Here is a 72,089-nt window from a genome sequence, read left to right as displayed (position 1 = left end):
GAATGGACGGTTGGATAAGGGGGAGAATAGAACTTCTATGCAGTAGAGAAAGCATAAAAAGCTTGCAAAAAAAAAAAAAAAATGCAGTAGCTGCATGGATTTTAACAAAAGGCAATTTAAAAAAAAAAAAAAAAAAGGCTAAAAAAAAAGAGAAAAAAGATAAACTCCGTATAATATTAAACATTTTTCAAACACTTTTTAATTACGAAACAATAAAGGGATCTGAACAATGAATTGCCTTTCTAGGGAAAATTTACATAGATCCCTTTTTTGTCCAATTTTAAAAAAGGCTACAAAATTATTGTATTTTACAAAGTAGTCCCTTTTTGCTTTATTTTTAGAGAAAATTGCATAAGTATCCATTATACTTTGTGAAATAGTTTTCGTTATTAAATGTATGTTCGTTTTTTTACCTTTTATAGCACAATTTTTAAAAAATATGACTTTATCCTTTTTCGGAAGTTGAACAACCGAATTTGAGGGTTTTTCGGATGTTCAACATCCAAAAATAGGCCGAAAGTTTAATGTTCACGTTCCCAATTTTGGGTGCTGAACATCCGAATTGAAAGGTTATGTCGATACATTGTATTCCTTGTGAAAATGATTTCGGATGTTGGATGTCTGAAAATATCACATTTTTTGATTTCAACATTCGAAAATATGATATTTTCAGATGTTCAACATCCAAAAAACCCTTCAATTCGGATGTTCAATATCAGAAAATAGGAATGTGAACGTTAAAATTTTGGCCTATTTTTGGATGTTGAACATCCGAAAAGCCCTCTAATTCGGTTATTCAACATCCGAAAAAGGGTAAAATCGTCTTTTTTAAATAAGTACATTATAAAAGGAAAAAAACGGGCATATATGTAATAATAAAAATTATTTGGTATATCCGTAATAACGTAAAGTATAACGGATATGTATGTAATTTTCCCCTTATTTTTTTGTTTTGGATCAAAAGGCCCATAGTTGGTGTCCATTTAGGATGAGCTCATAGGCAGCAAAAAAATTATATACATAACCAAATTCGACCTTTTCAAAGTTGTTTTTTTTTGGGTAATTTGGTGGAAAAAACATACCCTTTACCTTTTTTTTCAAATGATTTAAAAATTAATTTTTTAAATATGTTAATGGGGTGGCATCAATAGAAATAAAAACCACAATGTGTGGACTAGAGTATAGGGGATGCTACCACCACAACCCCAACCCTTTTCCCAAAAAAAACCACCAATAGCTCGCCTCTTGAATTTCTGACTAGTTAAATTCAAAAGAGAGAAAGAGTATTGTTGAGAGAGAGAGAGAGAATAAGTTGTTTGGAGGGAGGGGATATGACACCCCCTCTCCCCTCAAGACAAAATGCTCTATGGGACAAAACTTTAGGTGTTGCAGTGGGCTCAACCCCCTGAATAGTCGAACTCACATGGCATATTTTTTTCAAAAAATAGTGCAGTTCTAAATTCTAGTTTGATCTCGGTTTTGTGTATCATTTTCTGCCTCGGTGATCTCATCTTAGTTGGGCGTTGTTGTCGTCATCATCATCATGGTATTTTCTCAGTTACAGTTGGCATTGTTGTTGACAACCCAAAAAATATGATGCAAGAATGGATTAGTTTGTAAAATATTTCAGACATTTTTTAATAACCAAAACAATATAGGTACATAAATTTCCCTTTTAATGGATCATCTCAACCCCTAAAGAGTCGAACTAACTTGATAAATATCCTAAAATTATTTTATTTTTACAAACTAGTCCATTTTTGCATGATATATATATATATATATATATATATATATATTTGTTATCGACAACAATGCTCAACTAAGATGAGCTCATGAAGGGCAAAAATTTATATTCAAACCTAGATAAAACTAGAATTTAGAGCCTACAATATTTTTGAAAATTTTTTACCAAGTCAGTTTGACTCTTTAGGGTTGAGATGATCCATGAAAAGGGAAATTTATAACCGTATCATAACCAGTTGGAGATAAAATACTTCAAGCCCTATTCGTTTGGGTGTATTAAAGGTCATATATAATAAGAATTTGTAGTCATCTTTAGCTATTAAATGAGCTTTAAATCTCGGTGTATTAAGAATTATTTACAATAAGAATTTGTAGTCATCTTTAGCTATTAAACGACAAATCATATGGCTTCAAATCTAATGGGAGGTGACTGTGACCTTTTGGGTCCAACGTTTGGACCCAACGGATCGGGTCCTAATCCAAATCTTGAAACCGGATATATTCGGGTTTGGGTCTGGGTCCAGTCGGACCCAACCCATTGCCATGCCTAGCCGACTCCAAACCATCAAATATCCTGCGAGATGCCTACAACCACACCAAGTACTGTGACTTTTGTGTGGATGCGAATGGTTCAGATCCAAATAGCATGACTGCCGATTTTATTGGAGTCGTCAGCATAGCCCTAAAGTTAGAGTTTGACAACACAACATGCACAAGTAACAAGAAGCACAAAGTAATTATGTACAGCAGCTGTAGCGCAAGTCGTGGGACAATTCCACACTTCACATGTACCCGGACGGTTGTAACGATGGCTACCCGAAGCAATCGAGGATCTACAAGCCACCATGGATGACTACAAAAGCGTGGTTTATTACATGGGATTGGATACAATAAGACCATTTACCTTTCATACAAGGTGGTCGCAATTATTTACAATCATCCGATGTGAAATTTGATAGCTTGGATGTGTCACAGTTCAAAAAAATTTCTTTTGAAATTTGAGCTTAGTCAATAGAATAATTGCATCCACCCAATTTCAAATCCAATGGTCAAGATTAATGTGACCACCTAGTGCTAAAGATAAATGACCTTGTTCTATACTTTCCCTTATTACATTGGCCAAAGTTCGGATACCCCATGGACTGTGAGGTCGACATTACGTCTACGCTTATCTACCTTGCTCCCCTTTCAAATATGAACCTGTACCTAAGCAGGCTTTTCCGCGTTGTCCTGTCCCTCCTCCAACTCCTTGCCTGATTTTTGTCTTCCTTTCCTTTTTTGTGTTGCGTTACTTTATGTGTTACTAGGTAAGAACATGGGCCTTTCACCATTGCTATAATAACCAATCTTGGTTTAGAGAAATTATCAAATACTCATAGGAGATGAACAAATTAACATATTACCTATATCTTCAAATTTAATTTTAAAAGTTCAATTAAAAAAAGCATATCCTTATTTGGGCCTAGATATGTGAGATGTTGTATAGTTCATCTCTTATGTGTATTTTGATAAATTTCGCTTTTAACTTTGTTCTTTATTAAATACGGTATTATCGAAGACACCTTCTACAATTTGGCTTGTTTGGAGGACCAAGTTTTGTTGACAACATTGTTTCTCATTTATTAATAACACAACTAAAACATTTGTACAAAAATATATCTTTTATACATGAAAGTCACAATCATTCTTGTCCCTTAAATTTCAAGATGAGTGGTTGTAAGAGTGTTATTGAATAGATACAAAGTTCAAAAAAAATATTTTTGGACTTCGTGACTCACCCCAAGTCATCTATTATGACATCTAATGTGTAGGAATGATTTGGACTTTCATGTACAAAAGAAAAATGGTCTCTTTGTGAGGCAACAGAAACCAGGGGTCAGTGCATTTCATGGGATATTCCTTTAGCATACAACCGACTGAATAATGTATTGTTAGTACAATGGTGCCAACTCATGCAGTTGTTGGATAAAGTGTATTTATCTCAAAATGCCGGTGATGAGTTGATTTGGGAGATTGAGAGTGATGGTGTTTTCTCTATAAAGTCTTACTACAATCTTTTTTTTCATGACCGATGGAGATGGTCATACATGCACATCGCCGAAATATGGAAATGGTCGATTCCACACAAAGTTCAAATTTTTATTTGGCTGCCAGCTCAGGATAAAATTCCGACCATTGAAAATTTGATCAAAAGGAGGAAAATTCTCCCTAATGTATGTTTGTTATGCAAGAAGGATGGGCAGACTGGGGCACATCTCTCAATTCATTGCTATTTTACCTCAAGAATTTGGTACTGGCTTTTTTATAAGGTTGGGATACAAATGGTTCTTCCATAGTTGGTTGGGGGGATTGTCGACAATGACAGTGATTTCTGCCCAAGACGGGATGTGTAGTATGGAAGATTGTAGTAGGTGTGATTCTCTGGGAGAATTGGAAAGAAAGAAATAAAAGAACTTTTGAAGGGATTGCTTGTCCTTTTGATAAGCTAATCCATATCATAAAATGTTCCATATGATCGTGGTTGTCAATAAATAAAGAGGGTTGGGGTATTTCCAAAGTGGATGTGACGGACAATCTGCGAAATTTGTTCTATCTTGGTTCTAATTGCTCTAGACCGATACGTATATGGGTGGCACCGTGTTCAGGAAACCTAAAGCTTAACTTTGATGGTAGCTCCTTTGGAAACCCAGGATTAGCTGGGATTGGAGTCGTAATGCGAGATTAGTCTAGTAATGTTCTTTTCTCCTATGCTGGTCCGCTAGGTCCTGCTAGCGCAAATTTTGCAAAACTAAGTGTGTTGCTTTGTGGTCTGAAGGTATTCTTAAGGAAGAATTGGAGGTGTAACTGTACGATTGAAGGTGTTTCCTTCAATATTATTAAATGGTGTAAAAAATAACTGAAAATCACTTGAGAGCTCCGGTCTTTGTGGTTGCAGGTGATGGACTTGGTAGATGGTGCCTCAGTTTCAATTTCCTTTTCTCATATTTATAGGGAAGCCAATAGTGTTGCTAACATTATAGCTAAATGAGGTTCCTCTATCCCCTCTCTTTTTATCTCTGATGATGTAATTTCATTTTTGTAGTTATCAATAAAAGTAGTAATCTTGGTCAAACAAAGATTGGTCCAATCACAATGTCATGTTTCTACACTATTTTATTTTAAATTTTTTTATATAAACTATTTTGACACCAAATTTTGTACATTCAATCCTCTATTAAACACGCACTAGCGAAAAATATATATATAAAAAAATATTTTCAAGAAAATAAAATGACCAAAATACCCCTAAAAGTTTCAAGGGGTATTTTGGTCATTAGATTTTATCAAGAAAAATATTTTAAATATTTTTTATAGGGGCATCCTAATGAGAAGATGGCACATACCAAATTTTATATCCATACAATTTGTATAAGAAAAAACAAAAAAAAAAAAAATACTTTGAGATGTTGGATCTAAGATCAAACGGTGAGTGGCTCTCTCGATCAAAATTGAACGGCTGGATGGTAGGGGAAGAATAGATCTTCTATGCTGTAAGGGGAAGTATAACAACCTTTCCCGTAGCATAAAACTTTTATACTTCCGCCTATCCAACTGTCTATCCTAAATGGATGGCTTAGATGGCCCTAATTACAATCTCATGCAATATATTATTTTTTCTAATTTTTCTATATAAAACATTAGAATACCAAAATTTGAGTGTTCAATCCTCTCTTGAACTCGCCCCTATAAAAAAAATATAAAAACAATATTTTCAATGAAATAAAATAATAAAAATGACGATGAAAGTTTCAAAGGTATTTTGATCATTTTATTTTATCAAAAATATTTTTTAAACATTTTATTTAGGTGCCCCCTATTGAAAAAAAATTAAAAATAAAATACTTGAAAGGATAAATGACTAATGGCTCTGGACGGTATATATCTTTTATGGTGTAAGGGAAGGATAGAAACCTTTCCCTTCCCTCAATTGGTAAAGTGCTTGTGCACCCTTTACGATCAAATGTACTTTGCCTGAGCAAAGTTATAATCGCAATGGTGAAAGACCTGCACCTTTATTTAGCAGCAAATATAGAAGAAAAAAAAAACAAAGAAAAAAAAAAAGCAGACAAAAGGAGGATGAAATAAATCAGGCGAGGGGTTGAAAAAGGACCAACCCAACGTCCAAGAGCTTGCTGATGTAGTGATTCATATTTGAAAGGGCAGTAAGCTGCTGATGCATCTCCCTCATCCTATTCTCGCACGTCTTTGGGATCATCACACTTCGACCCATACTATCAGTTGCAGTTGCATAGTCCTTACTTTCAAGCTCCTCGACCGCTCTGTTCAACTGAACGTTACTGAGGCTCAAGAATTGAACAAGATCAGGATCGCCGGTGGCATTGCGCCACAACTCCTGTACATAATGACTTGTGACTTGTGCTAGTCGTGTTGTCCACCGCAAGCTTTATGGCTATGGTGACAATCCCAACCAGGTCTGCACTGTGGCTTTTGGGGTCCGAGCCTATCGTGTCGACGCAGAAGTTGTAGTACTTGGTGTGGTTGCATACATCCTTGAGTATCTTCGATGGCTCTGAGGCTGCCTTGTTAGAGAAGGGGTCCCTGGCGATTCTAGGGTCTAATATAGAGAGGAAGAGGAGGGAGAGAGCCATGGCTAGGGTTGAAGACATAGTTCAGAGAGACGTTTCATTTAAGCCTTAGATCTTCTTTTCCTTTCTTCCTTCTCTCATATTTATAAAAGAAAGATCATAAGAGAAAATGGATTTCTCATCTTTACAGGGAAGCATACCTTTTGCACAAAGATAATCTCCGACCGTTCAAACTCTACAATGTACGACGGAGATGAGCTATTTGCTGCTATATATGTACATGAGCAATATACTATATGATCTTTGTTGTATACATTGATTTTGTTTCCCTCTTTAGTGAATATTTTATGAAATGAATATTCTTATTTGGGAAAGATCTATTACTTGGGCGTGCTACTTAACCACCATGCATGCACATATTTTCAGAAAAATTTGGAATTGATTGCTTCCAAAATATTATGATTCTGTTCATTAAACATAATGCCCCTAAACCACAGCCGGGTCAGAGGCCCAGGACCGACTATGAGCCCTACGCATGGCCTATAATTTTTGGCCTGGGGAATCAAAATTTAGGAAAGCTTCCCCGTTAGCCAAATTTATCAAAAGAGGAACATGCAAGGCAAAGTGACACAAAAGTAATAAAAACTTTCCTAAATAATATTAAGAAATGAGAACCATAAGGAGGATTTATGAAACAAGGGTGGTGTAGTACACGGGTTGCTGGAAAATAGCTCTCTAAACCATGTCTTCCACACTAGCCATGGCTTTGTCCCTCCTCTTCCTCTCTGTATTAGACCCTATAATGGCCCGCGACCCCTTCTCCAAAGAGGCCAACTCTACGGGTGGTAATAGACCCGACCCAGGACCTGGTGGGTATGCCCGACACGGGTCCGGGTATGGGTCCAACATTTGGACCCGCGGGTCGGGTTTAGATCCGGGTCTGGTTGGACCCGACCTTATCATAACATGATGGAGATAAAATATTTCAAGCCCTATTCGTTTGGGTGTATTAAGGATCATAGATATAAAAATTTATAGTCATCTTTATCTATTAAACGGCAAATCAGATGGCTTCAAATCTAAGTGTATTAAGGATCATATAAAATGAGAATTCGTAGTCATCTTTAGTTATTAAACGACAAATCATATGGCTTCAAATCTAATAGGAGGTGACTGTGACCTTATAGGTCCAACTTTTGGACCCGACGGGTCAGGTCGGAGTCCAAATCTTGAAACCGAATATATTCGGGTTTGGGTCTGGATCCAGCCGAACCCAACCCATTGCCATGCCTAGCCGACTCCAAACCATCAAATATCCTGCGAGATGCCTACAACCACACCAAGTACTGTGACTTTTGCGTGGATGCGATTGGTTTAGATCCAAATAGCAGGACTGCCGATCTCGTTGGAGTCTCCAGCATAGCCCTAAAGTTAGAGTTTGACAACATAACCAGCACAAGTAATTATGTACAGCAGCTGTGGCGCAAGTCGTGGAACAATTCCACGCTTCACATGTACCTGGACGGTTGTAACGATGGCTACCCGAAAGCAATCGAGGATCTGCAAGCCACCATGGATGAATTTCAGACTAAGGACTACAAAAGCACAGTTTATTACATGGGATTGTATACAATGAGACTATTTATCTTTCCTACAAGGTGGTTACAATTATTTACATCCATCCGATGTAAAATTTGATAGCTTGGATGTGTCACAGTTCAAAAAAATTTCTTTTGAAGTTTGAGTTTAGTCGATGGAATAATTGCAGCCACCGACCACCTTGTACCAAAGATTAATGATCTCGTTCTATACTTTCCTTTATTACATTAGCCAAAGTTCGGATACCCCCATGGATTGTGAGGTCGACATTAGGTCTACGCTTATATACCTTGCTCCCCTTTCAAATATGAACCTGTACCTAAGCAAGCTCTTCCTTGTTGTCCTGTCCCTCCGCCAACTCCTTGCCTGATTTTTGTCTTCCTTTCCTTTTCTGTGTTGCGTTACTTTGTGTGCTACTAGGTAAGAACATGGGCCTTTCACCATTGCAATAATAACCAATCTTGGTTTAGAGAAATTATCAAATACTCGAACAAATTAAACATTTTACCTGTATCTTCAAATTTAATTTAAAAAATTCCATTAAAAAGAGCATATCCTTATTTGGGCTTAGATATGTGAGATATTGTGTAGTTCATCTCTTATGTGTATTTTGATAAATTTCGCTTTAACTTTGTTCTTTATTACATACGGTATTATCAAAGACACCTTCTACAATTTGGCTTGTTTGGATGGACCAAGTTTGGTTGACAACATTGTTTCTCACTTATCGATAACACAACTAAAACATCTGTACAAAAATATGTCTTTTGTACATAGAGGTCGCAATTATTCTTGTCCCTTAAATTTAAAGATGAGTGGTTATAAGAATGTCATTGAATAGATACAAAGTTCAAAAAAAACATTTTCAGATTTCGTGACTCACCCCAAGTCATATAATATGACATCTAACGTGTGGGAATGATTGGGACTTTCATATACAAAAAATAAATGGTCTCTTTGTACAAAATCCCTATTAATAAGTCTCTTCAATGTTGTTCTTCAGTCTTCAAAATAGGCACTAAAGATAGAGATTCTTGCCCACAAATATGAGTGTATAGTAGTAGTGAAAAGCACATCTTAGTTAGAAGAGTAGATCAAAATAGGCCCTAAAGATAGAGATTCTTGCCCACAAATATGAGTGTATAGTAGTAGTGAAAAGCACATCTTAGTGATCTGTTCTCCCACACTTGTGAAAGCGGCATGTCTAACCAGGCAAACTATTCATAGGAATACGGGAGCAAAAACTAATTTGCCCTCTTCCTACTGGAAAAAAAAAAAAGAAAATTGGATTTTTTATGAGAGATTAAAACTTGAATTCGTGATAGTTAAGCTTCCACCTAAAATAAAATAGAGTTGGAAGCAAAAACTAATTTGCCCTCTTCCTACTGGAAAAAAAAAAAAAAATTGGATTTTTTATGAGAGATTAAAACTTGAAATCGTGGAAGTTAAGTTTCCACCTAAAATGAAATAGAGTTGGATTGGGGCACTATTGATTAGTATGTTTGCAAGTTTATTGTCCTAAAAAACAGATCGGCACGCCAAATTGGCCATCTGCTAGACCAATCTAGATTGCCGATCCATGCCAATTTGGACCGATTCTCTAAGGTGGGACCAAGGAATTGGTCTCATGAAAATTAAAATAATTAATTTAAATTTACAAAAAATATAAAAAGTGAGAAAATAATAGAAGATTTGGCTCTTTATTCTCAAGGACGCATGCAACTGCACCAACTACTACGACTCTTGCATGGACACGATAGGTTCGGACGCATGGTCAACCTGGTTGGAGTCGAGTAGCCCTAAAGTTTGTGGTTGACAACATATAAGCACAATTAATTATGTGCAGCTCTGGCAACTCCTGGAACCAGAGCAAACTTCACATGTTCATCGACGGTTGTAACGACAGACTACTTGCTGTTGATGATTAGCAGGCCACCTATGATGAATTTCATGTTTATAAGAATTATGAAAGGGGGATCGAGCGTATGCATGATTGTTTGATACTCTCCATGGAATGCGAGGATGAGAATTGGTCTAAGCATGTGTTCCTTACTCCCCTTTCAGACATGAACCTGTACTTCAACAAGCTCTTGAACATTGGATTCGTCTCCTTCCACTCCTCGCCTGAATTATATCTTCCTTGTTTTTGGTATGTCTCTGATGCCCTCCTTTGATTCTATGTTCAAAATTGAGGAAACTCCTCGCAAGGCTTGTTGGAAAATTCGCCATCAGACCTCGTTCTTTGTTGTTCAAAATGAATGCTTTCGTTTTTGTAATTTTCTAATCATTCTATACTTTCATAGGCAGTATTAATTAAATTCCTTTTTTCTCATTCTATCTTAGAGTATCTATTTGGAAACAAATCCGAATTAGCTTGCTCATGGCTTTGATCTAGTATTTCAGATTTTTGGATGGTTTATACCTTGTCAAATGGAAGTGTTGTCAAATAGAAGTGAAGCCGGAGGCAATTTGTATATCTCTTGAGGCTTTGGTGTCTCTGTTTTTTAATGTCAAAATCCCAAAATAAAAGGTAAGAAAACTTCGATTCGAGTTTGATCCATTTATATTTTTTTTGTCGTCTGCCTAGAAATATAAACCACAATCTCAATTTTAGAATAAATAGAAAATCATTCGTGAGGAGGGATTTCATCTCTATTATGGAAGAGATATATAATCGCTGATCAATGTAAGAATCGGGGCTTGGCCTTGAGTAGTTAATTGTTGACATCGACAACGCTATATCTCAAGTTCAATTCCCACACTTTAAAAGGATAACAACTTCAATAACATGACAGCATTTGAAAATCAAAACACTACACAAATTATACACTGCATTTTTAAATTTTAACATCCCAATGTTAACTTATGGAGACGTAGGAGAGTGGGTTAGCACTCTCGTACCTTGTTACCACGTTGTCGTTTCCAATCCTGCTGACACCACCTACTGACACCTTCAAAAAAAGCTAATTCCTTAATCCATATGAAAAAACAGGTAGGGGCTTGTCTTCCCTACTAAATTACCCAAAAAAAAAAACTTATGGAGATGTAAACATATAAGGTTTTTCCTTGATGCCAAATAACTCATCTACTAAAGTTGAATTTTTCTTAATCGGGGCGGTAATGGGCCGGCCTTTCTAGCATGACCGATAAAATGCAGATTTTTAAACTTATGGTTGGCAAATTCCCAACTACATCACTTCAGCTTCAGACGTCATGACTTGGGCAGCAAATAAGCCAGTCGCTCGAGTCCAGCCAAATTTTTTCTTTTCTTTTTTACCACCCAGGCTCAGCCCCAACTTGAAATTTTTTTAGGCCTTGAGCCTGGCACATTCTGAGGGCCTTAAATTTTGGCTTGAAACGAGGTGATAGGATCTAAGCTGGATCCCAACCTAGGTTTGGTTTAAGGTCAAGTGGACCCAGACCCAGCCAGTCAGGTCCATTTTTAGATCCAACCTGGTGGGTTTGACCTGGTGGGTTTGACCAGCTGGGTCTATGGTCCGACCTGACCCGTCCCATTTCCCACCCCTATCCATAATGTTGGTGAGGAGAAAGCATTCATGTGAGAGATCATAACACATTTTAGAATCCATGGCAAAACCATTAAAGGAAAGAGATATCCATGCCAAATTTATGGAAAGTAGAGCATGCATGGAGGAAAGGTGGCACATGAGCAGTATTTTCTTTTTCTTTTTTTCTTTTTTTCCCTTTTTTTTTTCTTTTCTTTTTTTTTTCCAAGTGTTACCTTTCCTAACTAAGATTCAGAAGAGAACCACGACCAGGATTTATAAAGAAATGATGGTGCAGTACATGAATTTACATACATTGCATAACTTCCCTTAAGCACAGGGATTTAACAAGAAGAAACGGATAAGCAAAAACTCTCACTGAACCATGTCTTTCACCCTAGCCATGGCTCTCTCCCTCCTCTTCCTCTCTACATTAGACCCTACAATGGCCACGGACCCCTTTTCTAGTGAGAACTACACAGGGGCAGTTGAGTTTATGGGGCGTGTAGATCTCCATGAGTTGCGAGGAAGAGAATAGGTCTATGCATATATTCCTTACTCTTTCAGACATGAACCTGTACCTCGACAAGCTCTTGAATATTGGGTTGGCCCTCCTTCAACTCCTCATGTAATCCATCGTTTTCTTTCCTTTATTTCATTTTTTTGTTGAAAGAACACCCTTGCAGTAATAAAATACTTGCCCTAGCATTGTTTAGGTTCAATATCTCTTCTGTTTCATACAAGAAGCTCTTGAATGCTGGATGGACCAGGTTTTGAGATCTGCACTGTTTGTTCACTTTTTCCTTTTTTTTGGGATTATACAACATGCAGCCAAAATACCCGGTAAGAAAAAAAGATAATAAGAACCATTTTTTTTAGTTGTAATTAACTCCAATGTTGGTTCAGCCCTTCAAATATGCCTAAGAAATTGTACTCAAATATGACATAGAAATTGCAACTCACAAATGTCAGAGAGTATAATAGGATTGATAAGCACAAAACTACAAACAAATTAGCTTTAAGTTCAAACATGTTTCTTTCAGACCTGTGAAAAACTAGTAGAATCATATGAGGGCCAAAGAATTCGAAGGTTTACGATGGCCAACTTTTAACCACATAAACTTAAGTAAAGAATTCGAAGAATCACTGAGACAGTGAAACTCTGCTAAGTCTCAATGAAAGGCTTCTACACATAAAATTCAAGAAAAGGATGCCGAGTTCTGGAATTCAAGAAAAGGATGCTAAGTTCTGGAATTTGTTAAGTACTAATATAAGTTAAATTGCCTGGGCCAAAAACGGTAACTATTGGTGACTACCTGATCAATTCAGCTAGGGGCCTAAATGGATCATGCAATTTGGATTCCAACAAATTTGCCAAGAAAGGCACGGAAAATATGAAAAAAACCCAAAAGTTAGCAAATGGAAACATTATTTGGATTTCAGCAAATTAAGCATCTTTGATTTTAAAAATATAAAGCAGATTATAACATTTCAAAAAAATATAAAGCAGATATATATAGGGAACAAAAGCATCACATAACAAACCAAAGTAGATATGGCATCAGAAGTTTAAAGCATGAAATCACATGTAGAATGCACTAAGTGGCTCATGAAGAGTTGCTAAGCATGAGCGTGTAAGAGAATTTCACATGTGAAATCAATGTTGATCTTATCATGGGTACAGACACCATTAAGAGAGAAAATGGGTACAAGATCCATTAAGAGAGAAAAAAAAAAACACGATTAACAACTTCAGAAGAGAGAAACATGTGCAGCTGCCAGAACACTGCAACATTACAATCCCAAAACTTCACATCATTAGCAATGTGAAGGCCAAAGTAGTAAGTAATGAGGCAGAAAACAATGGCCAAAATTTATAGTTAAAACAAATTATTCATGAGAAGGATCTCAAATAGCCCATTGACTAAAATAATTAGCCTTATCTCATGTTTCTGAGTAATTTGACCAGAAAATATTTTATCCCATAGCATCATGACACGCACCTCAAAGATAACCCGGAAATGCTTTTTGTTTATGCTATCTTTCAATCTGCAAGCACATGGAATACATGTTCAGTGGGGAGTCTCAAATGAATGTTGCAAATACAAATACAGCAAGTACATAATAAAAATCTATTGATGGATCATCTAAAGAGGATTTGACCAATAAATACACAAAGAAACAAAGAGACAGAAAATATCTTCGAATAAACAATTGGGTAGATACAATCTATGAAACTTCTAAATTATACAAGAGTGAGAGGGTTATTAGGTAAACCAACGGGCCATTGAAATAGAAAAACTAGAGAATGTAATAGGCCCAGAGTTGCATCAAAGGTTTTTATATTTGACCCACACAGAAGCAAGTGTCAAATATTGTTTACAGTAGTTCCCAATCAAGAAGTGGATACATAGAAATGAAATGAGTAACATGTAAATACTTAGAAATTCCTGCATCATTTCAGCAAATCTGCAACTTTCAGCTCGATTGAGAAGAAAGTTAACGGGAAGCTAAAATTATTAGACCAGAAAACTAACCAGAACATTGAATTCACCAGAAAATAGATATTAAAATGAGATATATTAAAAATAAAAAATAAAAATAAATAAAAAACCGTAAAGAATCAAAGACCAGACCGGAGTTCGAGAAATCCTTCACGAATAAGTATCACTTTGGTGCAAAAATCTCATCCCAAAACAATACAAAATTTCTTTCTCAAAAATTGCAACAAATAATCCTATAAAAACCACCACGCTTGATAGGGACACCAACTTCCATGAAAATGACACTATTTGAAAAGCCAATGCATAATAAAAAATTTAAACTACTACGTTTTCAATTTTTAACTACAATTTCTCATTTATAATTGCTGGAGGTGTGAATACAAATTAGCGACCAAAAATAAAAATGTAGATCTCTAGACTTATAGATTGGTAGAGATCAGATTTAGACTAAATGATTAGCAGTTGACATTAACAATGCTACCTCTCATGTTCAATTCTTTCCACCGAACAATCCGAAGAAAAAATGAAAAATAATTCAATTCCTTCCACTGAACAATCCAAAGAAAAAATGAAAAATAAACAGAAGATATATAGGTTGGCATCTTCTCCAATGAGTCACGAGAGTTAAAGGAAGTAGCTTAAGATGCTGCAGCTTTGCTCCAACCTGGCCCAAATCGTTTTTATTAGGTAGAGACTAAAGAAATAGGGGTCTTCCAAAAAAGCGTACGGTTATGATAAGAGAAATGATTTGCTCGCACTGTATACCAATAAACATTAGGTTTGGCCTATAGGATTTGAATTAGCACCTATGCTCCTTGTGTGATTTGAGAACAGATCTAAGGGTCGATAATCCTATCAATATATAGAATTTATTTTTATAATTAATATTATCTAAATGCATTTTATACTAATATATACCGGTCGGTTTAAAGGTCAATTGGACCGACCCCGCCTGTTAGGTCCAATTTTAAATCAAGACTTGAACCCACTCGGGTTGACTCGATAGGGTCGACCGGTTAAGTCCACGGTCCCACGCGACCCGACCCGACCCGACCCATTTTCCTCCCCTACCCATAACGTAGGTTTTAAAATCTCTTTTTCGGAAAGCATTCATGTCAGAGATATCCATGCCAAATTTTAGAATCTCAATTTTATGAAAGCGAGGCATATCCATCATTAAAGAAAGAGAGATATCCATGCAAATTTTATAACAAGTAGGGCATGCATGGAGGAAAGGTGGCGTATAAACGGTACACCTTTCCTAAATAAGATTTAGGAAACTGCTTGAGAGAACCATAACCAGGATTTATAAAACTAGGATGATCAGTACACGGATTTACATACATTGCATTGCATAACTTTCTTGAAGGGAGCAGAACAAGAAACAGAGAAGAAAAAAGCTCTCTCTGAACCATGTCTTTCACCATAGCCATGGCTCTCTCCCTCCTCTTCCTCTCTTTATTAGACCCTACAATCGCTAGGGACCCCTTCTCTAGTAAGGCAGCCTCAGAGCCATCGAAGATGCTCAAGGATGCATGCAACCACACCGAGTATTACGACTTCTGTGTGAACACGATAAGCTTGGACCCAAGCAGCCGCACGGCCGATCTGGTTGGACTCGTTGGCATAGCTGTAAAATTTTCTGTTGACAATACAACAAGCACAAGTAATTATGTACAGAAGTTGTGGCGTGAGTCCTGGAACCAGACAAACCTTCACATGGTCCTCGACAGTTGTAATGACGACTACATTTCAGCACTTGGGGATTTGCAAAACACAGCAGATGAATTTTATGTTCATAAGGACTACACAGGGGCGGTTGAGATTATGGGCAAATGCATGCTTATGCCAATGAGCTGTGAGGATGCCAACAGGTCTCTGCATATGTCCCTTAGTCACCTTTCAGACATAAATATGTACCTCGACAAGCTCTTGCACGTTGGGTTAGCCCTACTTCAACTCCTCACCTGATCCATCATTTTCTTTCCTTTCCTTCGTGTGCTGTTGAGTAAATCACCATTGCAGCAATAAAATATTCTCCCTAGCATTGCTTAGGTTCATTATTTTTTCTGTTTTGCACAGCAAGCTTTTGAATGCTGGATGGACCAAGTTTTGAGATCAGGACTGATCTTTTTTTTTTGTTTTTCTGGCAACGTGCAGTCCAAACATGCCTTAGAAATTGCACTCAAATGAGATAGAGATTGCAACTCACAAATCTGAAAGAGTATAATAGGATTATGATAAGCACATTCAAACTACGCAAACAAATTAGCTATAACTTCAAATATGTTTCTCTGAGACATGATAGAAACTAGTCACATGAAGCCATACATGCTTAATTTCCGGCCAAAACGTTGCCCTTCTTAGTTGAAAAGAGACAAAAAGGAAATGTGAATTAAGCATGTATGGCTCCGTGTGACTAGTTTTCCTGGTTAATTGAAAAGCAAAAATGATAAGGAAATGTGAATGTTACAGACTTCACCCACATTTGGTGAACTTCTGCCCAAGAATCCGAAGATTTATGATATTAACTTTTTAAAGAAAGAACTGGAAGAATCACTGAGACAGTGAAACTCTGCCAAGTCACAGTCGTAAGGCTTCTAGACATAAAATTCAAGAAAAGGGTTCCATGTTCTAGAATTTGTAAGGACTAACTCGAGTTTATTGGCCTGGAACAAAAACAGTCTCAAGTTCAAAAGTTATACCCTCACCAGGCAATTAGTGGTAGACTTCATCAGTTCAGTTAGGGGCCTAAATGGATGATGCAATTTGGATTTCAGAAAATTTGCCAAGGAAGGCAACGGAAAATATGAATAAAGCCCAGAAGTTAGGAAACAGCAATAGAATTTGGATTTCAGCAAATTAAGCATCTTTGATATTAAAAATATAAACAGATTATAACATTTCAAAAAAATATAAAGCAGATAAATATAGGAAACAAAAGCAGTACATAACAAACCAAAGTAGATTTGGCATCAGAAGTTTAAAGCGTGAAATCGGATGTAGACTGCACTAAGTGACTAATTATAATTGCTAGTGGAACAAGCGTGAGCTTATAAGAGAATTTCTTATTCCATAACAATGTTAATCGTATCATGGACACATGCTTCATTAAGAAAAAAAAACCATGATTAAAATAGAGAAACATGTACAGGTGCCAGAACACTGCAACTTTACAATCCCCAAAACTTCACATCATTCATTCAGCAATGTGAACGGAAAAGTAATAAGTAATGAGGGAGAAAACAATAGCCTAATTAAAACAAATTATTCTTGAGAAGGATCTCACATAGCCATTGACTAAAAGAATTAGCCCTCTCTCATTTTCGAGTAATATAACAGGAAAACATTATATTCCATGGCATCATGACACGCACCCCAAAGAGAACCCAGAAATGCCCTTTGTTAATTCTGTCATTCAAACTGCAAGCATATGGAATACATCTTCAGTGGAGTGCCTCAAATTAATCTGGCAAATACAAATACAATGGGTACAAAATAAAAAATCTGTTAATGGATCATCTACGAGGAGTTGACTAATAAATAAATAAGAGACAAATATATTCAAATAAAGAATTAGAGAGATACAATCTATGAATCTTCTAAAATCTAAATTACTACCTATGTGAGAGGACAACTAGATAAACATACAGGCCTGAAAATCACAACATTGAAATAGAAAAACTAGACAATGTAAAACCGCATGAGTTGCATCCTAGGATTTTATATTTGACCCACACGGAAGGAAGGGCAAAGGCTCATTCCAGCAGTATTATTTACAGTAATTCCTAATCAACACGTGGATACGTGGAAATGAAATGAGTAACATGTATATACTAAAAAATTCCTGCATCATTTTGGCAAGCAACTTTCAGCACGAATTAGAAGAAAGGCAATGGGAACCCAAAATTATTAGACCGATAGACTCACCAGAATAATGAATTCACTGGAAAATAGATATTAAAAGGAGATATACTAAAAAAAAGGAAACCATAAGAATCAGAGACCAGACAGGAGTTTGATTTAGCAAACCATCGCAAGAAGTCTAGAGAAAGAGGTTCAAAAGGAAAGGGCAAAGATAGGTCAAATCCAAGAAAACAATGAAAGGGAAGAAAGATGAGGATTTAGATAGAGAAGATGTAGTTAGAGTGAGAGGAAAAATAAAAAATACCAGAGAATACAATAGGAAAATCTAAAAGAGAAGAGATCCTGGAGAGAGGGAAAACAGAGTAGCAATGGCAGTGAGAATTTCTACATTAGAGATAGCAGCTTTACACCGAATTTGAAACCATGAGAAGATAGAGAAATTGGTGATTCAAATGGGGTTGGAGAGATAGAAACTCTGCACCAAATGCTCTTTGTAGAATAGCAATGGAGAGAAAAATCGTTAAAAGAGATTGAGAGACAGAACTTTTGGCAGGGAGAGATGAATTTGCAAAATAACTAGACACTAAAACACTAACCCACCAGTTTGGGGTAATATCCGAAGTTTATATGATTCGATTTGGAACTATCAAACAGACAAACACCACTTTGAACAATAATTTTTTTTGGGTAAATTGACTTTGAATCATATTGCATTAAGCAAATTCAAGAATTTATAATCATGTAATATTCTGAAATATAAAGTTATTACAGGCTCATCAAACATACCCGCAATGATCCATGTCGATCCGTTAATGTAGTCCTTTTCCCTGAACTTTTTGGCTTCAGCCTCGGTCAGCTTGTGAGACCACGGAACTCTTCCTGTGGTGTTGGCGCCAGGTCCCCAACAGACATATTCTGCATAGTATACGGTGCTAATACCACCAAAAATTGTATGAGGTCTTAGTAATATTTGAGATGTATTTGAAAAAGCAAAAGGCAATTAGCACAAAACGTCAAAACCAATTTAAAAAGAAACCATGAAGATTCCTACAATTTCAAATCACAGCCACTGAAGAAAATGAAGGTACAACACGCACCCTATCACTGGATTTTAGTATATTTTAATTTCTTTATTGTTAATGATTGTAAGAGTAATGTTAGAAAGCAACCCCACAAAGTGCCATTGTCATTAAATTATGGAAGCAAATCAGTGTGAACTCTTAGTCTCATTCTGAGACATGGAAAAACTTGGGCATAGATGACCATAAGTGATTTTCCAAATAAACTTTTACAGTTAAAATTACCCCCTCACAAGAGATACCAGAGATGCATACAACATTCATAACAGTTGATAGATTCATAATGAAAGATTGGGGCATATATGGTACTTGGATACACATGATATAATGACTTGCGGTAGAAGTTTGTCTAGTTCTTTGTTTCTCTTAATTCTTGCAATTGCCTCTTAAGCAGATCTCTTTTTTTGTTTCAAAGATAACATGGATATTAAAGGTAGGACATTTTTTTTAAAACTTCATACTAACCCCTCGCAAGAGATACTCAATTTTCATACTAGACAAAAGATTCAGAGTAAAACATTGGGGTATAAATAGTACTATTTATCCAGTTTAGCTAGAAAAGAGTGCCAATAAGGATATATAATTCTAAGTTATTGCGACCTATACATGTCCATTCATGTAATTGTCTGTGTGTGTGTGTGTGTGTGCGTGTGTGTGTGTGTGTGTGTGAGAGAGAGAGAGAGAGAGAGAGAGAGAGAGAGTTACCTGCTTTTGTCCTTCTCTGACCAAAAACCATCCCAACCCTGAGGGATGACCAGTTGGTCCATTCGGGTATTAGAAAAAATGACTGTTGAAAATGCACCCCATGGTCGTCCTAAATACACCGCCCCCTGTCCAGTGATTTGACCTCCTACAAATGAGAATCCAGTTTCATTGGATTTGCTCTCTCTCTTTTGAGCTGTGATCCATGATCTACTAGTGCCAATAAAACTCAATCGACAATCCTGAGCTCAAAATTAAACAAATTAGATAAAGAATCAGTGATCTACTTATGCGACGACAATGACTACCAAAGCCTACTTCAACAGTCTATCTCTACCAATCAATCACTTGCATAGAGAGAGAGAGAGAGAGATTTCACCTCATAGAGGGATCGACCATTGCCACAAATGAAGTCAATGGCACCTTCAATGAAGCACTTATAGAAATAGTGGAGGCCCCTCTCATCATACAAAGTATCCTAGTATCCAAGAAATCTACAATGATAAAAAGCTGCTCTATCACCTGATACTCGTAAGGCCACCGCTTGACCATCCTCTGCCCCATTCTTAGGAATTGGTTCTGAGTTCTGGAAGAAATGAAATAAATCACTATACAATATTACTGCATAACATAATTTAGCGCCATAAATGTAGAATATCATAATAGCGGTATCATAGCTTGTTCATTATATAACAGACCATTGCATTTTAATTAGAGCAAGAAATGATGTTCCACATATTCCCTTGTAGATGACGATTGTGATCCTTTGGTGAAGAGCTCCCAAGTAAACGTATTTGGGTGTAATTAAGTTTTTGGGTCTTCCATTGGAATATCATAGCTCCAAATAGAAAATAAGAATGTAAAATACTAGTCCACAGATTGCTGCCCCGGAAATAGTAGGCAAGAAACTAATCCAAGTCTGAATAACTGCTGTAAATAAAAGTCCTAGACCTTATTTACGCTTAAAAACTAACCTGAGCATGAATGACTACTGCAGATTAAAACAATGGCACACGATCGATGCCATGGATCCCTTTAAAACAAGCACATAATGCAGCCCTCTAGGGGTCATATTGGTGTTCTTGCATCTAGACATTGACCTTACACACTTTCTTAAAAACTCTTTTGCAAGAAATATTCGATTTCTAAATATTTTTGTAAATCTCACGAACCATTCTTCTCAATTAAGAAACAAATTAACAAATATAATAATCACAGTATGAGAAAAAACACCAACGTCCAACAAAAAATGAGAGATCAGCAACTAAATTCAAAAAGGAATGATATCAAAGCAAATGAAACCAGAGATAATCTGGAAATTTTGAAATCAAGCAAATATAACGGGAAGACCAGTGGAAACATGAGCACGAAGTTCAATATGAAAACTCACAACAATTTGAGAATTCCATGATAATGACCAAAAGAAATTCAAATCTATTGCTAATACGAATAGGAAGATAGCTGATCCAAGAAAAACACCAACAGGAAGAGTAAGGCCCCATTTGGACATCTAAGCAATTCCTTGAAAAAGGAGCCCATTTATATATATATATATATATATATATATATATATATATATATATATATATATATATATATATATATATATAATTTAAAGGCTCACAGTCATTCTGGAGGTGTTTCTTGGACATTTGGGGTCACAAAAGTCTGTCACTCACGAATTTAGGAGCAGACCAAGTAGGGTCATTTCTTAATCCTACACAAAGGCCACCGTTACCAAAAAATGGTGATCTTAGGAAATTACAGATGTATTATTAAAATCAAAAGTGCAGGCAAACTATATGGTAGAATTTAAAGAGAAATCAAATTAATTGGTGAGACCTACTTAAGGGAAAATCAACAAGTAAAACCAAAGCAATGGGTGAACCAACCAATAAAATCTAAGAACATGATTAATCGACTATAAAAACCGAAGAAAGTACCAAGAAATGATGCTCAGCATATTCCCTTGTAGATGAGGATTGTGATCCTTTGGTGAAGAGCTCCCAAGTAAACGTATTTGGGTATAATTAAGTTTTTGGGTCTTCCATTGGGATATCATAGCTTCAAATAGAAAATAAGAATGTAAAATACTAGTCCACAGATTGCTGCCCCGGAAATAGTAGGCAAGAAACTGATCCAAGTCTGCATAACTACTGTAAATAAAAAGTCCTAGACCTTATTTACGCTTAAAAACTAACCTGCGCATGAATGACTATTGCAGATTAAAACAATGGCACACGATCAATGCCATGGATCACTTTAAAACAAGCACATAATGCAGCCCTCTAGGGTTCATATTGGTGTTCTTGCATCTAGACATTGACCTTGCACACTTTCGTAAAAACTCTTTTACAAGAAATATTCGATTTCTAAATATTTTTTGTAAATCTCACGAACCATTCTTCTCAATTAAGAAACAAATTAACAAATATAATAATCACAGTATGAGAAAAAAAACCAACATGCAACAAAAAATGAGAGATCAGCAACTAAATTCAAAAAGGAATGATATCAAAGCAAATGAAACAAAGGTAATATGGAAATTTTGAAATCAATCAAATATAAGGGGAAGACCAGTGGAAACATGAGCAAGAAAATCAATGTGAAAACCCACAAGAATTTGAGAATTCCATGATAATGGCCACAAGAAATTCAGATCGATTGCTAATACGAATAGGAAGATAGCTGATACAAGAAAAATACCAACAAGAAGAGTAAGGCCCCATTTGGGCATCTACGCAATTCCTTGAAAAAGGAGCCCATTTATGTATATATAAAAAAAAATTTATTTAAAGGCTCACAGTCATTCTGGAGGTGTTTCTCGGACATTTGGGATCAGAAAAGTCTGTCACTCACGAATTTAGGAGTAGACCAAGTAGGGCCATTTCTTAATCCTACACAAAGGCCACCGTTACCAAAAAATGGTGATCTTAGGAAATTACAAATCTATTATTAAAATCAAAAGTACAGGCAAACTATATGGTAGAATTTAGAGAAAAATCAAATTAATTGGCAAAACTTACTTAATAAAAAATCAACAAGTAAAACCAAAGCAATGGGTGAACCAACCAATAAAATCTAAGAAAATGATTAATCGACTATAAAAACCGAAAAAAGTACCAAATCAACAAGTAAAAACAGTGTTTTAAAAGTCGCCGTCTCGACACGGAATCGGCCAATTCGAACTGAGAATCATTCGTCTATTTTTCTGTAAAACCGGGAATTGCCCTGTTCTAGAGAAGAACCGACGATTCTATATAGTAAATCGTTGGGTGACGTCATGAATCTCTCGGTTCTTCACTTCATGACGTCACGACCCGCCGACTCGGCCTATTCAAACCGAGAATCGGTCGTCCCGTGTCGATTCTTTTGTAAAACCGGGAATCGACATGTTCTAGAGAAGAACCGACGATTCTGTACAGTAAATCGCCGGGTGACGTCATGAATCTCCCGATTCTTCGCTTTATTACGTCATGACCCGCCCGATTCTTCTACAGCATGCATGACCCACCCGATTCTTCTACAGTGTGTATTGTCATGGGCATTTTTGTAAATTTCAAGGTAAAATAGGTTCAGAACTAGGAACCTATGGTCCGCACACCTCGCCACGTGACCCTCATTGCTTCACACGTGTTGCCAATGTAGAGTACCAAGAAGCATTTATGCACTCACATTTCCTTTTCCCTTTTGGATGTGGGATAATGTGAAAAGGTATTAACTTGAAGCCTCGAAACATTGGTATATTATAGTATTTTGTTTGCGCTTTTAATATCATTAAGTAGCATGTGGTATACCGGTTATCACATACCTTCATTGTGTGGAAAACGTTGGTTCGAATCTTGACATGGAGAAAACGCTGTTTTTTTCTTTTTTTTCGTCAAATTTTTTTCTTTTAAAAAAAATAAAAGGTTTTTTGTAAAAAAAAAATAAAATGAAAGGTTTTTTTATCATTTTCGCTTTTTGTCAAATTTTTTTCTTATCAATAAAATAAAAATTTTCTTACAAAAAAAAATGAAAGGTTCTTATCAATTCTTTTTCTTGTCAAATTTCTTTTTTTTTGTCAAAAAAATAAAAGGTTTTTGTCAAAAAAATAAAAAATAATAAAAAGTTATTGTCAAAAAAAAAAAAGTTCTTATAAAAAAATAATAATACAACAAGTATTTCTTTTTCAAAAAAAAAGGTTCTTGCTAAAAAAAATAAAATGTAATACAACAAACATTTTTTGTAAAAAAATAAAAGGTTTTTGTCAAAAAAAACTAAAAGGTTCTTATCAAAAAACCATTCTTTATTGTAGTCCATGTATGATTACATACTTCATCCATGATAGTTCTCTGATTTTCTTTTGTGTAATATAAATTTAACGGTTAAAATAAGTTCATACAGAGAAAAAACATCTCAATATTCACATATTGATGAAAAAAATGAAAATTAATAATGTAGTACCCCGATTTCTTATTGGATTCCTAAAAAACAGCATTTATAATGAATTTTAATAATTGTTTTAGATTTTTTTTTAAAGCTTAATCCGACCGATTCGGACAATTCCCGATCCGGATCGCCGATTCACCGATCCGGATGGGTTTTTGGGGTGCGCGATCCGGGCCACTAATCTGTTTTTAAACCACTGGGTAAAAACAAAATAAAATAACAAATAAACTAGTAAACTCTAAAGAAAATAAATCAATAAAACCTAAGGTAAGGGAAAATCAACATGTAAAATTTAAAAAAAAACTTTATGACCAGTTAAAGTGCCAAATCAACAGGTAAAAACAAAATAAAATAACAAATAAACTAGTAAACTCTAAAGAAAATAAATCAATAAAACCTAGGTAAGGGAAAATCAACATGTAAAACTTTGAAAAGGACACCATGACCAGTTAAAAAAATCAAGAAATTGGCAGATTAACCAATAGAATCAAGGGAGATTCCATATCTACAATTATAATCCGCCTACATTAAATAAGAAAAATGACGCGATTGATAAACATACAAGGGGATCATCATATTTCATCCCTTCCCCAAATTTGTCTATCAAATGATCCATGCAAGAGATAATGGTGGCTTCTCTTAACGAAGTTGTGTTGGCTGTTGCTTGGATTCCTTGGAACCAAGAGGGACCAAAAGGCATTTTCTAACACTTTCTAATGAGAGGTCAGACGTTGAGGTTACGAAACAAAGAACTATGATAGGATTTCAAGGAATTCTTACTGGGTATATCATAATTACAAGGCAATAGCACGTCACTAAAGATCAGTTCCACTTGCAAATTACAAGGTATGAGGCATGAAACTAGTGCAAACATAAGCAATATAAAAATGCATAAACATAATAAAACCAGCAACAATAAAGGCATTTCACCAGATGATTCCACCATCTGGAGGTTCTTGTTAGATTGAATCAAGAAGCTTTGCACAGGTTCATTTTTAAGAATGAAGCAAGAAGCTTGCATGGGTCTCGATTGTGATGATTGTAACAATAAGTTTTTACCAGTCCAAATTATGATTCTAATCTAAAAACAGTAACTGATATGGGTGCGCATCTCTTCTGAACCATAACAAAAACACTCAATAGAGATGCTTCATTTTATAGAAAAAGCAGCAGATATCTCCATGTCGGGTTGCATTTCTCTGCCTACAAAGCGATAACCAGGCATTTAGGTAATGATAAGTGGTGAAGAGGCTGTGGGGAAGAGAAGGTAGATATAAAAGAGAGAGAGAGAGAGAAGATGCAGAGGAAGTGAGGGAAAGGGAGCTTAGGACTAATCCTCATTTGTGATAAAAGAAACTTGATAAAAGTTGGAATTTTCTAAGCTTGGGATTAATGCTCATTCATGATAGAGGGTAAGTAGAGGAGATAGAGGATAAGTAGAGGAGAAAGATCGAGGGTAAGTAGAGGAGAAACTAAACCGAAAGACCCACAAGGCATCTCGAGAGACGATGAAGGATAAGTAGAATTTGCTTTTACTGATTATTAGGATGCCCTATATCATCCCTTTACCAATCTCAAAGCCAAAGTCAATGGCTGAAAATTGGGAACTAATTAATCTCAGGTGCATGAAGGGCTCACAAGATCACTAATCTATGCTAAAAAATGCTCCAATGAAAAACAAACAAAAAAAATTAGGGGCACGGGATGGGGGGGACCCGTACAACCTTGACTAAACCCATTACCCCAACCTATGTATATTACCAAACTCATGTGGAGAAAAATACAAAAGAAAAGTAACAGTGAAACAAAATAAAGAAAATACAATCAAAGGATCCATGTGGATCCATTAATGTAGTCTTTTCCTCTGAATGTACTTGCTTCAGCTTCTGTCAGCTTATGATACCAAGGAACTCTGCCTGTGTCGTTGGCACCAAGCCCCCAACTAGCATATTCTGCATAGTATATAGTCCTAATACCACCAAGAAATTTAAAAGCAAAAGGAGAACCAGATGTTAGTAGTTTCGAGATGTATTGGGCAAAGAAAAAGGAAATGGGGTGTATGTACCATTTGAGTTAACAAAGCACAAGGAAATTAGCAAAAATTGCCAAACCCAAAGAATACCATAAAGATCCGAAGGATGGCGGGTTTGGAATCTCAAGAATTTAGGGGAAAAAATAAAGGCATAGCACAGAGTCATAAACGTAATTTTTAGTTGTAAATAATTCTAACAGTATTTCCAGAAAGCAAACCGACATAGTGCCATTGTCATTCAACTATTGAAGCAAATTAATATGAACTATTAGTCTATATTTAAAGCATGGAAAAACTTGGGAATAGAAGATCAAAATGGCTTGTTTCCTATCATTTTGTATTAAACATTTACACTTCACATTACCCCCTACATGAAATAATTAAAGATGCATACAACTTTCATAATATCCTATACAGTTCCATAACAAGCCATCAAGCCATATGCTATTACGTTCCAACCGTGTCCCATGTTTTCCTTATATTTCTTTCTTTTCCTCTTTTACATCATAAACTCAGATTTCAGCGCAGCCATTACTGGTAGTAGGAGTTGATCTAACTCTTTATTTCTCTAATCCTTTCAATTTGGCTCTTGAGTGGATCTGTATTGCGTTTGAACTTTGAACCTAATAGAACCTTTGGAGTCAAAGATAGCATTGGTAGCCAAAGATGGCATGGATAATTTTTAACTTTAAATTACCCCCTGACAAGAGATACCAAAGGTAGTTAAAATTTTCCTACTAATTGATAAATTCATAGTTAAAAATTGGGTATACATCGTGCTTCTATAAAGGGATAGATGCTTTTACATCCAAACCATGTTTTTCGTTTTCATTTTCTCTTTATTTTTATTTTTATCTATGACAAACTCTAATCTTAGCTCAATGACCACTTGTTGCAGAAGTGGGTCCAACTCTTTATTTTACTCTTGTCCTGACAATGGCTCTTAAGAGGGTACCTTTTGTGTTCTAGCCTAATAAAATAGAATCGGAGTTCACAAAGATGGCATGGATCCTATTTTCGCTTCCACTTCTTGAAAAACAACTCAAGCTTCAACAACCTCTATAAATTCATTTTTTAGCATAAGCAATATACTCTTGTGAGGGGCAGTGTTCACCCAACTTACCAATTTTTAAAAAACTTTCCATCTCATTGCCCTTGTACTTTTCCATCCAGCCAGAGAGGTGCCAACAAGTATATAATTCTAGCATATCATAAGTGCAGACAAGGATATATAATTCTAACAGATCAGCTACACATGTCTAACTATGTGTATGTGTGTGCATGTAGAGAGAGAGAGAGAGAGAGAGAGAGAGCGAGACTCACTTGCTTCGGTCTTCATTTGACCAAAAATTGTCCCAACCTTGAGGTTCTACCAGTTGATCCATTTGGGTGCTAGAAAATACAACTGTCGAGAATCGACCCCATGGTCGTCCTAAATACACCATCCCATGCCCAAGTCCAGTGATATGTCCTCCTACGAAGGAGAATCCGGTTTTATTGGATTCCTTATCTCTCTTTTGGGCTGTGATCCAAGATTTGCTCTCGCCAATAAAATTCAATTGGCAATCCTAAGAACAAAGGAAGTGAAAAAGAAAATAAGAAAAAATTACCATGATCTCCTTATGCTACAATGATGACTACCAAGGCATAACACTATCAAACACTTGCATTTGGCAATTAATACCAATTACTATCATTCACTTGCATTTGAAGAGAGAGAGAGAGATTGTCACCTCGTAGAGGGATCGACCGTTGCCACAAATGAAGTCAAGGGTACCTTGAATGAAGCACTTGCTGAAATAGTGGAGGCCTTGCTGGTCATACAGAGTATCTTGGTATCCGACAAAGGCACAATGATAGAAAGCTGCTTTATCCCCTTTTACTCTTGCAGCCACTGCTTGCCCCTTCTCTGCCCCACTTTTAGGAGTTGGTGCTGAGTTCTGTAAGACATGAAGCAAATCATTGTACAAGAGTATTACATAAAATAGTATATTGTCATGAATGTAGAATGAGATAATAGAGTTAGCATAAGTTGTTAATACATGACAGAAATGGCAGTTTAGTTGCTGCAAGAAATGATGCCAAGCATATTCCTTTTTAGATGAGGACTATGATCCTTCACTGAAGGGTCCACATGTGAACTTTATTTGGATGTGTTTTAGGTTTCCCTGTCTTCCTGAGGATACTTAGCTTCAAGTAAAACAAGTTCAAAATACTGGCCGTAAGATGAATAAACTAATTCAATTATGAATAACTATTGTAAATTCAAGTATGAATTAGTTCAAAATACCTCTGGAAATAGTAGGGAGAAACTAATTTAATTATGAATAACTATTGTAAATTCAAGTATGAATAATTGTTGTAAGGTATTGGTCTTAGAACCGCATTTACACGTAAATTAAAAGAATAACACAAGATCAATGTCAAGGAGCCCTTTAGAACAAGCTCACTAATTCAGTCCTCTAAAACATGCTTTCTTTAAAAAAATTTGCAAGTTATACTTATTTTTCAAATAGTTATTGTAAATTTCTTCAACCGTGCACAAGCTTCTCGAATAAGAAAGGAAATCACCAAATAAAACAATATCAATGTGAGAAAAATCACCAACACAAAAGAGGAAATAAGAAATTGGTAACTAAATTCAAAGGAACAATATCAAAATAATTAAAATCAAAGAAAAAGATGAAAAATATAAGGGAAAAATACTTATGGATCAGTTTGAGGGCTCGTTCTTACGGTCTACTCCATATTTTCTCAAATATTATGCCAAGGTCCACCCCCCAGCCCACCATTTTTTCCGGTTTTTACCCTTAGTCCGACATTTCCAACATCGAACAGGTGCGAATTTCTCTCTCTCCCCCTCCCCCCTCGTCCTCCTATAATTTTGTTTTATTCAAGGCCGTCCGATATCATAAATACCAAACAACTATATCTCTTGGCCTTTCGATGTTGTAAATATTGGACCGCCCTAAACTCAGTCCCCATGATATGTTCAATGTCACAGGTAACGTATTACTTAAATTCTTTCCTTTCGGGTGGTCCGATGTTGTCAATGTTGGAACCCTTGTGCCTTTTTTGTTTGTTTGTTTAAGTTTTAATCAGTCCGGCATTTGCGATACCGCAATATTTCAAATTTGGGAATATAATACTAGAACAGCTCTCTCTCCCCATTATTTTCTTCCATCTGGGTCGCTCTGGTTTTTTATGCACTAAATTTGAAAACGGTCCAAGAAAAGTGTTGCGTAAAGTATCTACGAAGTAACTCTTGATCATAATTTCTGGTAAGAATACTGTACCCAACCTGAAACTTGTGATTGGTAGTAAAACATCAATCTTCCTGTTGGGACACGATTAGGATCATGTGCAACATGCTCAATTTGTGTACACGGATAGGATCATGTGCAACATGCTCGATTTGTACAAAATCGCACAGCTAATGTGCAACATGCTCAATTTGTAATACGATAGGACCAAAGTATGAGAGAAAAAAAGTGATGCAAGAACTAGTTCCAGATGGTTGTAACTAAATCTCGACTCTAGTCAAAGCCCTTTTGGGCACATATCTAATGTGCAATGGGCTTATACATGCCAATATCGCATATTTAATGCGTGATAGAATTGTAGAAGTTTGAATAATGGAGTCCCATTTCTGAATGTCTCCTCCCATGTGTAATATACAATAGATTACCGCACTTGAAAACAGGTTTCTAATAGTGGCCACATGTTTAGAGTGCAATAGGTCAAACATATAAACTTCAGAAAACACTCTGGTCCAAGGGCTAGCTTGGCAGCAAAACCAGATAGACATTATCAAGGACTTGTCGGAAAGCTGTGAATGTCCATCTTCCAAAGGATATATGTTCTCAGACAAGAAACAAAGGTTGATGATGTAAAAGGGATAGAAATACAAGTGCTCAAGATTGTTCAAGAAAACCACATGGTGGCAACAAAGTGTCACATCTTATTTCTGGAATTGGGTCTGGATAAATATGTTAAAAAGCTCAAATGACTACCTATCAGGCGAGATCTTTTATCAACTCAAATGAATGGTATAAAATGGTCAAATAACAGATTATAGGCATATACGTGTCGCCCATTCATGGATTACATTTATATATTTATTTTTTAAAAAAATGCATACTTTCATGAAAATATTTGTACATCATCAGAAAATGTTTAATACCTCAAATTGGATATATGTGGCTATGAAATAGTTCCCAATGACAGTCACCGCGGCACTTTTAGATGTTGTACCGGTTGTGGATGCCGTGTCATTCCATGAAATTGTCGGTGGATTTGCAGCGTCTCCAGATAGTGTAACAAACTGTCTATCCATAGGGATCACTACCTTCTCCCTACACACACATAAAGGGAGTTAGGCACTTTTCATTGCAATGTTTTATTCCATGCTTTAATTGGAGGCAGGCAGTGGGTGAACTGTGTATCTCAAAAGGGAAAAATTATGCAGATAAAGAACACTTTAGAGTTAAGAAAATATTGCATGAGAGAATCCTTTTATGTAAAGACACACACATGCGCGTGCGTATGCGCACACACACAGACGCACCCATGCACACTCACACAAGCACATGCACATGCACACGTCCAAGCACATGCACACACACACACGCACTTGGACACACACACAGACGCACCCATGTACACTCACACAAGCACATGCACATGCACACGTCCAAGCACACGCACACACAAACACACACACATAGAAGTCCATAAAACTTCTCCAAACAAGTAACCCAAAGAACTCATCCAGACAACAAAATAAAACTAATCCAAAACGATGGAAGCATCACGATGCATATGCTCATCTTCTAGGAGCAGAATTGTCGTATGGTATTTTTATATCGAAATATCATATTAAAAGTGACAACCTAAATTTTGGGAGTATTCTATCTCTTGCATTGATCTTTCTCTCTTGCATAGATCTCCCTATCCATGCTATAACTTGCAAACAAGAACCGGGTATTATTGCTGCAATTTTTAGCTTGCTATTGCCCAAATAAGGCCACCTTGACTACCTGCTCACCAAGGAAGGATGAACACCGGACTGCATTGGAAAGGCTAGGCTATTTGCTTCTAGAATTCTGGTTCTTGCAAGTGGCATGGTCCTCGGGTGACCACCACTTATACAGCTACATTGGCTAGTAGGGTAAGGAGTAATCGGTTACGCAAGTTCTCGAACAACAACTCTATCTACATCTCACGGTTTCAGGTGTAGACAGAACGAGTGAAGTTGAGTCCGAAGTCTAAAGAATGAGGTAATGAGACTAGAAGTCGCACCATGAATTACCGCCTGTAGACATTTTCCAGCGCATTTCACTCCTGACATAACTTTCACACTCCAAAGGCATCTCGCATCTGTCTCCCTTAAATCAATCTAGATTTTCCTCTTTCGAAGAAAGATTCAAGGAGGCCATGGCGAGTGAAGTCTACTCACATGGATAAAATATGCTCGGCTCCAACTAAACCCCCCCCCCCCCCCCCCCCCCCCCCCATAGTGCGATCTAAAGAAAATGCACTCTCGGCTCTCGGCTCTCGGCACTTGATGAACCAACTTTACCTATGCAGGTAATCGCTAAAATACTGAAGCGACAATTTAGATTTTTTTTTTGGGGAGGGGGGGATGCCTTTGGAAACTGGAGTTGGGGGGCTCCTCGCCTCGCCTTTCAAAGCGCCAGTAGGCCTCCAACATATTAATACAATACAAAATATGAAAATGACAATTTTCTGTATTATTACTTTATCGTCATTAACCATTCTCCTTTCACATCGTACTTGAAATATACAGCAAAAACATATCTCATTACTACCTAACAATTCACCAATAACTATTGCAGAATAGTTACAGTCGTTTCCAAGTTCAACAGTCATATTGTCTCCACAAATTTTGATTTAAAAATGGAAAATGGTTTGATAGGCCTGCAGCCCCATCAAAATAAGTAAATCTTCACCTCATAACTCATCGAAAACTGCAAGTCAAGCATTGGAAAACCTAAACATCAATCATCTCAACTTGAACATTATGGTTAGGATTTCAAGCTCCAAAAATGGTGTATATTGTAACAAATTATCTAGATTGTCCATTTTTCTATAAAAATAAGTCTTCACATCCGTGAGATCTGTACCATTTTTGAGTTTCAAATTTTATTGTTGGTGTTGGAAATTGATTTAGAGCCATCATAGAGATTTCCGTTGCTAAAAGTACTTTCCGGATGAGGATTTGAGGTGAGGCTTTATTTTGTTTTCATAAAACCTAGGCCTTATAGAAACCTTATCCTTTAAAAACTCAATATGCATAATCTGGATCAGTTACTAATGTCCACCCAACTCTGCCATGGCTGGTCATGCCGGTCCTAAGCCCGGAGAAAGGAGAGGTCGGTAACCAGCGTAAAACTTTTCCCATATCTATTTCACGAATCTTGATCCAATTGGCCCTTCATCGAGCGAAATCGCAGAACAAGATTCGTGTACCCGACCCCAAATAGTTGCGATAAGGCTTGTATAATGATGATAAGTTACTAATATCCAGCTATTATTTAAATACACAAATAATACCAACTTCAACAGATGCTTCAATCTTTCAAAAATTTCCAGTTGCAGTATCTAGTGAATATATCAACAATTTTATTTTTGGACAGGCCAAATGATACCTTTCTTCTTGAAATAATCATGTGCGTTATCCTGCTTACTTCTAAAATATTAAACCATATCCTTTGATAGAATAATCATGAATGTGTTTCCAAAGAAAATGGTGGTATCATGTTTCATCATATCATCGTCAGAACTTTTTCGCAACTAATTGGGGTCGGCTACATGAATTCTAATCCGTCATTATGTTCTATTAAGGGCTATACCCTCAGTGAGGCCATAACTCCCCAAAGTTTTTCTCACTACTTCCAACCATATCATTTTGGACCGACACTTTGTCCTTTTTAAGCTTTCTAATTGAACTAACTCACACCTCCTAACAGGTGTTGTATTGGGTCTGTGCCACACAAAGACAACTCACCTAAGTCTAATTTCTCTTACCTTATCACTTATTAGTACAATACCTAAATTCTCCATAATGTATTATTGATGGACTGGTCTCATGTTTCATTTTACTTATTCTTCAAACATCTTCTTAACCAAATGGTTTGATATGCTCAAAATGCAGCTGCCACATACTTTGCTTCAGTAGGAGAAAGAGCCACAGCTAGCTACTTTTTAGACAAACAAGAAAGCGCCAGAAGCCAAATGAAAAATATAACCTGATGCATTCTTTTGATTATCGATACTCCCTTCATAGTTGCTATCACTGTAATCCACAAGTTCAAATTTTTTGCAAGATAAATACAAAACCCATGATCATGAGTTTGATTTACACATCATAAATTTCTCTTATATTCTTGTAGAACTGTTGTGTTCTAGGCTTCCAACAAATGACTATGCATGCCAATTGCAAACATTATATACATCAACCTTCTAGTCGAACTACAAACATTATAACTGGCCTCATCCATAATATACATCAAGCTTCCAGTCGAACTTCTATAAAAATTTGGTCTACGTCATCACACATTCTTCTTTTACTTAGTTCAAATCCATTTTTCATTGAGCAGAAACTGATTTTGAGTTGCCATTCTTCTTTATATGAATAAAGTATATGATTTTTTCGAGAAGCATCTAGACATTTAGGTCAATGCGGATGTTATATCTATATACCAGTAACTATGTTCCTCCTCATGCCAATATATTAGCATTTTTTTTTTAGTTGATCTCCTCACATCAACTATCTCTATCGAGGGGATCGTACTTCTGGGTTTTAGTACAAGTAGCTATTTGTTGGTGTATGACTTTTCTATCTTATGAATGTTATAGAGATCTTGACCTCTGTTATGAATACAAATCATAAGCAAACATTAGTAAATTAATCTTATCAACAATCATGCTTACCAAGTATGATGGTCCCAAGGATGATACTACATGAATGTAACAACAACAGATTTTGGTATAACTGGTTTTTCCCCACCATGTGGCCTAATTGCTTACAGGGCAGTCAAAGTCATGACCATCATGCATGAGGATATATTATAATAGGATTGATCACCTCAATTCATTATATCAAGATTTATTTGGCATACTTCCTTCCAGTAATGAGTTTTCCAATTTTCCCTTGAGTTATTATGTCAAGATTTGTTTGGCATAGTTCGTTTAAGTAATGAAAATTAAAATTTCCATTGAACAACCTAGATATTAGGAAAATATTCCATCAAACCCAAATTTTTCATGTCGAATTCAGATTTTATAGCTTCTCTAAAATGATCAACCATATTCAAAGCAATAACTGGTAAAGTATAAGATCGCCCAAACATAAATGCACAAGTATTCTCACTGAGCACTTCTTCCAAATGAGAACTTCATAAATCTATTTCTCTGGGAATATTTATTGGTCCTGCAGTATCACTCAGGAACTCAACGTACTTTCAACTTATTCTTTAGTGCCATCTTTATTAATTTTTCCTCCTGGAAAAGTTGAGCAAATAATTGGTGTGAAAATAATTTGAGAACTCCTTCGAACTTTGTGCAGAAATCTAATCCTAAAACAATAATCAAGTTTCTCTCTCAAGAATTTCAGCATTAAAAAAGCAATACTAAAACTTCCTTCAAGTGAACTTAGCCTTTAAACCAAATGTGTAGCAAAACAGGGTACTGTCTATTATGCAAATTATTTTAGTCAGAGACAGTACATATGATTAACAAATCAACATGGAAAATAAAACTATCATCATCTCCAAAAGTCAGATTACAAATGTTCTTCTTAATACTACATGGAAAATAAAGCACAAAGCATAATAAATCACATATCATCATCTCCAAAAGTCAGATTACAAATGTTTTACTTAATACTACATGGAAAATAAAGCACAATGCATAATAATTCACTATCATCATCTCCAAAAGTCAGATTACAAATGCTCTTCTTAATACTACATGGAAAATAAAGCACAAAGCACTTGACATATCCTACCAATAACTACTAAAACATGGATAGTGAATTCTGAATTTTGAAATCAAATCCACATATATTTCCTGCACAAGAATTTGGTTTAAGTTCTAGCCTCTAACCTAGAGTTAGAGCCTCCAATCTACCTCTTGTTGATGGCTACCAAAATAACCCTCTCTCTCTCTAACACAACCCCATACCTCCAATCTGTGTGCAAAATTGAGGGCTCTTTCATGGAAGAAAATCCTAATTAGCTTGAGCGTATCAATGGAAGTTGAGAGTGGACAATGGCGTGATATTTATAGGTAACGCTCGAGACACGGCAATGCATCTTCGTTTACCCAAACGTACATGGATGCAAATGGGCGGTCCATCTAAAGTCCAAATAATTTTTTCATGAAATTATTATTTTTAATTTTTTTAAAAAAATTATTTTTCTATATTCATGATATCCTTGTTATAGATTAAATGTCCTTAAAAATTGGGAAAAAAATCATCACAAAAATAAAATTTTAAGAGGTGACTCATTTTTACATGGACTCAACGCAACTGTGTCCAAATAAATAAAACGTGACCTCAAAACAAATTGCAGCTCTGGCATTGAAAAATCTTCAAATCGATGATCTCGACTTTGACCATTATAGTTGAAAAGAAAAATGGGAATTTCAAACTCTAACAATAGTGTGTATGTAACACATTATCTAGACTATATGTTTCTTCTTAAAAATAAGTGTTCACATATCCACAAGATCTGTAGTATTTTTTGCGCTACAAATACTATAATCAATGATGAAAATTCATTTGAGAGCCATCATAATTCAAGGTATTTTCAAATGAGGTTTCAAGGTGAGGCATTACTTTTTTTATATAAGGTTTAGGCCTCATGAAACTATGTCCAAATTGCCTAGGGACAAAAAATTATTTTTTAAATATTGAGCATGTATATTATGCTTTTTCGGAAGCATAGTTTATTTATATTTCCTCGGTCAGAAGATCTACTTGAGAGGATTTTTTTCGATCTGAATCTTTGGGAACCAATTAAGAATTACAAGATGATTATCCTCAAAAAGAATTTTAAATTTTGTGATTTATAGTACTAAGATGTCACCATCTAAAAATCAGATGGTCTCTACTTCCATCATTTTTTTCAAGCGTATAAAGGGTACATCTAGAAATTGTTTTTTATTAAAGTAAATCTATGGGTGAAGAGGTTACATCCCGATTGGAGTCCTAACATTAATTCTAAGTGGGGTTTCGTTTAGGAAGTAAATTGACATTCTACTCCAAGAATTGAACATCCTTTGGCTTATCTAATGTTAAATTACTCGGTTTGGGGATGTGATGGATAAGGGACTTAGCCAAGACCTAAGTAAATTAATGGAAAAATTACTAAAACCCTCGCTTGACTCAACTTTCTATGCATCCTCCACCCAACTACTTTTTGAATCACAAGTTTTACCCTAAGGCAATTGTAACCTTTTGAATCACAAGTTTTACCCTAAGGCAATCGTAACCTTTTTCTAAAGTTAGGCTTTTTTTCATAATGGGAAAATATATAGCCCACAGCGTCTGTCGGCAGCAATCACAGATGCCAGTAGACATCCTTGCTGAACAGACTGAGAAAAGATCCCTCCAAATCAAAAAATTATAGGTATAAGGATGAAAGTGCGCCTTCCTATACACCTTGGCATTACATTCCCGTCGGGTGCTGAATCAACAAAGACAGTCCGACACATATTCATGTCGGACTGCCATTGCAAAATGCCCAACAGCTTTAAGAAAGTGCCAGACCACGACTTAGAATTGTCGGACTGCATTACCAAATTGCCAGATTGGAGAGGGCATCCAAATGAAACATTATCGGACTGCAACTAAGAACGGCAAGACTGCAACCAAAACATTGTCGAACGACTCTAGGAAAATGCTGGATTGCAAATAAAAACTATCGGACTGCAACTAAAACATTGTTGAACCGATTTATTATTTGCCAGACAGAAGAGAGAGGGGCGTGGACCTTGCTAAAGAGAAAGGGTATTTTAGTCTTCAGTTGAGCTCACTTTTTGACTAGAGGTAAATGCTATACAAATCAGTATTGGGGTTTAGTGACTGATCTAAAAATATTTGTGGGGAGATTGTCTAAAAAGTTACGTCTTGAAGGTATATATAATTTTCCCTAACTTAATTAGGCCATGTCGTAGTGAACTCACCCAAGTCTTGACTGAGCAGGGGGAAGATGAAATGACAGGAAAATTAATCCATGCATGACTGATTGCTATTGGTGCACAAGAAATGGGGCTTGGAATTGAGCTTGAGTGGCTAGCAGTAGACCTTAGTAATGCTACATCTCAAGTTTGATTCTTTCGCTGAACTACTAAGGGGGAGAAGGTGAAGAACAAAAAAATGAGATTGAAGGAAGAGCTCCAATAATATATAGAGAAAGCCAAGGCTCTATCCCCAACCAGTTGCCAATGACCTCATCATTTGTGGCCTCTATAAGCAAGGCCATTCTTGGCCCCGTTAGCCCTATACGACCTGGAATTTTCAGTCTAATTAACGGAGCGCGATCGGATAGATGGAAGCCTATAGAAGAGAAATATATACATCACAAAGAGTTTTCAAAGGAAATTGAAGAGAGAGCCACATCACCAAAGGTTTTAAAAGAAATTGAAGAGAGGTCGTGGTGGTAGCACCTCACACCTCAATAACCATGTTGTGGTTTTCATTCTCGCTACTAAAACCATCATGTTGTGGTCACTGGGTAGCGGTCAATCTTCCCCACTGAACTCCCCAAAAAAATGCTATTATGGCGAGTATTGTAGCAACTCGTTTGAATACTGTAGAACTCAAGCGAGATTTTCGAAATTTCATAGTATTGAAACGAGTTATTACGAAGTCTCCCCATATAGGTAACTCACCCAAATCTTGGGCAATCAAGTTAGTAGCCTCTTAGATTTTTAGCTCTTCATAATCAACAGTCTACATTTTAGATGCACTCCAACACTAGGTATTCAAAATACGCATAATCGTACCCCTAGAGCGTAGAGCAAAAGATATGCAGACTCAATAAATGTAAAATGTGATCTCTTAACGATGAATCCTCTTCACCCAAATCACCAGTATTCTACATAGCCCATGTCCTATCTCTTTCCCACGAACGGTAAATCATCTCTCTCTCCTTGGAGTTCAAAAAGAAAGAGAGAGAGAGAGTACCAAAAGGGTCCTAAATGATCAATCCATACAAAGAAAGAATATCGGTGATGGTTCAATCTTATGACTATTGGGTGTAGTTTTAAGATCCAGTCACCTCATAATTAAGTATGTTTGTGTTTCGATGTTGTGGGGGAAGCTTTCTATACTTCTCTTAATGTATAGTAGTTATATATTTCCTCTTATCTATCCTTCAGATCTAATGAGTGGTTCAGATGGATCCAATTACAATGTCACGCCTCTAAAATGTTTTATTTTTTATTGTTTTTCTACAAAACATTTCCTTTCTTAAACTCGCACCTGTAAAAACTATTAAAAAACTATCTCCAATAAAATAAAATGATCAAAATACCCTTAAAATTGTTATAGGTATTTTGGTCATTTATTTTCTTGGTAATATTTTTTTATATTTGTTTTAGATGTGCCTTTTGGAGATGATGTAACATACCAAATATGATATTCATATAATTTTTAAAATAAAAATTAAAAATAAAATACTCTGAGGTATTGGATCTAAATCAAATGATGAACGCTTTGTTTGATCTAAATTGGACAGCCGGAAGGGAGAAGGAGAAGTATAGATGTCTTTATTATTTATCAATTGTTTGGTTGCTGCATATGTTTGTAACAATTTTCATTCCGTTTCGAATTTCATAACATAGTGCCGCTCAAAATTTTTATTTTAAAACCTTTTTGCATTTTAGGTTTGTGTGCACACCTAAAGAGAGATAATGTGGCACCCAAAGATAATCAAACACATTTGAGGTGTCACCTAAATACCATACCAAACAAGAAACCAAAAGTGTGTAAACGTGGCATTACCAAACCACCAAAATGGTGGTCGTTGATTGTTTCTAGTTTGAAATCAACAGACAAAATGAGGGTCTGATTTTTGACTTGGGAAAGTGTAATTATGATTCCATCTACGGATGCCACCATGATTTGATGGGCTAATTCTGGTAGACACCAAGGCCTAGATTTCATTTTTTGAAAATGGATGGGCATAACTCTATCTTTTGTTTCTTTTTAATTTTTCTATAATTTTTTTTAAAATAAAATTTTGGGCGTGCCCTCATCAAAATAGGGTACACCAAATAGCCACCCAATTTATTTCACATCTCATGTAAATGTTATCATTTTCACACTTTCTCTCTCTCTCTATATATATATATATATATATTCAAATCAGGTGGTTGTAGGAGTGTTATTGACTAGACTCAAAGTTCTAAAAATATTTTTTCAAACTTTGTGTGATACACCCCAAGCTATCCAATGTAACATCTAAAAGTAATTTATATACACACCTTAAAAAAATTTCTGAAATACGAAATACTCCATTTATAGGTAGAAATTACAAAGAAGGTCGGTCAACCATGTTATTATTTTATTTTTTTCAAAATTGCTTCTCGGTCCAAGGATTCCATCCTCAGATCAAATTTTAATTTTTTTTTAGATTTTTCATTAATAGGGAAAACAAAATTAAAATTAAAACTAACAAAAAAAACTTCAAAAAAAATGTAAGTCAGAGGGACAATTTTGGAAAAAAAAAAAAACAGGTTGACCGACCTTCTTTTTAATTTCTGTATATAGATGGAGCATTTTGTATTTTAAGAAAAATTTTAGGATCCATACCTAAATCCCTCAACATTTAATAACTAAAAATAATTGTGACCACCTTATATCAATCCACGGGTGATCACACGCGTGTGACGATACATAATCATATGCTTCAATTTAAGTTATGCACTACATCAGCCAGCAAAAATGAAGACCAAGCAAGAGTTTGCAACTCTTGATAACCATTTTTAATATACATGGGGGTGACAAGTGAAAAATCATAAATCATACACAAGAAAGTGAAAGAGCATACACATATTATACACGAGAGAGTGATAGAAGCAAACATATAATTGAATCATGTACGAGAGTTATAGGAGCAAACATATAAGTTATACACCAGAGAGTGATAGGACAAACCGATAGAATCCAGGCCTTATCTCCACCACCACCCTGCTTGTGTTGTTCGGTGGGATGCTTGCAATGGCGTCTGTTATGTTATTGAAATCCGTCGATCCATCGTGTCCAACGGTGATTGTCATCGGATTTAGTTCTGCTCGCTGCAGTTCCTTGTCAAGGGAGCTCAAGAGCTCAAGAGTGGCAAGTGGCAGTGCAAGCAATGCAAAGAAGAAAATGAATGTTGCAGAACCCATGATTATGCTACCTTTATTCACAAAGAAATAAATAGATTAATTGATATGGAATAAATCAAATTCATTGGAAGCATAAACCATATAATCATTCATAATATTTTGAAGAAACTATGCCCTTTCTGCAAATAAATCACATGTTATGATCTACTCTAAGGTACTCAACCAGTTTCCAAGGCTAGTACGGACACACAGACAATAGATAACAATTTACATGGGGAGCACCACAAGTAAAAATTGATGTAAACTAATTTATTGTTAAAGATTAAGTGCATTTGAAAAAAAATGTCATATTTTACAAGTGATCAGCATGAAATGAACAAAAATGACTTAAGCTAGGCAGTTAATGATTCTTGCATGGAAAAAGAATCAGTTTCAGAAGTATATTGTAAGAACACAACACCATTAGAGCTCTCAATAAATCCAAACACTCCTCAAGAGTTCTCTACCGTGTATTAAACTTGACACTAGGTTTTGTGAAACTGGTGCAAAGTGAGTTGTAGAGGAGTAGATTAGAGGCCGAGAGCAAACGCCATGAAACCAACCTTTCTAAATATGTGTCGTTAATTGGTTTAAGCCCAAACCACGGTGACTTACTTCTAGGTCTACAAATGAAGGATTAAGGGCAAACCTATTCCATGTACTAGACCAATAGTTCTTTTGATCTACGTCTAAGCTCACATGGGAAGTTTCCAAAAGATAAGAAGCCTACAATGGAAAAACTAAAAAAGAAAAAATTTTGAATTACATATTCACTCATCATGGACTTGTAGTATAAGAGATGCTGAAGAATAACAGGTAAGAAGAAACAAGTGAAAGGTGGGTCTCTCTCTCTCTCTCTCTCTCTTCTCTCTCTCTCTCTGGCTTAGGCTGTGCATTTGAACCTCTCAGGCAATGTTAAAAGATGAAAAAGAAGAGAGAGATCAGGCTGAGGTTGTAATACACATCAAAAAAGCAGCTCAATGAGTATTAAAAACTAAGATGAGGTTTTGAATGAAAGTAGTAAGCATTTCATGTCTGAAAATCAGGTTTTTGAAAGAGCATCCATGGCATTACCAGGGCAAAATGGGGAAGCTGAGTGCAAGACTTCTTGTGGTTCTTTTGCAGTTCCCTCCTTTTCTGTTGCTTCTGCTCCTGTTTCTAGCACTCAAATTGTAGAGAGAGAGAGAGAGAGATAAACTTTAAGGACTTCTACTCTAAACATAAACATGGAGAGAAACACAGAGTTACTATCCTACCACTAAAGATAGATACCGGAAAGAAATGGACTCTGAAGAGAGAGAGAGAGAGAGAGAGAGAGAGAGAGAGAGAGAGAGAGGAGGAGTACTTCTCTAAACACAAGAGATAGCTATATATTTAATAGGACCACTACGCTAAAGAGAAGCCTTAGGGAGGGAGAGAGTAAAGAGTGAGTATGGAGGGAGAGTAAATAGTCACCATATCTCTAAAAATGTAACAAGAGAGAGAAAGTCTGACAACACCTAGCTGATGCTTCATTTTGTTTAATTTGATTATCAGGATTGCCACCAAGACCAAAGGCTTCACACTCGTTTTCCCAACATTTGCATACTATGAAGACCTATTCTATTGTATTAGAGAAAGAGAGAGAGAGAGAGAGATAAGTTGAACAAAGATTGGATCCAAAGACCTATTCTTTGTACTGCTAATCGCTTTCTAAATTAGCTTGTTTAAGGAATCTCTCTCTCTCGCAAGCTTGTTTAATGATTCCTCTCTCTCCAGCTTGTTTAAGGATTCTCTCTCTCTCTCTGATAGTTTAGGCGCAGTTTGTATTGGGTAGAAAGTAAAACCTAAACGTTTGATCAAAGTCGAAGGGATCTCTGTCTTAGACTCCCCCTCTCTAACCATTGAGTCTTTCTCTCTCTAACCATTGAGTCTCTCTCTCTCCATTGTAAGTCTAAAGGGTCCTCTCTCTCTTGAACCACTCAGAGCCATTGGCGTCATTCACCAACGTCAAATTTGATGTTAGGAAATATTTGATAATGACGATTAAGATTGCTCCTACTTTGCTCTTCCAAAATAGCAAAAATGAGTTTGAAAAATAAGGTGGAGTATTGAATAGGAGCGAGGGAGACACTTTTTTCGGCGTGGTGAGAGAGGTAATGGAAAGGAGTTTCCCACTTTTAATTAGCAGATATTTTGAATTGTAGGAGAGAAGAATAAAGCTAGAGAGAGAAAAAATGTAATGGGAGAACATAGAGATGGAAAGAGAGAGCTGTGTAATACATGGCATGCACATTGAGAGAGAAAGAGAAAGAGAGAGAGAGAGAACTGTGTAATACATGGCATGAACATTGAGAGAGAAAGAGAGAGACAGAGAGAGAGGTGTAATGCATGACACAAACAACCTCGTACAAATGTAGCTATAGAGAGAGAGAGAGAAACAGTCAAAGTACAACACAGAAAGAGAAAGAGAGGTCCCAACCCGAAACAACTAAATACAGAAGGTGATGGTTTTTGAAAGCCATTTTTTGGTAAATTTTGCATTAGAATCACAAATTATTTGTCTTTGCAGTCTTGGCATAATGAATGTTTGCTATGTGAATGAGCAGTTTTGAACCCATTTTGTTTCATGTTGCTGTCTTGCCACCAATAGTAAGTGTAGAACATAATTCGAATAGGGCCCTTTTGGACCCCTGGACTTTTTAATTTTGGAAAAGTCAATCCTAGAATTGAAATTTTTTGGAATTGAGATCTCTTGAAAATGTCAATTCCCTTTTATGATTGCATCCGGTAGAAATAAAAACAATGCAAATTCTTTGTTTGGATTGTCTAAAATATTTTTTTCTTTGAAATGCAAATTCTTTTTTCTTGGAATGTGTAGATGCGTGACCCAAAAAAAAAAGGATTTTAGTTGTCAAATACCAACATCTAACCGTCCAAAACATGGACCCAAATAAATGCCGTTTATTCCCTAATCAAAATAACTTATGCAGTGGTTATTGCATTAAATAGGTTTTGGTGGCAAGACAGTGACAAGAAACGAAATGGGTTCAATACTTTTCATTCAAATAGCAAACATTCATTGTGCCAAGAGTGCAAAGACAAACAATTTGTGATTCTAAAGCAAAATTTTTATAAAAATGGCATTCATATGGTGCCTTCTTTTTTCAATGAAGTTTGAAATGTGGAGGACCAAACGTTCTTTAAAAAGAAAAAAAGCATCATATGTGCAATAAGCAATAGAAGTACACCTTTGATATCTTTGAAAATTGTTTATTTTTATTATGAAATAGTTTCAATTTCTTATTTATTTTTATTTACTATTTATTCTTTTTGTTTTATCATGCAACACACGTCTTTCCATTACTCTTCTCAACATGTTTACAATTCTCTCTCTCTCTCTCATTATCAATAAATACCAAATGGTAGTAATCTTAATTAATTACGCCAAATAAAAGTAATCTTTTATTTTTCCTAGTCAATCTCCACGTGTCGATCTCGGAAGGCCTAAATGGTGGGACCACCACTTAACTCTCTGTCTCTCTCTCTCTCTGCATATGCACTTTAATTGCAGTTGCAAAGTTTGTAGGAGTTGTTTGTGTGACATAGTACAAATACTCTCTCATCGTTTACTTCATAACATCATTCTTCTCTTTTAAACTGGGGGTAGCTTTCGCTCTTTCTCTCTCTCATTTCTTTGATCACTAGCCCTCTCTCTCTCTCTCTCTCTCTCTCTCTCTCTCTCTCTCTCTCTCTCTCTCTCTCTCTCTCTCTCTCTAAGTTCTGAACTTTTGTTCTCTATCTCAAATCAAAGTTCTCTCTCACTCTCTCTCTCTATATTCTGAGGAGGCATCAGCATTGCAGTGTTCTATAGCCAAGTCTCCCTTCTCCTCGAATACGCTCCATCCTTGAGCCGTCATCTTTCCTGGTAAATGAATGCTATGTATACTTCAGCATGGTAAATGAATTGCTATGTATTCTTCAGCATGTCTTACAATTCAAGTCCACGGTTGCTTGCCATGAATTAGGAAACCTGAACATGGGCAAAAGTGCAGTAGATGCAGTTGAAAAGAACAACTGAGCTTTTGTGAACCTTAAGTTTTAATGGTCTTTGATTGTTAATGAAAGTGGAGAACTGCTTTTAATAACATATTTCTGCTCCTATAGCTTCTACCTATTTAGAGATGTTGGTTTCATGGGTTCTTAGAGTGGACTATCCTCTTCAAGTAACTTTGCACCAGGTTTAGAAAACCCTAGTATCAATTTCATTTTTTATCAATTAAGTGGCTGCATTGATGTCTTGTAGAGGTATGGCTGAAAGGTCTAGCACATTTTATAAACTTCATCTCAATAAAGTAGCAATTAATCTTATTTTGCTTCATTTGCTTGTAAAGGAAATGAATATTTATAAATTTGGATCTTATCACAATATAGCAGTGCAAAAAAAAATGTCACGTGAGTATTAAGAACATGAAGTAGAGCTTGAAGCTGGTGAAGTTTTTTGATATGGGTGAAGTTGCTTGCACCAATAAAAGGTTTTATTCCACCCTTCATGACTTCTTTTTTTTTGTGTGTGGATAAATTGACCTCATTTTCTATGAAAGCCCAGAAAAGAAAAACTAAAGAAACAGCCCTTCTGGTTATGAGGTCTCATTAACATGTGACTGATGCACAAAATGGGCATAGTTTCTTCAAAACATTATGAATGCTCATGTAGTTATGCATAGTATTGATTTGCTTTATTCTATTACATTGTTAATACTTAATACATATAGCATGATCATGGCTTCTGCTACTTTCATTTTCTTCTTTGCATTGCTTGTGCTACCCCAAAAACTATGTTTCGTGACATTCACCAAATGGCGCATATTCCCTAATCAAAATAACTTATGCACTGCCTATTGCATTGCAGCACACTTAAAAAAAGAGTTTTGGTGGCAAGACAGTGACAAGAAACGAAATGGGTTCAAAACTACTCGTTCAAATAGCAAACATTCTTTGTGCCAAGGCTGCAAAGGCAAACAATTTGTGATTCAAAAACAAAATTCAACAAAATATGGCTTTCAAAAACCATCACCTTCTCTCTCTGATCAATACATCACGATTGCATCTCTCTCACCTGCATCTCTGTTCGTTTAATTTCTGAGGATTTAAGTCTTCTACCCCCAACTCCTCCTTCCCCTTGCATATTCTCCATCACGAGCCTTCATCTCTCCTGGTAACTAAAAATACCCAACTCTATCCTTCAAATGAAAACATGGTGATATAAAGCATGTTGTTTTTTATTTTTTCTTTTTCTTTTGTTTGTGCTCGAGAGAAAGAATTCATGGTAGACCTGAATTTTTCTAAAACCTTAAAAAAGGGAAATAGCCCAGGCCGCTTAGTAGTGATGATGGGTACTTTTAGTTGGTTATGGGGTTTGTAGTTTGTACCATTGGGTGCACAAAAATGACTGCCCAGTTCAACTTTTCCTCTTTGCAATGAAGTTAGAGAACACTTTAGATCCATTGTGTGCTCTAATGGTGTAGTGTTCTTACAACTGATTTCTAAAACCGATTCTTTTGTCATGAAAGAATCATTAACTATCAAGCTTATGTCAATTTTGTTCATTTCAAGCTGATCACTTAGAAAATATGTATTTTTTTTCAAATGCACTTAATATTTAACAATAAATTAGTTTGTATCAGTTCCTATATGTGGTGCTCCCCATGTAAATTGTTTTCTATTGTCAGTGTATCCAAACTATCCCTGGAAATTCATTGAGTACCTTAAATTAGATCATAACATGTTATTCATTTGCAGAAAATGCAAAATTTCTTCAAAATATATGAATTATCATATATTTATTCGTCCTATGAATTTGCTTTATTCCATGTCAGTTAATCTATTTATTTCTTTGTGAATAAAGGTATTATGATCATGGGTTCTGCAACATTCATTTTCTTCTTTGCATTGTTTGCACTGCCACTTGCCACTCTTGAGCTCTCAAGGTCCCTTGATGAGGAACTGCAGAGAGCAGAACTAAACCCGATGACAATCACCGTTGGACAGACAAATTTCAGGAATGTAACAGATGCCATTGCAAGCATCCCACAGAACAACACACGCACGGTGGTGGTGGAGAAAAGGCCTAGATTCTATCGGTTTGTCCTATCACTCTCTTGTGTATAACTTATATGTTTGCTCCTATGACTCTCCTGTACAATTCATTCATATGTTTGCTTCTATCACAATCTCGTGTGTTTGCTCTCTCACTCTCTCTTGTGTCTGATTTTTATGATTTTTAAATTGTCATGTGCATGCATAATACAAACTGTTATTACGAGTTGCAACTCTTGCTATGGAGCATATGGTTACGTATGGTCACATTTAATCACCCTCTTATCAATGGATTAACGGTGACACATATGGGGTTTTTCATTGGGGTTTAACATTAGCAAGGCAAATATAAATTATTGTTTTAATATTTTTTTTAGGTTTGCCTCTTTCTCAAGGGTAGACGTTAAACTTTCAAATGAATTGGGTAAAATAATTAAAATTTAAATATTAAATAAAATCATGACCTTTAGATCGGCCCAAATTCAATCTGCGTCTTTCGGCGTCTATAGTAGCTATCAACTAGCCAGCTGACCTCAGACTCTCTTTTATATATATATATATATATATATATATATATATTAAAAGGGAAAAGTTTCTATAGAGACGAGGCTCTAAATAATCAAATTAGAGCCTACCTCAAAACTTTCACTAGAGGATGTTGTTTTGATGCCTAAATATTCTCAAATTGATCATCTCAACATCAAGTTGCATGGATATAATAAAAAAATGGATTTCACGTTTGGAAATAGTGTATTTTGTAACACATTTTTGGACTATCAAATTTCAAGATTTTCAAGTTTTCATAGATCTCTCGATCTACACTATTTTTGAAGCTTTAAACTTTATAAATAAAAATAAAAAAATATTTTAAAGCAAGTAATGATCCTATGAGGCCCTCCCACACGCATGTGTGTAGGACCCCAAAGGATCACCATTAAATTTGATACAGTTCTCTAAAAAAGTCAAGTCTCACACCCATGTGATAACTTTTCTAGAGATCTGTGTCAAATTTAATGGTGATCCTTTGGGGTCCTGCACACATGGGTGTGGGAGGGTCTCATACGATCATTACTCATTTTAAGGCTATCAAAAATATTGTCAGTATTAAAACCACATTTCTCAACACTATTTTAAGGTAGGCTCTAATTTGATTGTTTAGAGCCTAGGCTCTACGAAAATATCACCCATATTAAAATCCTCATTTTAATTTTTTTTTGACTTTGATGGAGGGATGTCCAAAATTTCATGTAAAAATTACTTATAGAAAAAATTAAAAATAAATAACATTCAATAGTGTAAAAGAAAATTCTTCAACTCCTTACGACTCCGAACTCTTCGCTGAAAGGTTTGGGTTTAGGGATTCCAATATTAGAGGACTCAAGTACGCTGACAAAGTCATTTTTATGCGCCTTCTTGACTAGGCTTGGGTTCCTTAGCCAAAAGGTCTTGAGGTTATTCTTGAACATGCTAGTTAAACTTAAGAAAACAACCCCAATCTAAGGTGGGGTTGAGAATTACCCGGTTTGGATCCGAAACCCGAATTTTAGACTATATTCGGATCTGGGTATATATCCAAGATTTAGATTTGAATAGTAATTCAAATCAAAAGTGGGTATAGGTGGATCAGATTTGATTATTAAATTTATATATTTATGGTGGATATTATTTTTTTTGGTTATATATTATTTTATAAATATAAAATAATGAGAAATGATCCTATATGATCCCCCCGCCCCTCCCACCTATATATATAGGACCCCAAAGGATCACCATTAAATTTGGTATGGATCTCTAAAAAAAAATCAAGTCTCGTACCGATGTGATAATTTTTTTAGAGATCGATGCCAAGTTTAATGATGATCTTTTAGGCTACTACACACATGATATAATATATAAAATAATTTTTTTTGAATCCAATCAAGTCGGGATCCGAATTAGGATCCATGTTTATTTTCAGATTCAGATCTAGATATGATTATATTATTAAATTATTAAGGGGCTCTCATTTCTACATGTGAGTCCGTGGACTCATAGAAACCATGTCCGTACACTTAACTCTCTCTCTCTCTCTCTCTCTCTCTCTGAATATGCACTTTAATTCTACATACTAAGTTGTACGAGGGTGTCTTGTGTGACACACTACAAATACTCCATGCATCGCAGCCACTCTCTTTCTCTCTCATCATGTCCATGCATCACAGCCACTCTCTTTCTCTCTCATCATACATGATGTCCATGCATCACGAGCACTCTCTTTCTCTCTCATCATACATAAATGTTCATCCATCACAGGCACAGACTCTCATATCACAACTCTGTCTTTTTCAACACACACACACTCTCTCTCTTTTGAACGATTCTCTCTTGTTGTCGTCCTCTTTTTTACTTCACAAGTCTTCACTCTCTCTCTCATCGTTTCTCTCTCTACCTATTCCTAAAGCGTTACCTCTCTCTAATTATTCATACATACAATCATTCTTCTCTTTAAACTGGGGTAGCTCTCGCATCACATCTATCTCATTTCTTTGATCACTAGCCCTCTCTCTCTCTCTCTCTCTAAGCTTTGAACTTTTATTCTCTCTCTCACATCAAAGTTCTCTCTCACTTTCTCTGTCTAATTTCTGAGGAGGCATTAGCATTGCAGTTTTCTATAGCCAAGTCTCCCTTCTCCTCGAATACGCTCCATCCTCGAGGCGTCATTTTTCCTGGTAAATTAATGCTACGTATTCTTCAGCATCTCTTACAATTCAAGTTCACAGTTGCTTGCCATGAATCCGGAAACCTGAACATGGGCAAAAGCGTTTAGTTGCAGTTGAAAAGAACAACTGAGCTTTTGTGAGCGTTAAGTTTTAATGGTCTTTGATTGCTAATGAAAGTGGAGAACTGCTTTTAATAACATATTTCTGCTCCTATAGCTTCTACCTATTTGGAGATGTTGGTTTCATGGGTTCTTAGAGTGGACTATCGTCTTCAAGTCACTTTGAACCAGGTTTAGAAAGCCCTAGGATCAATTTTATTTTTTATCAATTAAGTGGCTGCATTGATGTCTTGTAGAGGTATGGCTGAAAGGTCTAGCACATTTTGTAAACTTCATCTTAATAAAGTAGCAATTAATATTATTTTGCTTCATTTTCTTGTAAAGGAAATGAATATTTATAAATTTGGATCTTATCACAATATAGAAGTGCAAAAAAAAACAACTGTCAAGTGACTATTAAGAACATGAAGTAGAGCTTGAAGCCAGTGAAGTTTTTTTATATGGATGAAGTTGCTTGCACCACCAATAAAAAGGTTTTATTCCTAAAAGACTAAAACCCTTCATGACTTTATTTATTTATTTATTTATTTATTATTATTATTTTATTTTGGTGGAGATAAAGAGCGGTTCCTACAGGTTTGCTCTACCACTCTGGTCTATAATTTATGTTTGTTCAATTACTCTATAGTTAAGATTATGTTTGTCTTATCACTCTTCTGTGCATATTTATGTTTGTTTTATCATTCTCTCGTGTATCATTTATGGTTTGCATGATTTGCGATTTTACCTGTCGCATGCATAACACAAATGCGTAGCATACGTTATGAAGCACATGAATATGGTCACAAGTGTGAACACGGCCACAACCATGCGATAAAAACTTGAACGGTTGCTAATGTGTGTAGTACTTTTATTTTAATATTTTTTTATAGGAGTCAGTTAAACCTGAAATTTGGCTTGAGAGTAAATCACACTACAGTGCACCCAATAAAAATATATAAAAAATTATTTTATATAGTTTCAAATGACGAAACTGCTCATGAATATTTACAACGGTATTTTTGTCGATTTTAATTATGTAAATATTTTCTTTACTTTTTAATTGGATGCACGAGGTTGAATCTCATGAACCCTCCAGATTTCGGCTCAAAAAATTTTGTTGAGAAAAAAAAATGGTAGATTAAAATATGTCCAATCAAATCTGAACGGTTGATAGTCTTGAGACCCATAAATAAAATTACTGTAGCACTTTGCTTATGGGCATTTGGTAGGTTTTTTGGCACACACATAAACAAGCCCCCTAAGGTTTCATTCTAATACAATTTTAGAACTTATAGGGTAACACATATTCATTTCATCTTCCCTCTCCTTAAAATAACCTATTTTCTAGAAATTTTTTAACTTTTGTTTATATTATTTGACAAATCGAAGAGAGTGAGTGCAAAACGATGTAGGACGAACAAAATCTCTCTTACCATCTATATCTATATATACTAGTGGATTTATGTGTGTTGCACAATAAAATATAATGAGAGAGAAAACAAAAAAAAAACTAATCTCGATACCAAAAGAATAAATCGTAAAATGAATAAGCAATTGGGACTATTTCACAATGAAAATAAACGGTTTTCAAAGAAATTAAAGGTATACTTCATTCCTTATTGCACATATGATGGTAGAATCATATCCGTTTAACAAAGTAAAATTGCATTATGCGTAGAATATAGAAACTGGCAATAGGAGACATAAATGAAATTCAAAAGACTTTGAAATTTGGTCTTAAAAACGCAAAATATTTTAAGAACACTAACTTGACAATATCTTCCTTGCAATGTTTCACAAGTATGAACTATGAATCGACATTGCTTGCTTATGTTGAAGAAAAAAAAAAAATCCACTTTCACTAGTTTTTGTATTTTGGTAGTTAAAAACTTTGCACATGTGATTAACATAATATTAAACATCAACAAAAAAATACAATTTTTATATTTTTCATCTTTTTTTTTGTGACCCCGTAATGCAAAAATCCGCAAAAGAAATATGGATGGGACGAAATGATTTTATGAAGGTGGTCATAAAAAGTAAAACCCAATACAAAGAGTGATCACCCTTAGCCAAGACAAATGTCCATAATACATACGCTTATAAAAATTAGAGATACAATTAGCTTGTGCCATGAAAAAAAGAAGTGTCTATCCAACAATAATAGGAACACAGTGAAAGACAATGAAAATATTTGTAATATGGAAGAAAAAAGTTACAAAATTTTCTCGGGTCTAGATTCTTTTACTCAATCTAAACAAATTAAACAATAATAGGCATGCTCTCTTAAGTTATAGAATAAATATATAAAAACTAAATAAATAAATAGTAGTAGCAAGAAAAATAAGAATATTTATGAAAATATAAATAGCAAAGTAATAGGTATGTCCTCCTGAGTTATGCATGACGAATTGAGTATGAATATCAGAAAAATACTAAAATGGATTAAAAAACCTTATGAAAAATAAATAAAAAAGGTCTTAAAGATATCTATGTAGAAGTGACCAGCGATAAATAAAATTTCAATAGAAAACAATAATGACTAATGAAACACTGTAAAGAGGGTGATGAGAAGGGGATGAGGGGTTGTATAACTCGCTCGCTCTCTCTCTCTCTCAATGTGAAGTTAGAGCGTTAGAGCTCTGTGTCTCTCTCTCATGCCTTTTTCAAGAGAGTTGTCCAATTTTGGTCAGGAGAGCCACTCACAGTTTGATCTTAAATTCGACATATTAAAGTATTTTATTTTTAGTTTTTTTTATACAAATTGTATGAATATGAAATTTGGTAGGTGCCATCTTCTCATTAGGGCTCATCTATAAAAAAATATTGAAAATAATTTTTTGATAAAATATAATGACCAAAATACGCCTTGAATCTTTTAGGGGTCTTTTGGTCATTTTATTTTATTGAATTTTTTTTTTTTTTTTCGCTAGTGCGAGTTTAATAGAGGAATGGATGTCCAAAATTTGGTATCAAAATAGTTTATAGAAAAAAATTAAAAATAAAATAGTCTAGAGATGTGACACTGTGATTGGGGCAATCTTAGCCCTCAATTCAGAATGGACGGTTGGATAAGGGGGAGAATAGAACTTCTATGCAGTAGAGAAAGCATAAAAAGCTTGCAAAAAAAAAAAAAATGCAGTAGCTGCATGGATTTTAACAAAAGGCAATTTAAAAAAAAAAAAAAAAAAGGCTAAAAAAAAAGAGAAAAAAGATAAACTCCGTACAATATTAAACATTTTTCAAACACTTTTTAATTACGAGACAATAAAGGGATCTGAACAATGAATTGCCTTTCTAGGGAAAATTTACACAGATCCCTTTTTTGTCCAATTTTAAAAAAGGCTACAAAATTATTGTATTTTACAAAGTAGTCCCTTTTTGCTTTATTTTTAGAGAAAATTGCATAAATATCCATTATTCTTTGTGAAATAGTTTTCGTTATTAAATGTATGTTCGTTTTTTTACCTTTTATAGCACAATTTTTAAAAAATATGACTTTATCCTTTTTCGGAAGTTGAACAATCGAATTTGAGGGTTTTTCGGATGTTCAACATCCAAAAAAAGGCCGAAAGTTTAATGTTCACGTTCCCAATTTTGGGTGCTGAACATCCGAATTGAAAGGTTATGTCAATACATTGTATTCCTTGTGAAAATGATTTCGGATGTTGGATGTCTGAAAATATCACATTTTTTGATTTCAACATTCGAAAATATGATATTTTTAGATGTTCAACATCCAAAACACCCTTCAATTCGGATGTTCAATACCAGAAAATGGGAATGTGAACGTTAAAATTTTGGCCTATTTTTGGATGTTGAACATCCGAAAAGCCCTCCAATTCGGTTATTCAACATCCGAAAAAGGGTAAAATCGTCTTTTTTAAAAAAGTGCATTATAAAAGGAAAAAAACGGGCATACATGTAATAATAAAAATTATTTGGTACATCCGTAATAACGTAAAGTATAACGGATATGTATGTAATTTTCCCCTTATTTTTTTGTTTTGGATCAAAAGGCCCATAGTTGGTGTCCATTTAGGATGAGCTCATAGGCAGCAAAAAAATTATATACACAACCAATTTCGACCTTTTCAAAGTTGTTTTTTTTTGGGTAATTTGGTGGAAAAAACATACCCTTTACCTTTTTTTTCAAATGATTTAAAAATTACTTTTTTAAATATGTTAATGGGGTGGCGTCAATAGAAATAAAAACCACAATGTGTGGACTAGAGTATAGGGGATGCTACCACCACAACCCCAACCCTTTTCCCAAAAAAAACCACCAATAGTTCGCCTCTTGAATTTCTGACTAGTTAAATTCAAAAGAGAGAAAGAGTATTGTTGAGAAAGAGAGAGAATAAGTTGTTTGGAGGGAGGGGATATGACACCCCCTCTCCCCTCAAGACAAAATGCTCTATGGGACAAAACTTTAGGTGTTGCAGTGGGCTCAACCCCCTGAAGAGTCGAACTCACAATGCATATTTTTTTCAAAAAATAGTGTAGTTCTAAATTCTAGTTTGATCTCGGTTTTGTGTATCATTTTCTGCCTCTGTGATCTCATCTTAGTTGGGCGTTGTTGTCGTCATCATCATCATGGTATTTTCTCAGTTACAGTTGGCATTGTTGTTGACAACCCAAAAAAATATGATGCAAGAATGGATTAGTTTGTAAAATATTTCAGACATTTTTTAATAACCAAAACAATATAGGTACATAAATTTCCCTTTTAATGGATCATCTCAACCCCTAAAGAGTCGAACTAACTTGATAAATATCCTAAAATTATTTTATTTTTACAAACTAGTTCATTTTTGCATGATATATATATATATATATATATATATATATATATATATATATATATATATATTTATTTATTTATTTGTTATCGACAACAATGCTCAACTAAGATGAGCTAAAAATTTATATTCAAACCTAGATAAAACTAGAATTTAGAGCCTACAATATTTTTGAAAATTTTTTACCAAGTCAGTTTGACTCTTTAGGGTTGAGATGATCCATGAAAAGGGAAATTTATAACCGTATCATAACCTGTTGGAGATAAAATACTTCAAGCCCTATTCGTTTGGGTGTATTAAAGGTCATATATAATAAGAATTTGTAGTCATCTTTAGCTATTAAATGAGCTTTAAATCTCGGTGTATTAAGAATTATTTACAATAAGAATTTGTAGTCATCTTTAGCTATTAAACGACAAATCATATGGCTTCAAATCTAATGGGAGGTGACTGTGACATTATGGGTCCAACGTTTGGACCCAACGGGTCGGGTCCTAATCCAAATCTTGAAACCGGATATATTCGGGTTTGGGTCTGGGTCCAGTCGGACCCAACCCATTGCCATGCCTAGCCGACTCCAAACCATCAAATATCCTGCGAGATGCCTACAACCACACCAAGTACTATGACTTTTGTGTGGATGCGAATGGTTCAGATCCAAATAGCATGACTGCCGATTTTATTGGAGTCGTCAGCATAGCCCTAAAGTTAGAGTTTGACAACACAACATGCACAAGTAACAAGAAGCACAAAGTAATTATGTACAGCAGCTGTAGCGCAAGTCGTGGGACAATTCCACACTTCACATGTACCCGGACGGTTGTAACGATGGCTACCCGAAAGCAATCGAGGATCTACAAGCCACCATGGATGACTACAAAAGCGCGGTTTATTACATGGGATTGGATACAATAAGACCATTTACCTTTCATACAAGGTGGTCGCAATTATTTACAATCATCCGATGTGAAATTTGATAGCTTGGATGTGTCACAGTTCAAAAAAATTTCTTTTGCAATTTGAGCTTAGTCAATAGAATAATTGCATCCACCCAATTTCAAATCCAATGGTCAAGATTAATGTGACCACCTAGTGCTAAAGATAAATGGCCTTGTTCTATACTTTCCCTTATTACATTGGCCAAAGTTCGGATACCCCATGGACTGTGAGGTCGACATTACGTCTACGCTTATATACCTTGCTCCCCTTTCAAATATGAACCTGTACCTAAGCAGGCTTTTCCGCGTTGTCCTGTCCCTCCTCCAACTCCTTGCTTGATTTTTGTCTTCCTTTCCTTTTCTGTGTTGCGTTACTTTATGTGTTACTAGGTAAGAACATGGGCCTTTCACCATTGCTATAATAACCAATCTTGGTTTAGAGAAATTATCAAATACTCATAGGAGATGAACAAATTAACATATTACCTATATCTTCAAATTTAATTTTAAAAGTTCAATTAAAAAAAACATATCCTTATTTGGGCCTAGATATGTGAGATGTTGTATAGTTCATCTCTTATGTGTATTTTGATAAATTTCGCTTTTAACTTTGTTCTTTATTAAATACGGTATTATCGAAGACACCTTCTACAATTTGGCTTGTTTGGAGGACCAAGTTTTGTTGACAACATTGTTTCTCATTTATCAATAACACAACTAAAACATTTGTACAAAAATATATCTTTTTGTCCTCGTGAACAGGGTACTGTCTATTATGCAAATTATTTTAGTCAGAGACAATGCATACATATGATTAACAAATCAACATGGAAAATAAAACTATCATCATCTCCAAAAGTCAGATTACAAATGTTCTTCTTAATACTACATGGAAAATAAAGCACAAAGCATAATAATTCACATATCATCATCTCCAAAAGTCAGATTACAAATGTTTTACTTAATACTACATGGAAAATAAAGCACAATGCATAATAATTCACTATCATCAAAGTCAGATTACAAATGCTCTTCTTAATACTACATGGAAAATAAAGCACAAAGCACTTGACATATCCTACCAATAACTACTAAAACATGGATAGTGAATTCTGAATTTTGAAATCAAATCCACATATATTTCCTGCACAAGAAATTTGGTTTAAGTTCTAGCCTCTAACCTAGAGCCTCCAATCTACCTCTTGTTGATGGCTACCAAAATAACCCTCTCTCTCTCTAACACAACCCCATACCTCCAATCTGTGTGCAAAATTGAGGGCTCTTTCATGGAAGAAAATCGTAATTAGCTTGCGCGTATCAATGGAAGTTGAGAGTGGACATGGCGTGATATTTATAGGTAACGCTCGAGGCACGGCAATGTATCTTCGTTTACCCAAACGTACGTGGATGCAAATGGGCGGTCCATCTAAAGTCCAAATAAGTTTTTCATGAAATTATTATTTTTAATTTTTTTAAAAAAATTATTTTTCTATATTCATGATATCCTTGTTAGAGAATTAATGTCTTTAAAAATTGGGTAAAAAATCATCACAAAAATAAAATTTTAAGAGGTGACTCATTTTTACATGGACCCCAACGCAACTGTGTCCAAATAAATAAAACGTGACCTCAAAACAAATTGCAGCTCTGGCATTGAAAAATCTTCAAATCGATGATCTCGACTTTGACCATTATAGTTGAAAAGAAAAATGGGAATTTCAAACTCTAACAATAGTGTGTATGTAACACATTATCTAGACTATATGTTTCTTCTTAAAAATAAATGTTCACATATACAAAAGATCTGTAGCATTTTTTGCGCTACAAATACTATAATCAATGATGAAAATTCATTTGAGAGCCATCATAATCCAAAGTATTTTCAAATGAGGTTTCAAGGTGAGGCATTACTTTTTTTATATAAGGTTTAGGCCTCATGAAACTACGTCCAAATTGCCTAGGGACAAAAAATTATTTTTTAAATATTGAGCATGTATATTATGCTTTTTCGGAAGCATAGTTTATTTATATTTCCTCGGTCAGAAGATCTACTTGAGAGGATTTTTTTCGATCTGAATCTTTGGGAACCAATTAAGAATTACAAGATGATTATCCTCAAAAAGAATTTTAAATTTTGTGATTTATAGTACTTAGATGTCACCATCTAAAAATCAGATGGTCTCTACTTCCATCATTTTTTTTCAAGGGTATAAAGGGTACAATTAGAAATTGTTTTTTATTAAAGTAAATCTATGGGTGAAGAGGTTACATCCCGATTGGAGTCCTAACATTAATTCTAAGTGGGGTTTCGCTTAGGAAGTAAATTGACATTCTACTCCAAGAATTGAACATCCTTTGACTTATCTATTGTTAAATTACTCGGTTTGGGGATGTGATGGATTAAAGGACTTAGCCAAGACCTAAGTAAATTAATGGGAAAATTACTAAAACCCTCGCTTGACTCAACTTTCTATACATCCTCCACCCAACTACTTTTTGAATCACAAGTTTTACCCTAAGGCAATCGTAACCTTTTGAATCACAAGTTTTACCCTAAGGCAATCGTAACCTTTTTCTAAAGTTAAGGCTTTTTTTCATAATGGGAAAATATATAGCCCACAGCGTCTGTCGGCAGCAATCACATATGCCGGTAGACATCCTTACGGAACAGACTGAGAAAAGATCCCTCCAAATCAAAAAAGATCCCTCCAAATCAAAAAATTATAGGTATAAGGATGAAAGTGCGCCTTCCTATACACCTTGGCATTACATTCCCGTCGGGTGCTGAATCAACAAAGACAGTCCGACACATATTCATGTCGGACTGCCATTGCAAAATGCCCAACAGCTTTAAGAAAGTGCCAGACCACGACTTAGAATTGTCGGACTGCATTACCAAATTGCCAGATCGGAGAGGGCATCCAAATGAAACATTATCGGACTGCAACTAAGAACGGCAAGACTGCAACCAAAACATTGTCGAACAACTCTAGGAAAATGCTAGATCGCAAATAAAAACTATCGGACTGCAACTAAAACATTGTTGAACCGATTTATTATTTGCTAGACAGAAGAGAGAGGGGCGTGGACCTTGCTAAAGAGAAAGGGTATTTTAGTCTTCAGTTGAGCTCACTTTTTGACTAGAGGTAAATGCTATACAAATCAGTATTGGGGTTTAGTGACTGATCTAAAAATATTTGTGGGGAGATTGTCTAAAAAGTTACGTCTTGAAGGTATATATAATTTTCCCTAACTTAATTAGGCCATGTCGTAGTGAACTCACCCAAGTCTTGACTGAGCAGGGGGAAGATGAAATGACAGGAAAATTAATCCATGCATGACTGATTGCTATTGGTGCACAAGAAATGGGGCTTGGAATTGAGCTTGAGTGGCTAGCAGTAGACCTTAGTAATGCTACATCTCAAGTTTGATTCTTTCGCTGAACTACTAAGGGGGAGAAGGTGAAGAACAAAAAAATGAGATTGAAGGAAGAGCTCCAATAATATATAGAGAAACCCAAGGCTCTATCCCCAACCAGTTGCCAATGACCTCATCATTTGTGGCCTCTATAAGCAAGGCCATTCTTGGCCCCGTTAGCCCTATACGACCTGGAATTTTCAGTCTAATTAACGGAGCGCGATCGGATAGATGGAAGCCTATAGAAGAGAAATATATACATCACAAAGAGTTTTCAAAGGAAATTGAAGAGAGAGCCACATCACCAAAGTTTTTAAAGGAAATTGAAGAGAGGTCGTGGTGGTAGCACCTCACACCTCAATAACCATGTTGTGGTTTTCATTCTCGCTACTAAAACCATCATGTTGTGGTCACTGGGTAGCGGTCAATCTTCCCCACTGAACTCCCCAAAAAAATACTATTATGGCGAGTATTGTAGCAACTCGTTTGAGTACTGTAGAACTCAAGCGAGATTTTTGAAATTTCATAGTATTGAAACGGGTTATTACGAAGTCTCCCCATATAGGTAACTCACCCAAATCTTGGGCAATCAAGTTAGTAGCCTCTTAGATTTTTAGCTCTTCATAATCAACAGTCTACATTTTAGATGCACTCCAACACTAGGTATTCAAAATACGCATAATCGTACCCCTAGAGCGTAGAGCAAAAGATATGCAGACTCAATAAATGTAAAATGTGATCTCTTAACGATGAATCTTCTTCACCCAAATCACCAGTATTCTACATAGCCCATGTCCTATCTCTTTCCCACGAACGGTAAATCATCTCTCTCTCCTTGGAGTTCAAAAAGAAAGAGAGAGAGAGAGTACCAAAAGGGTCCTAAATGATCAATCCATACAAAGAAAGAATATCGGTGATGGTTCAATCTTATGACTATTGGCTGTAGTTTTAAGATCCAGTCACCTCATAATTAAGTATGTTTGTGTTTCGATGTTGTGGGGGAAGCTTTCTATACTTCTCTTAATGTATAGTAGTTATATATTTCCTCTTATCTATCCTTCAGATCTAATGAGTGGTTCAGATGGATCCAATTACAATGTCACGCCTCTAAAATGTTTTATTTTTTATTGTTTTTCTACAAAACATTTCCTTTCTTAAACTCGCACCTGTAAAAACTATTAAAAAACTATCTCCAATAAAATAAAATGATCAAAATACCCTTAAAATTGTTATAGGTATTTTGGTCATTTATTTCTTGGTAATATTTTTTTATATTTGTTTTAGATGTACCTTTTGGAGATGATGTAACATACCAAATATGGTATTCATATAATTTTTAAAATAAAAATTAAAAATAAAATACTCTGAGGTATTGGATCTAAATCAAATGATGAACGCTTTGTTTGATCTAAATTGGACAGCCGGAAGGGAGAAGGAGAAGTATAGATGTCTTTATTATTTATCAATTGTTTGGTTGCTGCATATGTTTGTAACAATTTTCATTCCGTTTCGAATTTCATAACATAGTGCCGCTCAAAATTTTTATTTAAAACCTTTTTGCATTTTAGGTTTGTGTGCACACCTAAAGAGAGATAATGTGGCACCCAAAGATAATCAAACACATTTGAGGTGTCACCTAAATACCATACCAAACAAGAAACCAAAAGTGTGTAAACGTGGCATTACAAACCACCAAAATGGTGGTCGTTGATTGTTTCTAGTTTGAAATCAACAGACAAAATGAGGGTCTGATTTTTGACTTGGGAAAGTGTAATTATGATTCCATCTACGGATGCCACCATGATCTGATGGGCTAATTCTGGTAGACACCAAGGCCTAGATTTCATTTTTTGAAAATGGATGGGCATAACTCTATCTTTTGTTTCTTTTTAGATTTTCTATAATTTTTTTTAAAATAAAATTTTGGGCGTGCCCTCATCAAAATAGGGTACACCAAATAGCCACCCAATTTATTTCACATCTCATATAAATGTTATCATTTTCACACTTTCTCTCTCTCTCTCTCTCTCTATATATATATATATATATATATATATATATATATATATATATATATATATATATATATATATATATATTCAAATCAGGTGGTTGTAGGAGTGTTATTGACTAGACTCAAAGTTCTAAAAATACTTTTTCAAACTTTGTGTGATACACCCCAAGCCATCCAATGTAACATCTAAAAGTAATTTATATACACACCTTAAAAAAATTTCTGAAATACGAAATACTCCATTTATAGGTAGAAATTACAAAGAAGGTCGGTCAACCATGTTATTATTTTATTTTTTTCAAAATTGCCTCTCGGTCCAAGGATTCCATCCTCAGATCAAATTTTAATTTTTTTTTAGATTTTTCATTAATAGGGAAAACAAAATTAAAATTAAAACTAACAAAAAAAACGTCAAAAAAAATGTAAGTCAGAGGGACAATTTTGGAAAAAAAAAAAAACAGGTTGACCGACCTTCTTTTTAATTTCTGTATATAGATGGAGCATTTTGTATTTTAAGAAAAATTTTAGGATCCATACCTAAATCCCTCAACATTTAATAACTAAAAATAATTGTGACCACTTTATATCAATCCACGGGTGATCACACGCGTGTGACGATACATAATCATATGCTTCAATTTAAGTTATGCACTACATCAGCCAGCAAAAATGAAGACCAAGCAAGAGTTTGCAACTCTTGATAACCATTTTTAATATACATGGGGGTGACAAGTGAAAAATCATAAATCATACACAAGAAAGTGAAAGAGCATACACATATTATACACGAGAGAGTGATAGAAGCAAACATATAATTGAATCATGTACGAGAGTTATAGGAGCAAACATATAAGTTATACACCAGAGAGTGATAGGACAAACCGATAGAATCCAGGCCTTATCTCCACCACCACCCTGCTTGTGTTGTTCGGTGGGATGCTTGCAATGGCGTCTGTTATGTTATTGAAATCCGTCGATCCATCGTGTCCAACGGTGAATGTCATCGGATTTAGTTCTGCTCGCTGCAGTTCCTTGTCAAGGGAGCTCAAGAGCTCAAGAGTGGCAAGTGGCAGTGCAAGCAATGCAAAGAAGAAAATGAATGTTGCAGAACCCATGATTATGGTACCTTTATTCACAAAGAAATAAATAGATTAATTGATATGGAATAAATCAAATTCATTGGAAGCATAAACCATATAATCATTCATAATATTTTGAAGAAACTATGCCCTTTCTGCAAATAAATCACATGTTATGATCTACTCTAAGGTACTCAACCAGTTTCCAAGGCTAGTACGGACACACAGACAATAGATAACAATTTACATGGGGAGCACCACAAGTAAAAATTGATGTAAACTAATTTATTGTTAAAGATTAAGTGCATTTGAAAAAAAATGTCATATTTTACAAGTGATCAGCATGAAATGAACAAAAATGACTTAAGCTAGGCAGTTAATGATTCTTGCATGGAAAAAGAATCAGTTTCAGAAGTATATTGTAAGAACACAACACCATTAGAGCTCTCAATAAATCCAAACACTCCTCAAGAGTTCTCTACCGTGTATTAAACTTGACACTAGGTTTTGTGAACCTGGTGCAAAGTGAGTTGTAGACGAGTAGATTAGAGGCCGAGAGCAAAAGCCATGAAACCAACCTTTCTAAATATGTGTCGTTAATTGGTTTAAGCCCAAACCACGGTGACTTACTTCTAGGTCTACAAATGAAGGATTAAGGGCAAACCTATTCCATGTACTAGACCAATAGTTCTTTTGATCTACGTCTAAGCTCACATGGGAAGTTTCCAAAAGATAAGAAGCCTACAATGGAAAAACTAAAAAAGAAAAAATTTTGAATTACATATTCACTCATCATGGACTTGTAGTATAAGAGATGCTGAAGAATAACAGGTAAGAAGAAACAAGTGAAAGGTGGGTCTCTCTCTCTCTCTCTCTCTCTTCTCTCTCTCTCTCTGGCTTAGGCTGTGCATTTGAACCTCTCAGGCAATGTTAAAAGATGAAAAAGAAGAGAGAGATCAGGCTGAGGTTGTAATACACATCAAAAAAGCAGCTCAATGAGTATTAAAAACTAAGATGAGGTTTTGAATGAAAGTAGTAAGCATTTCATGTCTGAAAATCAGGTTTTTGAAAGAGCATCCATGGCATTACCAGGGCAAAATGGGGAAGCTGAGTGCAAGACTTCTTGTGGTTCTTTTGCACTTCCCTCCTTTTCTGTTGCTTCTGCTCCTGTTTCTAGCACTCAAATTGTAGAGAGAGAGAGAGAGATAAACTTTAAGGACTTCTACTCTAAACACATAAACATGGAGAGAAACACAGAGTTACTATCCTACCACTAAAGATAGATACCGGAAAGAAATGGACTCTGAAGAGAGAGAGAGAGAGAGAGAGAGAGAGAGAGGAGGAGTACTTCTCTAAACACAAGAGATAGCTATATATTTAATAGGACCACTACGCTAAAGAGAAGACTTAGGGAGGGAGAGAGTAAAGAGTGAGTATGGAGGGAGAGTAAATAGTCACTATATCTCTAAAAATGTAACAAGAGAGAGAAAGTCTGACAACACCTAGCTGATGCTTCATTTTGTTTAATTTGATTATCAGGATTGCCACCGAGACCAAAGGCTTCACACTCGTTTTCCCAACATTTGCATACTATGAAGACCTATTCTATTGTATTAGAGAAAGAGAGAGAGAGAGAGAGATAAGTTGAACAAAGATTGGATCCAAAGACCTATTCTTTGTACTGCTAATCGCTTTCTAAATTAGCTTGTTTAAGGAATCTCTCTCTCTCGCAAGCTTGTTTAATGATTCCTCTCTCTCCAGCTTGTTTAAGGATTCTCTCTCTCTCTCTGATAGTTTAGGCGCAGTTTGTATTGGGTAGAAAGTAAAACCTAAACGTTTGATCAAAGTCGAAGGGATCTCTGTCTTAGACTCTCCCTCTCTAACCATTGAGTCTTTCTCTCTCTAACCATTGAGTCTCTCTCTCTCCATTGTAAGTCTAAAGGGTCCTCTCTCTCTTGAACCACTCAGAGCCATTGGCGTCATTCACCAACGTCAAATTTGATGTTAGGAAATATTTGATAATGACGATTAAGATTGCTCCTACTTTGCTCTTCCAAAATAGCAAAAATGAGTTTGAAAAATAAGGTGGAGTATTGAATAGGAGCGAGGGAGACACTTTTTTCGGCGTGGTGAGAGAGGTAATGGAAAGGAGTTTCCCACTTTTAATTAGCAGATATTTTGAATTGTAGGAGAGAAGAATAAAGCTAGAGAGAGAAAAAATGTAATGGGAGAACATAGAGATGGAAAGAGAGAGCTGTGTAATACATGGCATGAACATTGAGAGAGAAAGAGAAAGAGAGAGAGAGAGAACTGTGTAATACATGGCATGAACATTGAGAGAGAAAGAGAGAGACAGAGAGAGAGGTGTAATGCATGACACAAACAACCTCGTACAATTGTAGCTATAGAGAGAGAGAGAGAAACAGTCAAAGTACAACACAGAAAGAGAAAGAGAGGTCCCAACCCCAAACAACTAAATACAGAAGGTGATGGTTTTTGAAAGCCATTTTTTGGTAAATTTTGCATTAGAATCACAAATTATTTGTCTTTGCAGTCTTGGCATAATGAATGTTTGCTATGTGAATGAGCAGTTTTGAACCCATTTTGTTTCATGTTGCTGTCTTGCCACCAATAGTAAGTGTAGAACATAATTCGAATAGGGCCCTTTTGGACCCCTGGATTTTTTAATTTTGGAAAAGTCAATCCTAGAATTGAGATTTTTTGGAATTGAGATTTCTTGAAAATGTCAATTCCCTTTTATGATTGCATCTGGTAGAAATAAAAAAAATGCAAATTTTTTGTTTGGATTGTCTAAAATATTTTTTTCTTTGAAATGCAAATTCTTTTTTCTTGGAATGTGTAGATGCGTGACCCAAAAAAAAAAGGATTTTAGTTGTCAAATACCAACATCTAACCGTCCAAAACATGGACCCAAATAAATGCCGTATATTTCCTAATCAAAATAACTTATGCAGTGGTTATTGCATTAAATAGGTTTTGGTGGCAAGACACTGACAAGAAACGAAATGGGTTCAATACTTTTCATTCAAATAGCAAAGATTCATTGTGCCAAGAGTGCAAAGACAAACAATTTGTGATTCTAAAGCAAAATTTTTATAAAAATGGCATTAATATGGTGCCTTCTTTTTTCAATGAAGTTTGAAATTTGGAGGACCAAACGTTCTTTAAAAAGAAAAAAAGCATCACATGTGCAATAAGCAATAGAAATACACCTTCGATATCTTTGAAAATTGTTTATTTTTATTATGAAATAGTTTCAATTTCTTATTTATTTTTATTTACTATTTATTCTTTTTGTTTTATCATGCAACACACGTCTTTCCATTGCTCTTCTCAACATGTTTACAATTCTCTCTCTCTCTCTCTCATTATCAATAAATACCAAATGGTAGTAATCTTAATTAATTACACCAAATAAAAGTAATCTTTTATTTTTCCTAGTCAATCTCCACGTGTCGATCTAGGAAGGCCTAAATGGTGGGACCACCACTTAACTCTCTGTCTCTCTCTCTCTCTCTGCATATGCACTTTAATTGCAGTTGCAAAGTTTGTAGGAGTTGTTTGTGTGACATAGTACAAATACTCTCTCATCGTTTACTTCATAACATCATTCTTCTCTTTTAAACTGGGGGTAGCTTTCGCTCTTTCTCTCTCTCATTTCTTTGATCACTAGCCCTCTCTCTCTCTCTCTCTCTCTCTCTCTCTCTAAGTTCTGAACTTTTGTTCTCTATCTCAAATCAAAGTTCTCTCTCACTCTCTCTCTCTATATTCTGAGGAGGCATCAGCATTGCAGTGTTCTATAGCCAAGTCTCCCTTCTCCTCGAATACGCTCCATCCTTGAGCCGTCATCTTTCCTGGTAAATGAATGCTATGTATACTTCAGCATGGTAAATGAATTGCTATGTATTCTTCAGCATGTCTTACAATTCAAGTCCACGGTTGCTTGCCATGAATCAGGAAACCTGAACATGGGCAAAAGTGCTTAGAATCTTTAGATGCAGTTGAAAAGAACAACTGAGCTTTTGTGAACCTTAAGTTTTAATGGTCTTTGATTGTTAATGAAAGTGGAGAACTGCTTTTAATAACATATTTCTGCTCCTATAGCTTCTACCTATTTAGAGATGTTGGTTTCATGGGTTCTTAGAGTGGACTATCCTCTTCAAGTAACTTTGCACCAGGTTTAGAAAACCCTAGTATCAATTTCATTTTTTATCAATTAAGTGGCTGCATTGAAGTCTTGTAGAGGTATGGCTGAAAGGTCTAGCACATTTTATAAACTTCATCTCAATAAAGTAGCAATTAATCTTATTTTGCTTCATTTGCTTGTAAAGGAAATGAATATTTATAAATTTGGATCTTATCACAATATAGCAGTGCAAAAAAAAATGTCACGTGAGTATTAAGAACATGAAGTAGAGCTTGAAGCTGGTGAAGTTTTTTGATATGGGTGAAGTTGCTTGCACCAATAAAAGGTTTTATTCCACCCTTCATGACTTCTTTTTTTTTGTGTGTGGATAAATTGACCTCATTTTCTATGAAAGCCCAGAAAAGAAAAACTAAAGAAACAGCCCTTCTGGTTATGAGGTCTCATTAACATGTGACTGATGCACAAAATGGGCATAGTTTCTTCAAAACATTATGAATGCTCATGTAGTTATGCATAGTATTGATTTGCTTTATTCTATTACATTGTTAATACTTAATACATATAGCATGATCATGGCTTCTGCTACTTTCATTTTCTTCTTTGCATTGCTTGTGCTACCCCAAAAACTATGTTTCGTGACATTCACCAAATGGCGCATATTCCCTAATCAAAATAACTTATGCACTGCCTATTGCATTGCAGCACACTTAAAAAAAGAGTTTTGGTGGCAAGACAGTGACAAGAAACGAAATGGGTTCAAAACTACTCGTTCAAATAGCAAACATTCTTTGTGCCAAGGCTGCAAAGGCAAACAATTTGTGATTCAAAAACAAAATTCAACAAAATATGGCTTTCAAAAACCATCACCTTCTCTCTCTGATCAATACATCACGATTGCATCTCTCTCACCTGCATCTCTGTTCGTTTAATTTCTGAGGATTTAAGTCTTCTACACCCAACTCCTCCTTCCCCTTGCATATTCTCCATCACGAGCCTTCATCTCTCCTGGTAACTAAAAATACCCAACTCTATCCTTCAAATGAAAACATGGTGATATAAAGCATGTTGTTTTTTATTTTTTCTTTTTCTTTTGTTTGTGCTCGAGAGAAAGAATTCATGGTAGACCTGAATTTTTCTAAAACCTTAAAAAAGGGAAATAGCCCAGGCCGCTTAGTAGTGATGATGGGTACTTTTAGTTGGTTATGGGGTTTGTAGTTTGTACCATTGGGTGCACAAAAATGACTGCCCAGTTCAACTTTTCCTCTTTGCAATGAAGGTAAAGAACACTTTAGATCCATTGTGTGCTCTAATGGTGTAGTGTTCTTACACTTAACTCTCTCTCTCTCTGAATATGCACTTTAATTCTACATACTAAGTTGTACGAGGGTGTCTTGTGTGACACACTACAAATACTCCATGCATCGCAGCCACTCTCTTTCTCTCTCATCATGTCCATGCATCACAGCCACTCTCTTTCTCTCTCATCATACATGATGTCCATGCATCACGAGCACTCTCTTTCTCTCTCATCATACATAAATGTTCATCCATCACAGGCACAGACTCTCATATCACAACTCTGTCCTTTTCAACACACACACTCTCTCTCTTTTGAACGATTCTCTCTTGTTGTCGTCCTCTTTTTTACTTCATAAGTCTTCACTCTCTCTCTCATCGTTTCTCTCTCTACCTATTCCTAAAGCGTTACCTCTCTCTAATTATTCATACATACAATCATTCTTCTCTTTAAACTGGGGTAGCTCTCGCATCACATCTATCTCATTTCTTTGATCACTAGCCCTCTCTCTCTCTCTCTCTCTAAGCTTTGAACTTTTATTCTCTCTCTCACATCAAAGTTCTCTCTCACTTTCTCTGTCTAATTTCTGAGGAGGCATTAGCATTGCAGTTTTCTATAGCCAAGTCTCCCTTCTCCTCGAATACGCTCCATCCTCGAGGCGTCATTTTTCCTGGTAAATTAATGCTACGTATTCTTCAGCATCTCTTACAATTCAAGTTCATAGTTGCTTGCCATGAATCCGGAAACCTGAACATGGGCAAAAGCGTTTAGTTGCAGTTGAAAAGAACAACTGAGCTTTTGTGAGCGTTAAGTTTTAATGGTCTTTGATTGCTAATGAAAGTGGAGAACTGCTTTTAATAACATATTTCTGCTCCTATAGCTTCTACGTATTTGGAGATGTTGGTTTCATGGGTTCTTAGAGTGGACTATCGTCTTCAAGTCACTTTGAACCAGGTTTAGAAAGCCCTAGGATCAATTTCATTTTTTATCAATTAAGTGGCTGCATTGATGTCTTGTAGAGGTATGGCTGAAAGGTCTAGCACATTTTGTAAACTTCATCTTAATAAAGTAGCAATTAATATTATTTTGCTTCATTTTCTTGTAAAGGAAATGAATATTTATAAATTTGGATCTTATCACAATATAGAAGTGCAAAAAAAAACAACTGTCAAGTGACTATTAAGAACATGAAGTAGAGCTTGAAGCCAGTGAAGTTTTTTTATATGGATGAAGTTGCTTGCACCACCAATAAAAAGGTTTTATTCCTAAAAGACTAAAACCCTTCATGACTTTATTTATTTATTTATTTATTTATTATTATTATTTTATTTTGGTGGAGATAAAGAGCGGTTCCTACAGGTTTGCTCTACCACTCTGGTCTATAATTTATGTTTGTTCAATTACTCTATAGTTAAGATTATGTTTGTCTTATCACTCTTCTGTGCATATTTATGTTTGTTTTATCATTCTCTCGTGTATCATTTATGGTTTGCATGATTTGCGATTTTACCTGTCGCATGCATAACACAAATGCGTAGCATACGTTATGAAGCACATGAATATGGTCACAAGTGTGAACGGCCACAACCATGCGATAAAAACTTGGACGGTTGCTAATGTGTGTAGTACTTTTATTTTAATATTTTTTTATAGGAGTCAGTTAAACCTGAAATTTGGCTTGAGAGTAAATCACACCACAGTGCACCCAATAAAAATATATAAAAAATTATTTTATATAGTTTCAAATGACGAAACTGCTCATGAATATTTACAACGGTATTTTTGTCGATTTTAATTATGTAAATATTTTCTTTACTTTTTAATTGGATGCACGAGGTTGAATCTCATGAACCCTCCAGATTTCGGCTCAAAAAATTTTGTTGAGAAAAAAAAAATGGTAGATTAAAATATGTCCAATCAAATCTGAACGGTTGATAGTCTTGAGACCCATAAATAAAATTACTGTAGCACTTTGCTTATGGGCATTTGGTAGGTTTTTTGGCACACACATAAACAAGCCCCCTAAGGTTTCATTCTAATACAATTTTAGAACTTATAGGGTAACACATATTCATTTCATCTTCCCTCTCCTTAAAATAACCTATTTTCTAGAAATTTTTTAACTTTTGTTTATATTATTTGACAAATCGAAGAGAGTGAGTGCAAAACGATGTAGGACGAACAAAATCTCTCTTACCATCTATATCTATATATACTAGTGGATTTATGTGTGTTGAACAATAAAATATAATGAGAGAGAAAACAAAAAAAAAACTAATCTCGATACCAAAAGAATAAATCGTAAAATGAATAAGCAATTGGGACTATTTCACAATGAAAATAAACGGTTTTCAAAGAAATTAAAGGTATACTTCATTCCTTATTGCACATATGATGGTAGAATCATATCCGTTTAACAAAGTAAAATTGCATTATGCGTAGAATATAGAAACTGGCAATAGGAGACATAAATGAAATTCAAAAGACTTTGAAATTTGGTCTTAAAAACGCAAAATATTTTAAGAACACTAACTTGACAATATCTTCGTTGCAATGTTTCACAAGTATGAACTATGAATCGACATTGCTTGCTTATGTTGAAGAAAAAAAAAAAATCCACTTTCACTAGTTTTTGTATTTTGGTAGTTAAAACTTTGCACATGTGATTAACATAATATTAAACATCAACAAAAAAATACAATTTTTATATTTTTCATCTTTTTTTTTGTGACCCCGTAATGCAAAAATCCGCAAAAGAAATATGGATGGGACGAAATGATTTTATGAAGGTGGTCATAAAAAGTAAAACCCAATACAAAGAGTGATCACCCTTAGCCAAGACAAATGTCCATAATACATACGCTTATAGAAATTAGAGATACAATTAGCTTGTGCCATGAAAAAACGAAGTGTCTATCCAACAATAATAGGAACACAGTGAAAGACAATGAAAATATTTGTAATATGGAAGAAAAAAGTTACAAAATTTTCTCGGGTCTAGATTCTTTTACTCAATCTAAACAAATTAAACAATAATAGGCATGCTCTCTTAAGTTATAGAATAAATATATAAAAACTAAATAAATAAATAGTAGTAGCAAGAAAAATAAGAATATTTATGAAAATATAAATAGCAAAGTAATAGGTATGTCCTCCTGAGTTATGCATGACGAATTGAGTATGAATATCAGAAAAATACTAAAATGGATTAAAAAACCTTATGAAAAATAAATAAAAAAGGTCTTAAAGATATCTATGTAGAAGTGACCAGCGATAAATAAAATTTCAATAGAAAACAATAATGACTAATGAAACACTGTAAAGAGGGTGATGAGAAGGGGATGAGGGGTTGTATAACTCGCTCGCTCTCTCTCTCTCTCAATGTGAAGTTAGAGCGTTAGAGCTCTGTGTCTCTCTCTCATGCCTTTTTCAAGAGAGTTGTCCAATTTTGGTCAGGAGAGCCACTCACAGTTTGATCTTAAATTCGACATATTAAAGTATTTTATTTTTAGTTTTTTTTATACAAATTGTATGAATATGAAATTTTGTAGGTGCCATCTTCTTATTAGGGCTCATCTATAAAAAAATATTAAAAATAATTTTTTGATAAAATATAATGACCAAAATACGCCTTGAATCTTTTAGGGGTATTTTGGTCATTTTATTTTATTGAATTTTTTTTTTTTTCCGCTAGTGCAAGTTTAATAGAGGAATGGATGTCCAAAATTTGGTATCAAAATAGTTTATAGAAAAAAATTAAAAATAAAATAGTCTAGAGATGTGACATTGTGATTGGGGCAATCTTAGCCCTCAATTCAGAATGGACGGTTGGATAAGGGGGAGAATAGAACTTCTATGCAGTAGAGAAAACATAAAAAGCTTGCAAAAAAAAAAAAAAATGCAGTAGCTGCATGGATTTTAACAAAAGGCAATTTTAAAAAAAAAAAAAAAAAGGCTAAAAAAAAAGAGAAAAAAGATAAACTCCGTACAATATTAAACATTTTTCAAACACTTTTTAATTACGAGACAATAAAGGGATCTGAACAATGAATTGCCTTTCTAGGGAAAATTTACACAGATCCCTTTTTTGTCCAATTTTAAAAAAGGCTACAAAATTATTGTTTTTTACAAAGTAGTCCCTTTTTGCTTTATTTTTAGAGAAAATTGCATAAATATCCATTATTCTTTGTGAAATAGTTTTCGTTATTAAATGTATGTTCGTTTTTTTACCTTTTATAGCACAATTTTTAAAAAATATGACTTTATCCTTTTTCGGAAGTTGAACAATCGAATTTGAGGGTTTTTCGGATGTTCAACATCCAAAAATAGGCCGAAAGTTTAATGTTCACGTTCCCAATTTTGGGTGCTGAACATCCGAATTGAAAGGTTATGTCGATACATTGTATTCCTTGTGAAAATGATTTTGGATGTTGGATGTCTGAAAATATCACATTTTCTGATTTCAACATTCGAAAATATGATATTTTCAAATGTTCAACATCCAAAAAACCCTTCAATTCGGATGTTCAATACCAGAAAATGGGAATGTGAATGTTAAAATTTTGGCCTATTTTTGGATGTTGAACATCCGAAAAGCCCTCCAATTCGGTTATTCAACATCCAAAAAAGGGTAAAATCGTCTTTTTTAAAAAAGTGCATTATAAAAGGAAAAAAACAGGCATACGTGTAATAATAAAAATTATTTGGTACATCCGTAATAACGTAAAGTATAACGGATATGTATGTAATTTTCCCCTTATTTTTTTGTTTTGGATCAAAAGGCCCATAGTTGGTGTCCATTTAGGATGAGCTCATAGGCAGCAAAAAAATTATATACACAACCAAATTCGACCTTTTCAAAGTTGTTTTTTTTTGGGTAATTTGGTGGAAAAAACATACCCTTTACCTTTTTTTTCAAATGATTTAAAAATTGATTTTTTAAATATGTTAATGGGGTGGTGTCAATAGAAATAAAAACCACAATGTGTGGACTAGAGTATAGGGGAGGCTACCACCACAACCCCAACCCTTTTCCCAAAAA

At 35.2% G+C, this 72,089-nt stretch overlaps 2 protein-coding genes and 1 long non-coding RNA gene across 3 annotated transcripts; 2 read left to right on the top strand and 1 right to left on the bottom strand.

Moving 5' to 3' along the window:
* Positions 1-15,246: 15,246 nt before the first annotated feature.
* LOC18439384 (putative pectinesterase 11) lies at positions 15,247-41,620 on the bottom strand. Its single transcript, XM_088863629.1, is given in 10 exon segments — positions 15,247-16,157; positions 18,595-18,740; positions 19,593-19,831; positions 19,969-20,175; positions 25,854-25,989; positions 27,376-27,620; positions 27,786-27,992; positions 30,236-30,407; positions 40,244-40,487; positions 41,530-41,620. Coding segments are annotated over 9 exon segments (1,593 nt in total). The 5' UTR covers positions 40,477-40,487; positions 41,530-41,620; the 3' UTR covers positions 15,247-16,149.
* On the top strand, positions 15,355-15,912 carry LOC148782192 (cell wall / vacuolar inhibitor of fructosidase 2-like). Its single transcript, XM_088863630.1, has one exon. It carries the CDS (start codon positions 15,355-15,357, stop codon positions 15,910-15,912), a length of 558 nt encoding a protein of 185 aa, XP_088719756.1.
* A 2,461-nt stretch (positions 41,621-44,081) lies between the features above and the next one.
* On the top strand, positions 44,082-49,643 carry LOC148782191 (uncharacterized). The gene is made up of 3 exons (XR_016054459.1): positions 44,082-44,362; positions 46,343-46,577; positions 49,170-49,643. It is a non-coding gene; the product is annotated as an uncharacterized LOC148782191 (long non-coding RNA).
* The last annotated feature ends 22,446 nt before the right edge of the window (positions 49,644-72,089 follow it).

Source organism: Amborella trichopoda, chromosome 4 (assembly GCF_054954075.1).
Source record: "Amborella trichopoda isolate Santa Cruz 75 chromosome 4, AtrichopodaSantaCruz75HAP2 v2.0, whole genome shotgun sequence".
Taxonomy (NCBI): domain Eukaryota; kingdom Viridiplantae; phylum Streptophyta; class Magnoliopsida; order Amborellales; family Amborellaceae; genus Amborella; species Amborella trichopoda.
This window is presented reverse-complemented; position numbering and strand designations above follow the sequence as displayed.

Coding starts and splice junctions, on each gene's coding strand:
- LOC148782192 (XM_088863630.1), top strand. CDS start 15,355: ATGTCTTTCACCATAGCCATGGCTCTCTCCCTCCTCTTCCTCTCTTTA.